Source organism: Pinus tabuliformis, chromosome 1_1, assembly GCF_031772625.1.
Source record: "Pinus tabuliformis cultivar Carrire ecotype Pingquan chromosome 1_1, CPIR1, whole genome shotgun sequence".
In the NCBI taxonomy this organism is placed as follows: domain Eukaryota; kingdom Viridiplantae; phylum Streptophyta; class Pinopsida; order Pinales; family Pinaceae; genus Pinus; species Pinus tabuliformis.
In genome coordinates this window covers 826,901,652-826,973,740 of record NC_142297.1, presented here as the reverse complement: position 1 = coordinate 826,973,740, position 72,089 = coordinate 826,901,652, and the positions used below count along the sequence as shown (strand labels likewise).

The 72,089-nt window shown below is 37.8% G+C and overlaps 1 protein-coding gene and 1 pseudogene across 1 annotated transcript; both read left to right on the top strand.

The window, feature by feature from the left end:
• Positions 1-12,298: 12,298 nt before the first annotated feature.
• LOC149216657 (uncharacterized) lies at positions 12,299-17,922 on the top strand. Its single transcript, XM_089390034.1, has 2 exons — positions 12,299-13,604; positions 13,730-17,922. The coding sequence occupies exons 1-2, from the start codon at positions 12,299-12,301 to the stop codon at positions 17,920-17,922; spliced, it is 5,499 nt and encodes a 1,832-aa protein (XP_089246160.1).
• An 848-nt stretch (positions 17,923-18,770) lies between these two features.
• Positions 18,771-48,580, top strand: LOC149216656 (transcription elongation factor TFIIS pseudogene; annotated as a pseudogene).
• Positions 48,581-72,089: the final 23,509 nt, after the last annotated feature.

Here is a 72,089-nt window from a genome sequence, read left to right as displayed (position 1 = left end):
GAACAAGAAAAACAGATAGTCACACCAAAGAACACCAAATATAAGGTGGAAACCCAATGTGGGTGAAAACCACCTGCTGCAATATGTCTCTATCTTCTTTCAAATTAGAAACTCCTGTTACAATGATTTTGTACTGGTGCAGTCCTTTACCAGTACGTAGGCTGCAACCTGCAGAGAACTACAACTCTCTCTCGTTTTCCAGTCTCTCCTGGAAGGGAGCTACAACCCCCTACTTCTTTTCTTTCAAGGACCACTTTTCATAAATTTTCAAACTGGATCCAACAACAACATTGAAGCTCATAATCAAACAATCTTCTGAATCACCCAATCACCAGATCCATACATATACAATGATATTATGAGAGTTTAAGTATGGGGGATTTACGCAGTGCATTATATTAGATATCATTTTTGGGATTCAACTGCGTTAAGTAAGTCATTCAAACGTATGACCATTTCCATGAGAGGTAGTCGTAGCTGACTAATTTCTCATGATTTTTGAATAGTTCACTTAGCACTCATTGCATCGGGTGATGCTCACAGGGGTGAAGAAGTGGGATTGAAACTAGTGAAATGTGGAGAACGAATCACATAGCATCAATCATCACTTCCGGGGCTTGCACCCGGTAACCAGGACTTCCCATGAGGTCACCCATCCCAGAACTCCTCTGGCTCAAGCGCGCTTAACTGTGGAGTTTTTCCCCACAATCAAGCCCACTTAGCTTGCTACCCCATTTGCAAAACCTTAGCAAGTATTGTGCCTCATGAACCATTCAAGTAGAGATCCCTTGACTCTTTTTTTGAATTTAAGTATGGGGGATTTACGCAGTGCATTATATTAGATATCATTTTTGGGATTCAACTGTGTTAAGTAAGTCATTCAAACGTATGACCATTTCCATGAGAGGTAGTCGTAGCTGACTAATTTCTCATGATTTTTGAATAGTTCACTTAGCACTCATTGCATCGGGTGATGCTCACAGGGGTGAAGAAGTGGGATTGAAACTAGTGAAATGTGGAGAACGAATCACATAGCATCAATCATCACTTCCGGGGCTTGCACCCAGTAACCAGGACTTCCCAGGAGGTCACCCATCCCAGAACTCCTCTGGCTCAAGCGCGCTTAACTGTGGAGTTTTTCCCCACAATCAAGCCCACTTAGCTTGCTACCCCATTTGCAAAACCTTAGCAAGTATTGTGCCTCATGAACCATTCAAGTAGAGATCCCTTGACTCTTTTTTTGAATTTAAGTATGGGGGATTTACGCAGTGCATTATATTAGATATCATTTTTGGGATTCAACTGCGTTAAGTAAGTCATTCAAACGTATGACCATTTCCATGAGAGGTAGTCGTAGCTGACTAATTTCTCATGATTTTTGAATAGTTCACTTAGCACTCATTGCATCGGGTGATGCTCACAGGGGTGAAGAAGTGGGATTGAAACTAGTGAAATGTGGAGAACGAATCACATAGCATCAATCATCACTTCCGGGGCTTGCACCCGGTAACCAGGACTTCCCAGGAGGTCACCCATCCCAGAACTCCTCTGGCTCAAGCGCGCTTAACTGTGGAGTTTTTCCCCACAATCAAGCCCACTTAGCTTGCTACCCCATTTGCAAAACCTTAGCAAGTATTGTGCCTCATGAACCATTCAAGTAGAGATCCCTTGACTCTTTTTTTGAATTTAAGCATGGGGGATTTACGCAGTGCATTATATTAGATATCATTTTTGGGATTCAAATGCGTTAAGTAAGTCATTCAAACGTATGACCATTTCCATGAGAGGTAGTCGTAGCTGACTAATTTCTCATGATTTTTGAATAGTTCACTTAGCACTCATTGCATCGGGTGATGCTCACAGGGGTGAAGAAGTGGGATTGAAACTAGTGAAATGTGGAGAACGAATCACATAGCATCAATCATCACTTCCGGGGCTTGCACCCGGTAACCAGGACTTCCCAGGAGGTCACCCATCCCAGAACTATTTTTGAATAGTTCACTTAGCACTCATTGCATCGGGTGATGCTCACAGGGGTGAAGAAGTGGGATTGAAACTAGTGAAATGTGGAGAACGAATCACATAGCATCAATCATCACTTCTGGGGCTTGCACCCAGTAACCAGGACTTCCCAGGAGGTCACCCATCCCAGAACTCCTCTGGCTCAAGCGCGCTTAACTGTGGAGTTTTTCCCCACAATCAAGCCCACTTAGCTTGCTACCCCATTTGCAAAACCTTAGCAAGTATTGTGCCTCATGAACCATTCAAGTAGAGATCCCTTGACTCTTTTTTTGAATTTAAGTATGGGGTATTTACGCAGTGCATTATATTAGATATGATGATTGATGCTATGTGATTCGTGAAACAAATTTTAAGCAGGGATCGCAACTTCACTGGTATAGATCTGCGGATATCTGTACTACCTCCGCACCTGCGCCTTCTGTGGTGGCGCGACCACCGCACCTGCGCCTTCTGTGGCGCCTCCGCACTGCGCCTTCTGTGGCGCCTCCGCACTGTACCTTCTGTGGTGCCTCTACACTGCACCTTCTGTGGCGCCTCCGCACTGCGCCTTCTGTGGCATCTCCGCACTGCGTCTTCTATGGCGCCTTCGCACTGCGCCTTCTGTGGCGTCTCCGCACTGCGTCTTCTGTGGCGCCTCCACACTGCGCCTTCTGTGGCGCCTCTGTGGCGTCTCCGCACTACGCCTTCTGTGGTGCCTCCGCACTGCGCCTTCTGTGGCGCCTCCGCACTGCGCCTTCTGTGGCGTCTCTGCACCGCGCCTTCTATGGCGCCTCCGCACTGCACCCTCTGTGGCGCCTCCGCACTGCGCCTTCTGTGGCGTCTCCGCACTGCGCCTTTTGTGGCGCCTCCGCACTACGCCTTCTGCGGCGCCTCTGTGGCATCTCCGCACTACGCCCTCTGTGGCGCCTCCGCACTGCGCCTTCTGTGGCGCCTCCGCACTTCCGCAGCTGCAGCGCTCGAGAGATCACCCTTCACAGATTCGCTTTCAACTTCCCTTTCATAGATCAAACTTTTAAAACAATAACCCAATATTTCAGATCTTAAGATATTCGATTTGCAAGAATGAATTAGCCAAGTGATCTCCTTTGCTTTATATAGGCAAGCTTCTTCCTAAAATCATGGATCAATACCATAGATAACCAATACAAGGGGCCTGAAAACATGGGGCTCAATAATACCAAGGACTAACCACCATGGACCAAAGGTAAGTTCTCCAACATATACACACTTTTGACGAGGTACCATGGTCCAAAACCATAGGTTCAAATACCAAGGACTAACTACCATGGACCAAAGGTAAGTTCTCCAACATGAAAGTGCGTGAACTTTTTCTCTACATAGAATAAGCTTTTCTCTGCATATAAGTGCGTGAACTTTTCTGCACTATAATTTATCATCTGAGATGAGTAGGTTGCCATCAAGTACAACATATGTATCATAAAGCCATACCAGAATCATAATGCCAACAATCTCCCCCTTTGGACTTGATGGCAACCTCCAAAACTTCAGCGTCATTCTCCCCCTTTGACATCAAGGGCAAAGGGTTATGTTCCCCCTAAGAACATGCTCCCCCTGAATATGAACCAGATCAGCAAAGAAGAACCATAATCCACCAGACACCATCAATGATCAAGAAAGAGATAGAGACATATTGTAGCTATATTCAGACCAGCTTCCATGATCTCCTTTTGTACATCCTCCATAATGCCAACAATGCATTATATGCTCCCCCTGAACCTGTGCCGCAACCCAGCACATGTACGCATATACCCCAGATGAACCATGCGTACAACCATCAATCAAAAGAGTTTCAACAATAAGATGATGCATCAACAACCCCCAGCTTTTGCCTGAGGTATTCAAAAGTCTCCCTGGGCAATGGTTTGGTGAGAATATCAGCAACTTGTTCCTTAGAAGGAACATACTCCAACTTGACTTTTTGTTCAAGCACTTGTTCCCGGAGAAAATGATACTTGATTGGTATGTGCTTGGTTTTTGAATGCATGACAGGATTCTTTGAGATGCTGATTGCACTTGTGTTATCACATAAGATGGAGATAGGTGGTGTACAAGTGATTTGAAAATCCTGCAAGGTCTGCATCATCCAAAGGAGTTGAGTGCAGCAAGATGCAGCAGCAACATATTCCGCTTCAGCTGTAGACAAGGCAATCGAACTTTGTTTCTTGCTGAACCAAGATACTAATCTGGAACCCATAAAGAACGCACCACCACTTGTGCTCTTCCTGTCATCCACGCTTCCGGCCCAATCTGCATCTGTATAAGCATGAAGTGTGAGATCTGTATCTCTAGGATACCATAAGCCATAATTTTGTGTCCCTTGAAGATATTTAAAAATTCTCTTCATTGCCTGAAGATGAGTCTCCTTTGGATTTGCCTGAAATCTTCCAACTATTCCTATTGCATGCATGATGTCCGGTTGGGTACCTGTCAAATAAAGTAGACTTCCAATCATAGATCTGTAGGTTGGTTGATGTACTGCTGCAGATTCATCATTTGCACTGAGGCTACATCCTGTGACCATGAGTGTACATACTAGTTTTGCATCTTCCATGCCATATTTCTTCAAAATCTGTTTGAGATACTTGGTTTGAGATAAAAAGATTCCTCCTTCTTTTTGTTGGATTTGCAAACCAAGGAAATATGTCAGTTCTCCCAGCAAGGACATTTCAAATTCTTTATGCATGACCAAGGCAAAACTTTGACTCATAGCTTCTTCATTGCTGCCAAAAATAATGTCATCTACATACACAACAAGTATTAGCAATTTGTCATTTTCAACTTTTATATAAAGATTGCTATCTGCTGATCCTTTTGAAAAACCTTGTTGATGAAGATATTTGTCCAAACGATAGTACCAAGCCCTTGGAGCTTGTTTGAGACCATAGAGAGCCTTTTTCAGTCTGCATACAAGATTTGGATCATTTCCAAGAATGAACCCATCTGGCTGCTCAATGTATACTTCTTCTTCCAAGTCTCCATTCAGAAAGGCTGATTTCACGTCCATTTGAAATACTTTGAAGTTTTGAAAACTTGAGAGAGCAAGGAACATTCGGATGGCCTCAAGTCTTGCAACAAGAGCAAAGGTTTCTTCAAAGTCTATTCCTTCTTGTTGCGCATACCCTTTACAAACAAGTCTGCCTTGTTTCTAATTACTTCTCCATTTTCATTCAATTTATTTTTGAAGACCCATTTTGTTCCGATAACATTCTTATCCTTTGGTCTAGGAACCAGCTCCCAAGTGTTGTTCTTTTCGATCTGCTCAAGTTCTTCATCCATTGCTTTCACCCAACATTCATCTTTGGATGCCTCTTTCACATTTTGTGGTTCAGTAGAGGAGAGTAATGCCAAATAGCTTGAAGCTTCTGCAAATGTTCTTCTTGTTTGTACACCTGCTTCTTTCTGCCCCATAATCTGAGATTCTGGATGATTCTTCTGAACATATCTGGATGGAGCCTTTTCTTCTATTCTTGTTTGCTCCTCTGGTTCTTCTTGAGGTTCTTCTTCTTCATCATTCTGTCGTCGAGAGTAGCCTTCATCTTCTTCGATGTATTCATGATGTACTTGCCTAGGAATGTATCCCTTCTCATCAACCACTACATCAATGCTGTCAACAATTCTGCCAAGTCTTTTATTGTAGCATTTGTATGCTTTGCTATGTGGAGAGTAACCAAGAAGAATGCCTTCATCTTCTCTAGGTTCAAGTTTGCCAAGCTGCTCATCAGTATTCTTGATATAGCATTTTCTCCCAAAGATTTTGAAGTGCTTTACCGAAGGAGTCTTACCACTCCAGAGCTCATGAGGAGTTTGAGTGCTGTTCACCCGAACATTTGTCTTGTTGAGAATAACAACTGCAGCATGTGCAGCTTCACCCCAGAAAGTTGCGGGAGTTCCTAACTCATCAAGCATAGCACGAGCCATTTGTTGGACTGTTCTGTTCATTCTTTCCACAACTCCATTTTGCTGAGGAGTTCTAGCTGTAGAGAATTCTCTTCTTATCCCAATGTTCTTCACAGAAATCGAAAAATTCATTTGAGGTAAACTCCCCACCTCTGTCGGATCTGAGGCACTTAATTTTGTGACCTGATTCATTTTCAACCAAGGCTTTGAAGGATTTGAATTTTTCGAATGCTTCATCTTTGTGCTTCATAAGTCCTAACCAGACAAACCTGGAGAAATCGTCAATGAATAATATCAAGTATTCTTCTCCTCAAGGTGTTCTTTTCCTGAATGGACCGCATGTATCTGTATGTACTAGCTCAAGAGGCATGCTAGCTGATCCTTCCTTCTCTGGAAAGTTAGTTCTGGTTTGTTTTCCAAACTGACATGATTTGCATATGGTGTTGTCAGGAATTTTGATATCTGGAAGATCGCGAACTACTTGATATTTGCATGCTTTCCTTATTTGTGAAAAGCTTAGATGCCCCAACCTCCGATGCCATAACCAGTGCTCATCATCCTTGCTCAGATAGCATTGTTGTTGTCCTTCTTCAAATATGTATAGATTATTTGGAGTTCTTTTGCCTTTGATCACTGTTTTACCTGTATCAAGATCACGAACAAGACATCCATTTGATCTGAATATCACCTCGGTTCTTTGATCACACATCTGGCTGACACTTAGAAGATTATGCTTCAATCCATCAACATACAAAACATTTCCAGCCTTGACCTTTTCTTTTAACTGAGCAATTCCTTTTCCTTTTATAGTTGCAGGAGTATCATTTCCAAAAGAAACTTTCTTTCCCTTTTCTAGAGCAGAATATGACTCAAGTTTTTCTTTATCACCTGTCATATGCTTCGAACATCCACTGTCAATGTACCATAGATTTTCCCATCCCTCTGCATAAAATTCTATCCCACATCTTTCTGTTTGTGGTTCCTTTATTCTCCATGTTTTGGTGCTTGAGGCTTGTTCCTTTTTCTGCTGAAACCTGCTCCTGCATTCAGAATCTTCATGACCAAAGTTATTGCAAATAGAACATTCAACTTCATTTTCAAGAGCCAAAAAGTTGTTATAGGTCCTTTTTGTAATCCCGGTCATACTTCTTTGTTTTTGAGCTTCTCTAGTCATGATTGTTTTATATGCAACACATTGAGCTGCTTTGTGACCAAAGTTATGACAAGAGAAACATTGTCCATTGAAGAAACTTCTGCGGTTATCAAATCTACCGGCCAAGTGATTGTAATCTCTATTGTCATTCATTCTTGAACCAAATTGAGAAGATTTTACCTGTGGCTGGTTGTAGCTTTTGTTCACTCTTAAGACGGATTGCCCCTGATAGTCTTTGTTTGCAATTCGTCCCTGCTTTACCTGATAGTCTCCATTTTGCTTTTGCTCATTCCTTTTTGCTGCATCAAGATAACTTTTTGAAGTGGATGCTTGAGAAGTTTCTCCGTTATAGCCCAGACCTGTCTTGTTTAGAGGAGAACTCTGCACATTGATAATCTCATCCAGAGTTTCAGATCCTTTGACAAACTTAAGATTAATAGCTTTTGTTTTCTCAATCTCTTTTCTAAGAGCAACAATTTCACTTTCTAATTTTTCAAGATGTTTTTCTTTTTCATCAATTTGAAATTGTAGAGTATCAATGATCATATTCTTTTCTTCTATACATCTCTTGAGTCTAGTAATTTCTTCAAAAAGGTTATCCACATCTATAGCATCCATATAATCATGATCTTCAAATGCCATTAACAGTTTATATTCATTACCTTGTTCATCTTCATCACTATTTGATAGACCATCACTATCTTCATGAGTGTAGTAGCTTTTCTTATTTGCACCCTGTTTCTTGTTCCATCTAGCAGGTTCCTTTCCTTTATCCTTATAAGGACATTTTGTAGCATAATGACTTACTCTTCCACAAGCAAAGCATTTAAAAGGTAACTTACCTCTGAACCTTCCAGAACCCCTTTGAAGATTTCTGACAAAATTTGATTCTTCTTCTTCTTCTTCTGGTACGTGACTTGCTTCATAATAATCTCCTTTGCCTGATGCCTTGAAAGCAGCGTCTCTTCTGTCTGATGGACCTCCCTTTCTCATTTCATAAGCAGTTAGAATTCCATGTAGCTGAGACATAGTAAGAATTCGTAGATTTTCCTTTTCTTCTATTGCAGATACTTTAGATTCAAACTTGGGGGACAATGATCTGAGAACCTTTTCAACCACAATAGCCTCTTTTATTTCTTCACCCAAATTTTTCATGCAATTAACAATCTCATCAACCCGAAGAAAATAGTTAGCCACACTTTCATCATTATACATCCTGAGATTCTCATACTGAATCCTGAGAGTTTGAAGTTTAGCACGCTTTACCTGTTCATCTCCTTCGTAGCTCAAGACAATCTTGTCCCATATTTCTTTTGCGGATTTATATTGCATAACCTTTACGAATTCTGTTTGAGATAAGCATCCCAGCAAAGTATTGACTGCTTTAGCATTTGTTTCATATTTCTTCTTTTCGGCCGCATCTGTAGGTGTAGCTGAAGGAAAAGCGTATCCTGTATCTATGATATCCCAAACTTCTGTACCAAGAGATTGAAGATAGGCAGTAACTCTTACCTTCCAATAATTGAAGTTTGTCCCATCAAAAATTGGTGGCCTTATTGATGCTTCCCTCTCGTAGTTGCTCATGATGAATGATCTTCCTTCAAGCGATCAAGATTCTCCGAAGGACCTGCTCTGATACCAATTTTTGGAAATAATACTGAGAGGGGGGGTGAATCAGTATTATCAAGTTCTTTTAACAAATCTTCCTTATTTATACTTTGAATTATTTTTGCATATCAGTACCATAAAATAATGAGCATGAACAAGAAAAACAGATAGTCACACCAAAGAACACCAGATATAAGGTGGAAACCCAATGTGGGTGAAAACCACCTGCTGCAATATGTCTCTATCTTCTTTCAAATTAGAAACTTCTGTTACAATGATTTTGTACTGGTGCAGTCCTTTACCAGTACGCAGGCCGCAACCTGCAGAGAGCTACAACTCTCTCTCGTTTTCCAGTCTCTCCTGGAAGGGAGCTACAACCCCCTACTTCTTTTCTTTCAAGGACCACTTTTCATAAATTTTCAAACTGGATCCAACAACAACATTGAAGCTCATAATCAAACAACCTTCTGAATCACCCAATCACCAGATCCATACATATACAATGATATTATGAGAGTTATCAACCAGATCTAGTACATAAAGATAAGTCATTAATCATGCTGTTATCTGAACTCAATACCAGTAATCAAACATCAGTTATGCACCCAAAACCATGCAGAATAGTCAAAGGCAGTTAAAACAAATTTTAAGCAGGGATCGCAACTTCACTGGTATAGATCCGCGGATATCTGTACTACCTCCGCACCTGCGCCTTCTGTGGCGGCGCGACCACCGCACCTGCGCCTTCTGTGGCGCCTCCGCACTGCGCCTTCTGTGGTGCCTCCGCATTGCACCTTCTGTGGCGCCTCTACACTGCGCCTTCTGTGGCGCCTCCGCACTGCGCCTTCTGTGGCGCCTCTGTGGCGTCTCCGCACTACGTCTTCTGTGGCGCCTCCGCACTGCGCCTTCTGTGGCGCCTCCACACTGCACCTTCTGTGGCACCTTTGTGGCGTCTCTGCACTGCGCCTTCTGTGGCGCCTCCGCACTGCGCCTTCTGTGGCGCCTCCGCACTGCGCCTTCTGTGGCGCCTCCGCATTGCGCCTTCTGTGGCATCTCCGCACTGCGCCTTCTGTGGCGCCTCCGCACTGCGCCTTCTGTGGCGCCTCTGTGGCGTCTCCGTACTGCGCCTTCTGTGGCACCTCCGCACTGCGCCTTCTGTGGCACCTCCGCACTTCCGCAGCTGCAGCGCTCGAGAGATCACCCTTCACAGATTTGCTTTCAACTTCCCTTTCATAGATCAAACTTTTAAAACAATAACCCAATATTTCAGATCTTAAGATATTCGATTTGCAAGAATGAATTAGCCAAGTGATCTCCTTTGCTTTATATAGGCAAGCTTCTTCCTAAAATCATGGATCAATACCATAGATAACCAATACAAGGGGCCCAAAAACATGGGGCTCAATAATACCAAGGACTAACCACCATGGACCAAAGGTAAGTTCTCCAACATATACACACTTTTGACGAGGTACCATGGTCCAAAACCATAGGTTCAAATACCAAGGACTAACTACCATGGACCAAAGGTAAGTTCTCCAACATGAAAGTGCGTGAACTTTTTCTCTACATGAACTTTTCTCTACATAGAATAAGCTTTTCTCTGCATATAAGTGCGTGAACTTTTCTGCACTATAATTTATCATCTGAGATGGGTGGGTTGCCATCAAGTACAACATATGTATCATAAAGCCATACCAGAATCATAATGCCAACATTATATAATGATGACCCATAGCCAATAGGTGTTCTTATTGAACATATGGCCTTTTTTAGTTGTTCTAGCTCTTTCTTTTTCAAAATCCATGGAGGTCTGCATATTTTTCATTTTCCCTGTTTGACCACAAATGTTTTCTATAAAATTTGTATGCAAAAGAGAAATATCTCTCCTTGAAGAAAAGGTATCCTTGTTTTTTCCTACCATATGTCGAAATATTGAATTTGGGACATTTTGAAGATGTGCATATGAGATAATAGGTGAGATATTAATATATCTTTCTAGTATGGGAGCTCATAAATTATGGATTTCCTTTTCATCCCTTATGGCATCTTAATTACAACTTGTTCTGGTTCTTCAATAGAATCTCCCCCCATAAAAAAAAATCATGCCAAGCTTTCAATTCAACATCTTCATACTTATTAAGCCAAATCAGTTGGACCCATAAACATGGGAGGGACTCTATTTTCATATTTTCTATCAAATTTATCCTTACGGTGGTTTCTGAACATATGATCTGGTGGTAGGAAAACCCTATTGTTTGCGTAAATAAATTGATTTAGATCTTTAGACTACCAACCTTGAATTTGTTCTGCAAACCTTGGACATGCAAATATCCCCTTTGTTTGAAGCCTTGAAATTCAATAACTAAGGTTAATAAAATAAAAATAATAGTATAGAACTAAGTATGAAAGTTAGGATGACAATAAATTATGAGTGTAAATACATAAAAAAAATTATGTTTTTGGAAGAAACACCAAGTCTTGGGAAATCAAGAATAGTCCAACATAGCACACCATACAACATGAAGGAACTATTTGATGAAGGATGTGACATGTCATACATTCTTATGTCTTTCCATAGTAGTTGCATCTCATCAATAAAATGCGCAAGATAAACATCCATGCTTTTAATTTGATGTTTTCCTGGATTAATGAGATTCAACATAAGGTGCTCCTTTCTAACACTCATCAATGGGGGAATATCGTATACTATCAATCTGACTGACCAAACACTATAATTTGAGATCATGAAATAGAATGGGCACACTCCATCATTTGCAAGACCAAACCTGATACTACGAGGTTCATATTTGAATTTTCTTGGCCATTTTCCTTTAAGTGTTTCAATGCTTTGGAGTCGGCCGAAATTCACGTGAATCCATATTTACTCCTATTCTTTGCATGCTAGTCTATAAATTGTGCAAGTGACTTGCAACGAAACATTCATCGAAGTCTACATATAATTGGCATATGATGTAAAACCTTCTTTGGAACTATAAGACCTTATACATTTGTACGATGTCTCTTCTCTTTGCATATAGAGAATTATACCTTGTCTTGATATTCATTTTTGTATAAAATGCCATCATTTTTATGTGAATGAATTTTCTTATATTTGATCCCTAACTCGACCAACAACTAACACATCTCTTTGCAAATTGATGGCAACACATTCTCTTTAGGAAATATTTTAGTTTTTAGTGCCCTGTAAGATTGCCAAAGATTAGATCATTGAATGTTTGACTTATGATGAAAATTTTTGATATGTAAATCTATATTATGAATATTCATATACAATATATGGTTTTAAAACCCCCTTAAAGTGGTGGACTAAGAGCGCGCGCTGGAGAATGGAGCTCTCCCGCCCCTGGACGCCCTGATCGCCTTCGCCCAAGCTTGGCAGCCCTGCTGCCGGGCTTGCAGCCCCCGCTGCGGGCCTCCCCAGCTGTGCTTTTCCTTCCTGCTTCCTGGGCCTCCTGCCCCGTCTCTGGCTGTTCGTGCTGCCCCTGAGGGTAGCCCTCTGCTGCATTTCTTGTTCTCCCGGGCCTCCTGCCCCTCCTTCCCTTTCCTTGCCGCCCGTTGAGCGTCCCAGGCTCGATGGATCCTCCCGCTCCTGATCAGATCGATCTTGAGAAAGCCTTTGCTTCTCTCATCCCAGAGAATATCTCTGAAAGGATCCGACCTACTGCCTCAAAATTTATCAAAAAGCTTGATGAAATTCCGGAAATCCCTCTTCCCCCATCTCTTCCAAGGAGATCTGCTGTAGCCTTGGCTGAACGCGGCCTGGTTGGACAGTTCACGGGGCTATGGCCCTCCCCTCGAACTGTTCAACGTTGGGTGGAAAGAAACTGGAACGCCATGGTCCAGGGGAAAATTGCGATAAGGTTTTGTGGAAGAGGCTTCTTCACCTTCCTCTTCGAAACAGTGGAGGATCGCAATCTAATTTTCAGGAATGGGCCATATTTCATGGACACTAGAGGCCTTTATCTCAATCGTTGGACCCCGGACTTCGACCCTGAAATGGATGTACCCAACGCAGTTCCTGTTTGGGTTCGCCTTCCGCATCTTCCGCTTCACTGCTGGGCCGATGAATCTGTTCGAGCAATTGGAAACGCAATAGGTAAATATGTGGATAGATTAGAGCCAAAAGAAAATATGCATGCATGTGCGAGGATCTGTGTGGAGGTAGACTTGGGCAAAGGTCTACCAGAGGCAGTCAAGCTCAGAGTGGACCAGTGGACGCATATTCAACAGGTGGACTACGAGCAACTCCCCTTCAAGTGTAAGGTATGTCATGAGTACGGTCATTTTGCCAATAGGTGCTCTAAATCTAAACCAGAAGTCAATAATATTTCTGAAACCCCTGAGGAAGCATGGGAAATAGTAAGGAAAAAGAAGAAGTCAAACCCTCCCCCTGAGCCTGAGGTGCCTCACTCCGAAACCCCTCCCTTCCCCTCTGTCATCCCCTCATCCTCCAACCCCTTTGGATCCCTTGCTTCAGAGGATCTCCCATCTCCCCCTCCTTCCCCCAAAGGCCCCAGCATCTCCCCCTCTTCCCCCCTCCAAGCTTCCCCTCCTCACTCAGTGGAAAGGATCTTAACAAGAAACAAATCGAAGGAATCCTATGATGATCCTCAACCTGATCAACCATCCTTGAATCGGATTGAGCCCCCCTTGATTTCTTCGACCCCATCTCAGCCCGTCATTGGACCTCCCCCCATCAGAACTACTAGAAGTTCCTCCAAGGACTTTGGAGCATCCGGTGATATCCACAAGAAACCTGGACCAGGCAGAAAGTCAGCCAAGCAGCATCGGGAAGAAAGCACGCAAAAGGACATAGCTCTAGGGATCCAAACTCCTATGGATTCTTTTATTACAGGTTCACAAGAGAAAGACACAGCAGGTAAAGAACTTGAGAGGCGAGCACCTCCTCGCTCGAATGCCTCATGATGAAGCTTTTATCCTGGAACAACAGGGGTATGGGGCACCCCTCTAAATCAGCTGCCCTACGAGATCTTCTTCAAACAGAAAGACCCGAAATTGTTCTGATTCAGGAAACTAAGCAAAGTCAGAGCGAAATGCAAATAATCATAGAAGCCCAAAAAACTTTCTCAGGGGCCAGTAGCAATTCCAGAGGAGCCTCTGGAGGAATCACAACTATGTGGAATAAGCAGCAGTGGGATTGCAAATCCTCTGTCCTCAACCAAAACTGGATCAGGACCAACCTTGTCAACAAGGAAGAGAGCTGTGACTTAATCATTTACAATGTCTATATTCCCAACCATTTCCGGGAAAAGGAACAATGCTGGAAGGAATTGAAGGAAGAAATAGACAAGGAGCAGAATTCAAATGTTATTCTTGCTGGAGACCTCAATTTAATTCTTCATGCGAATGAGAAAAGGGGGGGCACCTTCAACCCCGATCCCTACAGAAGGCAGCTGGAAATGATAATGGCTGAGCATGAACTGATGGATATCATACCAAAAAATAGGAAATATACTTGGAACAATAGAAGAGTGGGGCCAGGCAACATTATGGAAAGGTTGGACAGAATACTGATCAATGTTTCCCTTCTTTCGTCCTTTGCTGCAGGCCACACCAAAATTCTCAGCGCCACAGCCTCAGATCACTTCCCCATTCTATTGACGTTGGACTCCCACGCTCATTTGGGACCAATTCCGTTCAGGTACAATCCCTTGTGGAGAGATAGCGCTGAGGCAGAGGCTATCATAGAAGAAACATGGAAGAAACACGTCGAAGGTTCCCCGAATCATATTTGGGAAACAAAACTTCGAAACACAAGGAAGGCACTCAAGGATTGGGCAAAAGCCAACTACCAAGAGCCAGAAAAAATAAAGGAAAAAATGCAGCAGAAATTGGAAGAGATCCACAAACAAATAGAAGATCATGGATTCACTAATCAGCTGAAGAGTAAGGAATGGGAGGTTCAGGGACAGCTAACTCAAATAAAGAGAGCGGAAGAGATCAAATGGAGGCTCAAGTCAAGAGAATTATGGTTAAAGGAAGGTGATAAAAATACGGCATATTTCCATAAGCAGGCCACAGCAAAAAAAACGAGAAACAATGTTACCACTATTACTGATAGTCAAGGCAGCCAGCATAATGACCATGAATCTATTAAAAGAGCTGCCTTCCACCATTATAATTGCCTTCTCACTGAAAATCAAGGAGCCACGGACTACTCGGCTTTCCTTAAGTACCTTCCGGGGAAAATCTCTGTTGAGGAGAATGAGAGGTTAAACAGTGAAATAACAGAGGAAGAGATAAGAAAAGCCATCTGGACTTTACAGCCTGACAAGTCCCCAGGTCCAGACGGTTTCTCTATAAATTTTTACAGAGATCATTGGCACTTGATAAAAAAAGATCTTGTTAAAATGATGAAAGGAATCCAAAGGAAAAAGAAAATGGGGGGCTTCACAAATTCAACTTTTCTCGCCCTCATTCCTAAGGAAACCCGGCCCACTTCCTTCTCCAGATTTAGACCTATTTCTTTGTGTAACACTTCTTATAAGATCTTTGCAAAAATTATAGCAGCCAGGCTCCAGCCTCTGCTCCCTTCCCTTATATCTGAAAATCAGGGAGGCTTCATGTCCAATAGGCAAATTCATGATTCCATCACCTTGGTTCAAGAAGCTATCCATTCCAGCACTTCTAGGCAAGAGAAAGGCTTCGTTCTTAAGCTTGACTTAGCCAACGCTTTCGATCGAGTAAGACACTCCTTCTTGTTCGCTGTCTTGAGGAAAATGGGCTTTAATTTTGACTTCATTAGCACCATTGCTGCTTGCATCTCTGGACCCTGGATCTCGCCTCTCATAAACGGCCGCCCTTGTGAAGCTTTCCAATCCTCAAGAGGGCTAAGGCAAGGATGTCCTCTTTCCCCCTATCTATTCATCTTGATGGCTGAATCCTTCAGCAGCATCCTCGATCACAACAGAAGAGTTGGTCTCATCTCTGGTATCAAGTTTGGGAACGGAGTGAAAAATATCAATCATTCACAATTTGCTGATGACACTCTGCTTATTGGTGGGGCATCCACTACTATAGCAAGGCGCTTCAAAAGCCTCCTCGATCAATTTATGGCGTGCTCAGGAGGAGAAGTCAACTTTCAAAAAAGTTGCATCTATGGATGGAACATTTCCAATCAAACAGCCCACAGTATTGCTAACATTTTTGGAGTAGCCTTCAAAGCAACCTGGGACCACTTTACCTACCTTGGGATGCCGGTCACCTTGGGCTCTCTTAAAGCCACCACTTGGAATGAAATAATCGACAAAGTCAAAAGGAAGGTTCAGCAATGGGGAACTCAATGGCTTAACCCAGCTGGCAGATTAATTTTGCTCAAATCAGGTATTTCCTCCTTACCTTTATACCGATTCACTCTTTACCAAGCTCCTGCTTCTTTCCACTATAAGCTGGAAGTCGCTCTCCGCAATTTTTTATGGCAAGGAGGGAAAAAAGAAAAAAATAGATACAATTTGGTCAATTGGAAAAGTGTAATACAATCTCCAGACAGAGGTGGGTTGGGAATCAGAGCTCCTAAAATTCTAAATCTCGCTTTTGGAATTAAAATGGCTTGGAGACTAATTAATGAACCAAAAGCCTGGTGGAAACAGGTCATTGAATGCAAATACCTCTCGGACAATAGACAAAGACTTCTTGAATCTGATATTCCCAACAGAGACTCCACCAAAATCTGGCATCTCTGTAAGAAAGCAATCCCCATTCTCATTCAAAATACCTCAAAGATTCCGGGGGAAGGGAGCAGTATAAATTATGCCACTGATAAAATCATGGGTTACCAACCCCTAAACACTGTTGAAGAAGCCATTCCCTTCATCCTCTATCTTAACAGCAAAGGCATTCAGAGGATGGACCAAATTTCAAAATGGGATGCTGAGAATGGTGCTTGGACTAGCTGGGATTTTCCAGTTATTCCCCCACACTTGGATTCAAGCTACCAAGCCCTCCATAAAAATCTTCAAAACAGAGCCCCCATAAAAAAAGGAGCAGTAGATGGGTTTAGATGGGACCCCACGGGCTCATGTTACACCATTAAATCTGGCTATCAATTCATATGCAACAATACTTATCAGACCTCGGTCTGGAATCAATGGAGAATAATATGGAAGTCTGAGGCCATCCCCAAGGTCAAATTTTTCATTTGGCTGCTGTTAAAGGGCAGAATCCTCACTTCGGAAAACCTTAGAAAGAGAGGGGTACATGGACCTTCAATCTGTCCTAACTGCTGCTCCGAGGAGGAAACCATCCACCATTTATTTCTTGACTGCATCTTCGCGAAGAAATGCTGGACCATTATGGCCAACTTGGGCAATATAACATGGCAACCTCAGCAAAACATTGCAGAGACAATCCAAGATTGGACAAGGAATTGCCCTTGGAAAGATAAACGGAGCAAGATAGTCAAAAGAACATGGGATATCATTCCCCACAACCTTCTTTGGAAAATATGGCTCACAAGAAACAAGAAAATATTTCAAAACAAAGAGGGCAATGTTTGGAAGACATGTAGCAGTGCTCACCTCTTGGCGCAGGAGACGATGGCAGTCAAATACTCAGGAACAATTAAAGCAACAGACTATTCAGTTGAGGAGAGGCTCATGATCAAGCATATTCTAGGTCGCTCAGGTCAACAACAGAGTATTCGGAGAAATTATAGGCAGCACCAACATAAGACCAAGGATTGGGAAATTAGACTACCAACCCAGGAGTTCAAAAGGTGGATTCTGAGTAACAACTGCTCAACCTTATTCTTTGATGGCGCCTCAAAGTCCAACCCAGGACCAGCAGGCGCAGGAGGTGTTATCATTGATGAATTAGGAGAAGAAATCTGCAACTATGAATGGAGTTTAGGAGAGAAAACAAATAATAATGCAGAGGCTCTTGCTCTGTATCAAGGATTGTTGCAATTAAAAAGCATGGGAATTAGAAAAGCTCTTGTCCTAGGAGACTCCTCAATAATCATTGGCTTCATGAACCATTACAGGAGATCCCCAAACAGTAATCTTCAGCAACATATCCAACGCATCAATCTCCTCACTGAATACTTTGAAAAAATCCGATTCTGTCACATCCTCCGCACACACAATGGGGAAGCGGATAAACATGCAAATAATGCAGTTGGACAACCGGAAGGTGCATTGAGGCACAGTCACAGAGAATTTTTCCAGCCTCTGCCATGAAGCAGGCCGATCCTGACATTGCCCAGGCGCGTAAATCCAGCAAGCGTGTGACGGGCATGGTTACAACAGACTCAGGACAGTCGATTGAGAGTATGAAGTGCACAAACAGTCTCATTCAGGTCTTGATCCAAAGAATAGCTGACATCCCGAGGGAAAATAATCATCTCAGCGATGGACGGAAGAACGGTTTCACTGCTCCAGCGAATCGTCATAGAGATATAGGAAAATATCACAATAATGCATAGGATCCGATCTCTGTTATGTATTCAGGCTACTGTTGGTCCCGATCCATAAATACGGGCACAGGAAGGCAAATATTTGTCATACACTGCTATGAACAAGAGCAGCCTCGCTGGAACGAAGAAGGCGCTCTTGTCCAGACTCGAAGACGAACTCCATCGCTGGTATCGATTCTTCTTTCTTTGTTTATCTATCCTCTAATCTATATCGTGGTTTTTTTCAGGGCTAGCTTCAGTGGGAAGCTGAGAGCTATAGCGCCTTTCTTTCAACAGTCTCTGCTCTATACTCTGAACCTTTGCTGGCCGTCCCCCATCCTTCCTTCTTGCCCCTTAAGTTCGCCCCTCTCTGGCTCATCCTCTCTAACTTCAAGTTTCTCCCCTTCAATCTTGAGCGCTATCAACCAGACTTCCTTTTATATCCCTGCTCTCATCCAGAAAGCGAGAACTGTAAGCTCGAAACCCTTCTGTTTATTTTCACTAACCTCCAGCTCTCTTCTTTCAACCCCTCGCTTCATCATCCGACCCCTCTTTTTCTTCTCCCGCAGCAAGGAGGAGTCAGCTGACCATCTCAGTGGATTTGACCCTCATAGAACCCAAGCCCAAATAGTGATGGCTCGTTCTGAGCAATGCTTTCACTGCCGCGACCTTCAGGCCGAATTCGAAGATGTCAGAGCTCAACAAAGAATACTGGAAGATCAAGTGCGAAATATGGAAGCCAGGCACGCTGAACAGATTCGGAGCCTGGAAGCCAAATTTGATGAGCAGTTCAGAAGTCTTCACGCCAAATACCGCACAGAAATGAACCTGTTTCTCCACCGGGTTCATTCACTTCATGAGCAGTTCAACGGACTCAACAATAGATGCATTCACGCTGAGGAATCGCTGACAATCCTACGGGAAATCATGGAAGCAAAGCAGAAAGAAAAATCAACATCTTCAAGCGCAAAGCCAATGGAAGCAGATCAGCGCCCAGAGGACTCCACAGCGAGAAATATCAGTCGTATTGACATTGATTAACTATGTGCTGTAAATGCAAGTTTTGGTGCCATCAGTATATCCGGATTTATAGTAGCAATAGATGTTTTTTAGTCAGAAGTTACAGAAACCAATTCAAGGATAGGAACCTCATGCTCTCTCCTTGGATTGTAGTGCTCTCGAAGCAACCTATGTATGGCTTCATGCCTTATTACTTTTTTCAATCAATATATAGCAACCGATCTTGTCAAAAAAAAAAAACCCCCTTAAAGCAATATAAATGATTTTGAATAATGTTTATGAATTACATGCACCGATTGACAATGCATTGTAAGAAATATATTTCAACTCACTTCAGTATGGTGGTGAATCGTCTAATCAACCAAATAGTGACTTGATTTCTAATAATATTAATGTACATGCTAGTTTTGAGGTTCTACTTTCACTTGATTTGAACACAGGTATCTTTTATTCTTGCTTAATGGAGTCTTGTATATTTTTATCATTAACGTTACGTTGGTGGTAATTACTACTGTTTTCATCATTACTATCAACCAAATGATCATTATTGTCATCATTGTTTCCATCCCCAAAGAAACCTGTAAGCATTTATTCAATCCTTTTTCATGCACTGCATTTTCACTATCATGATCATCATCATTAAGGCTAGGTGGAATGTCATCAATGTATGCTAATCTCTTCCATTGTTCAAAGTTCTCAGGTGGTAGAGTTCTCTTTAAATATGCTCTTTTTTCCTAGGTATGGTTTAAAGGATGACTTGGATCATCCCGTCCAAATATTAATAGCCCCGTTGGATCTTGGGTATTAGTAATTATTTTTTCGTCATCATATTCTACCTATCGACAAACACAACTACTATTAATGTTTGGCAAGAATTGGATAAATCATAAATGTATCAATTTCAAAGAAATATAATCAAATATTTCTTAACAAATCTCATCCCTTTTACTATAGTCTCAATCAACCTCTTATTTAGTGAAATTATTTGTTGTGTCTGTAGGATCCATTGTCATATCCTCTTCCACCCACTTTGTTCTTCGGGATTTAACAGTTTTAGGTCCACGCCCACATACATATATATATTTTTTTTCTTTTGCTAGTTGAACGTTTAGGCTATGCACTTGCTCCAGAATCCATTTAAAATATCAACAACATGCATTAAATTATTTATTTCAATATTGGATAATACACTATAAATTATAATAATACTATGAAAAAGGATGAATGTATCACAAATGCTTCCTAAGTGAAGTCAAAATTTGATTACTTGATGTCTCACAACATCTGTTGTGTCCTTATTTGCTATGACACGATCTGCTGCCATGGCCTCGTCCTACCTCTATAATGCATAACATAGTCAGTGATGTTTAGTACACCAATTATATTATTTTAACCAGTATTCTATCCAACACAGAACCCCACTTTACTCATATATTTGACATATTGATATCATATTTTGGATTTGAAAAAAACAACAACATAGTTTATAAAGCTTTATCTTATCTATGTTGTAGCATTTGTGAATTCATAAACACCATCCTCTTCTGGTTGAGTTTGCATTGTATTCTTACCTTTATTGTATATGCATATTCCATATCTAATTCTATGCGACCAACTTTCCTCTCATTGATTTAGTGGGTCTACATCGTCCACGCCATCTATCCATGGCCTCTTGTGGATTCTATAATACACAATAATGACATTAGTCACATAACACCTATGCACTTTGTTGTTTCTTTGTCCAATTGGATAAACACAATCGATTTAAGCTCATCCAATTTTCATTGCACCTTTCTAGCTAAAATGCCCCTATTTTCAATATATACCCTTTTTGTTAATTTCTACTCCCAATATGGTGACATGATACAACTCTTATAAATCTTCGATGAAGATTAAGAAAACTAATGGACTATTTTTTTTTTCATATTTTCATTTAACTTAATTCAAACCCTTCATACATAATTTTAAACTACCAAATATCTCTATTTTTGTATATTTAAAAAAATCCTTTGACCCTATATGTTAGAGAATATACTTTTTTCAAATTTTGATTTTTAAGTCTTCTAAATGAACTCATTATATAACATAATAATTAGTATAATTTAACTTTTGGATGAGATATATTTTCAATGCCACCATCCACCATATAAAGAAGTAAAGAGCCAGTGGCAAGATTGAAAATGTTTATGTCACATGTATACATAATCACTAAGCAACACAACCTTTAAAAGTGAAAATGTGTGTATGTGACTATAGCTAATGGATTGTTACATTATGATTCATTGGCTATTAAAATAAAATAAAATTAGAAAGTTTAAATTCACACCAAATTCATTAGTGGGCTAGGAAAATATGATATAAAACACCCTCCATTGGATTAAAACACCATTTATAGGGCTTTACATCAACCAACATTTCAACTTATCCCATGTACCTATGCACATTGCACATTCAATATTGGTATTCAAATCTCATAAAAAATGACAATAACATGAATCCTCCCACCTCAACATTGCAAAGTGAAAAAATGACAATGAATACAAATTAGACAGAGAGAAAAAATGAAATATTATAGGCACTAAAATAGGTGCAATTAGCACCCCAAACCGACTACATTTTTTTGCCATTAGTCGGTGCTAAATCTAGCACTAATGGCACCCAATTTAGTGTCGACTCTTCAACCAAATCTAGAAAAAACTCCCGCCAATTTATAATTCGTGCAATGGATAAATATATTGTGTATCCTATATATTCAACCAAAACAACGTAATACATTCACCATATTTCATTCTCATACTCACCAATTGCAAATCGAGGGAGCTTTGAAGTTTTACACGGAGTTGGAATAGACCATGGTTGGAGCAATACGTTGAGGCTCTAAAAGCAAATAACTAATTGATTGGATCTATGTTGATGGTGGGCAAAGATATTAACAGATCTCCCCTCCCCTGTTGTGGATTTCAATAAAAAAAAATTGATTTGTGGGTGTGATTCGACCTCTAGTAGTCATAAAATCAATTTGTGCATTCATTCAACCTGTATTAGAGATGAAAATCAAACCCATGTCCATTCTTTTTGCACTATTGATATTTATAACAGTTAGAGGGAAGGAAACAAAACTTAGGCAGCAAAGAGAAGGGGTTTTCCACAGTTTGGAGGAACAAAATTGCCCTAGGATGCCAAAAAGTGTCAATTAGCAAAGGGAAACGAGCAAAGGGATATGATTCTTGGTAGAATGAGGTATTTCATACTCGATTTATAGATTTTTATATGTTTCCATTGCTTGTTTGAATTATATTTTTTAGTTTTTATTTTTGAAGTTATAAAAGAAGAAATTTCCTATATATAGGGTTTATATTTTTATTTCTAAATTTAAAATAAAAAAATTATCGTACATATATAGAGACATGACAATGAGAAAATGAAAGAGGAATTGGCTTCTATATCGGGGGTAGCAGTAGTGAAAAAACTAGAAGTTATGGACTTGTTCATGCTTGTCAAATGTGTGTGAGAACGATCTAGTGAAAATGATCTAGGTATATCATGATTTAGGTAGGCATATGATGACTCTCAACTTATTTGTCTCTCTGGATGAATGAATATTCAGGGACGAAGATGTTCTCTTGGATAAGACTGTGCTGAAAATAATTCCACCACTGTTGGATGTGCGAAAATGGCAGAGTATGGAAATATATTGTAGGAAAAATTAGAAGACTTTGAAAATAGTGTGCTATTTAAACATACCGAGAAACAATAGGCCACGATTGTGGGAATTGCGGGTTTAGGTAGAGTTGGGAACACAACACTGGCCAAAAAATTCTTCAAGCGTCAGAGATCATATTACACTAGATCATCCTTTTTATTGAATGTGAGGGAAAATACAACTAGAGGGAATCTAACTTCTTTGCAGAGTAAACTCATCAACGACCTATAAGGTAATATAGATATCAAAATTGGGAGCTTGGATGAAGGTACAAGGATACTTGTGAAAAATATTGAATCTTGTCATGCGCTCATAGTATTAGATGATGTAGATCACATTGATCAATTAGATGCCTTATTGCCAAAGAAGCATGTACTTGACCCCAAGAGTTTGATTTTGGTTATAAGTTGTAACAAAGATATCCTAACAAATACGTGGATAATAGAAAGCTCAATTACAATCTTAGAGGAATGACTGTACAATGATCCAGAGAGATTTTCTGCTCCTATGCCTTCTCGTAACCATATCCACCCCCAAGATTTGAAACTTTAGTAGAAAACTTTTACGTGCATATGATGGATTACCATTATGTTTGAGAGTGCTTGGGAACTCGTATTAGATAGATTATACCAAGCTCTACCTAGGGATATATAGGAGAGGCTTCACATTTGTTATGACTCCCTCCTTGAAGAAGAGCAATAAATTTTCTTAGATATTGTGTGCTTTTCTATAGGAATAGATAGGGATATGTGGATAGAAAATATGGGATGAATCTAGTTGGAAAGGTTTGGGGGTATTTCAAAATCTAACAAAGATGGCCCTTGTCCAATTGGACATTGAAAATAAGATAGTAATGCACGATCACCTAAGAGACTTGGGAAAAATATTGTTTACTCTACATATAAAATGTCACGACATTTTTGGAGGGAAACAATAGAGGATCTATGGGAGAAATCACCATTTTTAAGTGTATCCTAACCATCCTAACCATCCTAACCTTTGTTTCCATGTCAACGAGTAAAAAATATGTTGAGTAATATGTTATAATTCTTCATTAGTTTCAACTAACTAACATTGGATGGGAGTTCACGGGAATTAGAATGGATCTTCGAGAAACTTTGGACGACAACCTTAAGCTCTTTGGAATGATCAGTCACTTGCATTTCCTTGAAGTTGAAGGCTATTTTGTAATCATACATATTGACATGGGTGTGGTCACGGAAGATAATGTGGCTCCACTACAGTAACTGTCCACACTCTTCCTTACTTTCTTGGCTTCCACTACAGGATTTAAGAGTTTTAGAAGTGGTCGGGCAGGAATTGGAAATATTGTGGAGATGTGAGTCTCAAGTATGTAGATGTACCTCAGTCACTTGAGAATGATTTTTTTTTTTTTAGTATATTTCTTTTGAGAATAAAATAAAATAATTATTAGTTTATCTTCCATTCTCCTTGAAACATAAACACTGTAGGCACCTATCCACTTGCGACAATTGACCATTGATGCTACACTTTTAGAGCTTGCAAAGTCATTAGGGTGGCTGAAGGACCTTAAAAAGATTGTAGCATAGGAGGCGTATCTAGAAACACTCCCAGAAGAATTTTGTTACCTTCATTCCTTAAAATATTTAAAGTTAAAAGACTACCAGATTCCTCTAGATTCTGAGAGGAATTTCACCAATATCCAACCGATAGACATGTTTTCCTTTTCAGAGAATGCTATAGGTGGGTAACCATCTTGGTTATTTTTTCCACATGCTCCAATGTTTGGCTCAAATAAGTTGTCCCTAGAAGTGTGCCAATCTATGATCTTGCTACAGGACCAAAGGAAAGCTATAGATTATTTAAATTTCTATGACTGTCAAATTTAAGCTTTCTTTTATAAAGAAAACATATAAAACACTAGAATATTGCAAATATTAACTTTGAATATATATTTTTTTTCAACTTCTATAGCTCTAATAACGTATGCATGTATAGATGGTGGCAAAAAGGTATGCAAAAAGGATGATCATGAAGGCTTCTAAAAGGTGAAAATGGTAAAAAATATAATAGAAATATGATAAAAAGGAGCTAATTCCTTGACCCATCATGTATAATATGTGTCATTTGAAGAGTGGGTATAAATTTATTCCAATAAGTATCCCACTCACATATCAAATTTAAATCAACAACACTCAACCATCTGTGTGACCATAGTGTGGACATTGTTGGATTTAACATTGAATTTAATGTAACTCTCTTAATCATTTGAAAATGCTAAATTAATTCATCAGAAAGAAATATACTTCTGTCATAACCCATTCAACACCCACTCGAACTTGTGACCCATTACCAACTTTCTAGGCTTGCAAGGAGCTAATCATAAGAAAATCCAAGGTCAAATATTTCCATTGGTTTGATAAATTCCAGAAGATTTTTCCTTTCCCTCCTAATCCAGTGCATCATTGTACTAGGGTCTATTAAATTTTGAATTAAAATCCTTATCCATATATTATCTTTATTGATCATATTCCATAATTATTTTTGCAACAACAAACACCTTTAGATCCCAACCTCTTAATGCCTTTTGAAATGCAACATTTCTCCAATTTACCCAATGGATACCTTTATATTCACTACTACCCTACAATAGGGAGTTGAAGAAGTAATTCCTAAACTTTTCTAAGATTCCTTTTGGGACATTGACGAAAGTGTGCTAGCATACTAAAATAGACTCCAACTCAGAATAAACCAGAACTAAGCAACCTACTCTCTACAACCATTTTGTTGGACCGTTGTTGATGGAGGGAAATGTTCCCCTAGGGCTTTTTAGGTTGAAACCCTAGCAGACTAAAAGTTATCTATTCAAAGAAACATGCATTCATACAGCCATTATGCTATTGTAAGCAAATTCTATGGTAAGGGTACGTACCTTTGGTCCTACGTTTGAGAAGGCCTTTAGGGTCCAAACCCTTCTTGGAGTTCCCTTCTTCTATTTTGTCCTGCAAAACAACCAATTCAAAGAACACAGTAGTACATGTACAAAAACTTATAAAGAAACCATCTTCATGTTATAAAGAAAGGTATTTAGTTATGGAATCCAAACAACCTTTTATATATGAATTCTAAACATGAATATCATTAACATAAAGAAGATTCATTTCGGGAACCAAGACATGTGTTTCTTTTATTATAGACAAATAAAGTACATAAAAAGGAATGTTTTCACCTGAGTCACCTTCAGCAGGGTCCAAGCAAAGCTTCCTTCCGGATCCGTTCTAGCCTCAAGCCTCTAACAAACTCCTTCCATGACTCTCTCCATGATGTCATAAATGGTGGATGAACATCAACACACAAGGAAACAAAGGTTTCCTGTACAAAATGGGGGAAGTGCAGAAGGCACAAGGGACTTCAGACCTGGTCAAGGGAAGAATCTCAGCATAACCTTTCTCTCTCTTCTCTCCTCCCTTAGGCCTTCCCTTTGAGGTCTTTTTATACCATCTCCAAAGTAGTTTTTTAGTTAGGAGTTGGTTGGGAACAGTTGGGCCACAGGCACTAACAGGTGATCAGCAGGTAAAACCCACGATCTCCGCCCGAAAATGAGGAGTGTTATATTTTTTTAAGTGTTTTAATACATACACACGGGTTGGCTATACACATACCCGCGTATACACGCGTTTAACTCAGGGCAATGTCGCGTATAAGGGATAAAACATTGTTTTTTAAATTTTAGGACCAGGTCTGGAAGGAGGGGTTGCCCTAGGCCATGAGTACAGCATCACAAACCATAAGAGTGAGATTTGGAGCTATAATAGATGCCCCCTAATATATGAGGTCAGAAGGGGTACATGATGGCCGAAATATATTATGCGAGTACATGGAAAGGAAGTATGTCAAAAACCGAGGAGGACTTCACCAAAATTCAACCTGCCAAGCCACCAAAGGAGATCAGAAAGAAACATTGTCTGAGGCGGGCATACCCATGCTCAGAAAAAGTAAAGCATGTCCGCATATCAAGTACAAGAGGATCCACTAAGTATACAAGTATAAATGACTGAAAGATACATAATGGATCATCTGATCATAATGAACAAGTACATGTCGGAATATCACATATAAGACTGTCAATGATGCTGAAAGATGCAACGGATCACTGATATCAAAGACTGATCCTCAAAAGGTACCAACTGAACATGATGGAATAGGATGGTACTACACTGCAAACTCAGGTGCCAGCATATAGAATGTCGCCATGACTGACTGTAACATATAAAGTGGAGTGGTATCAACTAGCAGCAATAGGAGCAACTGTCAAGTGAACCAATGAATGTTGATACAACCTGAGGTCTTCACCGACCGCCGTGGTACATTTCTACACCATGGGAATAAATGATCTGAAGTCGACCATGTGAGAAATCGTTTGATTACCGGTCATTGATGTATACCATTAACAAACGCGAGACTACTCACCGATAATGATAATGAGCGTCAAGGTACCCAGTACAATCTAACAAGTGTGAATAGATGAGCTGGAGTCGAACACCTGTAAGAATCTATCGATCAGGAGACAATGATGGTTTCCCACTATCGATAGCGAAGGATCTGCCACTAATGACTGCAAACCCCAAGGTACTGCCAAATGGACTCTAGATCTTTGCCCCAGAGCAATGAGTCGGAGTCGATAGGGAAAGATCCGCTAGAAGGAAGGCATTAAGGCATCCTTCATCAATCTAGCACGAGTGTAACCCATAGGCCAATAATGTGGAAGGAATCAGACGAAAAAGATGTAGTAACCCAACCGAAGTACGTTTCCGGTGTACATAAGATGTAGCTAGCGCACGACAGAAACCATCTGAACCAACCAATAATGAAAGCTGACACAGAGGTGAGGTATCCACCAATAGGGTCAAATGGAAACCAAGGTACTGCACGAATCCCAATGTGTGATAATGTAAGCTGACGTCGAACACAAAGGAAACCACTCAGTCAAAGACCCATGATACTGATCGATGCTGAGCACAAGGTGACCTATCAATAATGAAAATAGGGCCAGGGTGCGGCTCTAGGCCTGTCCTCAGAGCAAGATGTCGTCATCGATAAGGACAAGACCCGCCAGCAAGAAGTCAATGGGGACCTTCTCAAATCGGCACGAGTAAAGGACCAATATAACTGATGTGATAATAGACGTGACACTGACAACCAGGGATGGCCGACTGAAAAAATGAGTCAAGAGACACCGCAGAAAGGCCGACTCAGGTTAACTTCCCTTGAACAAAAGCACGACTTAATGTGACTATGTGGTAGCATATGATGACTCTGTATAAGTTCGCCATGCAGGAGGCACGAACGAACCCTCCATATGATTGGAAGAGATAACCAATCGAGGGAGAACTGACTCAATAACAAGGTTATGGCGTACCTAAGTCAAACGAAATCCCACCCATGCGGAGGAGACTTTGTTTTGAGTGCTATGTTCAAGGGCGACACGACTAACTCTAGCTGCCAACAATAAATGGAAATAATGTCTCGTTCTTGCTCTTTTTTGGAATATTTAATTTTTTTGTCTTTTTCTGTTAAGCCGGAAAAAGAATAAAAGAATCCTATGGTACAGTGGAAAGAACGAGTGTCAGTGAAACAGATGATCTAGTTCCTGGGAAAGGAATGTTCCTATGCTCAATGCAGGGAGGTGAAAACTGGTCAGTGACACTCAAAGGTATGTTCCTTCCACGGATCAAGGTGTGTCAAGCTGCAGAAGTCAAAGGTATGCAAGGTTGATTTTGCAGACGTCATGGTCAAAAGTTGGCTTAAAACAGGAGTCCAAGTGAAGCCGGCTCTAGGCCAAAAGGTGCAAGTGGTCAACATGCAATGCAGTAGTACAATTCAACACAAAGGAGCCTCTAGGGTATAAGGCCAGAACAAAGCGAAGAAGCTAAGAAGAATGAGTCTTCAATGCATAAGTAATGGCGGGACTACAGAGGACTCCCGAGCCTACTCAAATCAGAGCAGCATGGGAAACAAATGTCAGTGAGGTGCTAACTAGGATGCCCATGTAAAGGATGGCTCTACCACACAAGTCATGATACTTCTAAGCAATGGGAAGGTTCCACACCATAACTTGGTGGGGTCGATCCTAAGGCAAAATGGGAAAGGAAACTGATAAGTGCATAATGCAGGCGGAAAAACCTAACCTATATGCCAGTTTCGAGAACCAATACCTGTCAGAATGGACCAACCATAAACTTCCAAAGGAGACATCTTCCAAGTTCTGTGAACATAAATAGGAACACTAGATGAGAAGTTAATACATCCCACATATAAACTTCATATAAAATCTTTGTGTTATAGAATACAAAACTTGAAAATGCGTACCTCATATATACAATATGGTACATAGAACCACGCAACCTTTCGGCTTACGTATAATAGCTCTTCTGGACAAACCCCTTGCAGGGCTCAGACCAAGGACTCCTTTGATAGTCATAACTCATGGCTTCAAAGAGTTCCTCCTGTGAAGGTAAAGCAAGATCTGAGAAATCATGAGAACTACAAGGATCAAAAGAGGGAATTAAGGGGTCCCATGTCCCTATAGGAAGGATCTCTCGGTCAACTACCGGGGCCAAGTCCCAAGAAGGAGAATAATATGTCAAAGGATCTTTCTGAGGAGCGATTGAAAATTGAGCATTCAATGCCACATAATTGACCCTTGGCGGGGTAGAGTCTACTTGAACACTTGGAACAAACCAAGGGGCATTCTGCAGTAAAGTCGAATTAGGGTGGTGATTATCAGATGCAAGCCGATCAATAGTGACAATATTCCCGTTATGAGGAAATCACATTACTCGAAAGAGTGAAGACACCACAGCATTCATAGCATAGACATAATCACGCCCAAGCAGCATATTAAAGTCTAAAGGGCTATCAACCACCATCATATCGATTAAGACAGTCTTCCCACCTAAAGTGATAGGCAATTGAGGAAGAACACCCATAGATTCACTAGGTCTTCTATCATAGGCTAACAACTGACTCTGAGCTGTCAACAAGTTTGGGGAACCCAAAGATTTCCAAGTCAAAGAGGATATAATACTTGCAGAGGATCCTTCATCCACCATACATCGATAGACATTTGTGGAATTAACCCTGACCTTTATTTGGAAAGGTGCAGCAGAAGGAAGACGAGGCTCAACAAGGCTATCCCAATCAAAGGAAACACTCTTAGAACTTGGAGGGGGAACATTCGAAGAAACCAGAATGCCCCCTATACCAGAAGACTCTCTACTAGAGATCAAACAGACTGTTTTTTTAGGCACTTCACCCCCCAAAAGAGGAGTGTAATCGGCCAGCGATTGCACTGGCTCTACCACATTATCAACCAATGGTTGAGGGGATTGATGAGAAACCATATCAGGTTTAGGAGTAGAAGTACTTTCAGACTTGGACCATATCCTTTGAACCTCTGGAATACCAGGGCATAAATGAGTAAGATGGTCTCCCTTGCATATCTTACAAGGGAACTTAGGTTTAAAGCTTCTACGTCCAGGTTTCTTATCAACCTCCATTCCGCCCACATGACTAACAGTGGTTTACGGAGAGTCCTGAACATGACTTGCAGAGGTCGGTGACTCTTTGCTAGTATAACTCGTAGTGACTAGACCTATGCGCCTAGCATGACTTGCAGCGGCTGAAGACTCATCTTCAACATGACTCGCAGAGGTTGATGATGAAGTGCTAGTGTGACTCGCAGTGACTAGACTTGTGCCCCTAGCATGACTTGCAGCGGCTGAAGACTCATCTTCAACATGACTCGCAGAGGTTGATGATGAAGTGCTAGTGTGACTCGCAGTGACTAGACTTGTGCCCCTAGCATGACTAGCAGTGGCTGAAGGCTCATCTCCAACATGACTTGCAGAGGTTGAAGATGAAAGGATAGAATTATTCTTCTTCTTTGACTTCCTCTTTCTCCTCTTTTTAGATTTCTTGTGACAAGAAGGAGGAGAAGAAGGAACCCCAGATTTCTCTTTGAGAGAAGATGAACAATGAGCACCCATGTGATGCCCTTGAAATAAAGCATTCAACTGAGAAGCTTCAAGAGAATTTGGAATATTCGGAGTGGACCACAGCCAAACGGGTAGTCCAACATTCAACCCTGGAATATTCAAAGTGGCCATCAAGGGAGTACCAACGTTTCCAAAGAAAGGAAAAGCACAAGGATCCCCTTTTGGGAGGGCACCTTGGTTGGTTTCCACAGGAATATTGGCCATATCTAACTGGTCCAAAGACCCTTCCCATACGGAAATATAGAAATAAATTTTCAAGGAATATGGATAAGCAATCAAAACCTTTGCCCTTGAGGAGGCAACTCCACAACTTCTAAAAGAACAACCAAAAGCCTTTCAAGATCGGTAGAGTGGTAAGCTGGTCACTCAGAACACAAAGTCCAAACGTGACTAGACAAAAATACCTAAAGCCAACTATATACAAGGAACAAAGAGCACACACTATAAAGTCCCTAAAGATATCAGCCAGTCAAACAACTTCCAAGTATTTCCGCTCCGGGTGATGAGGACCGGACACCAAAATACAAGAAAGTGGAGTAAGGGGCCTTCCGAAGATAGTCTGGGATAATGATGGCCTAGTCCTATCAGCAAAGGTAACAGAGGAAGTTACGCTGACCTCCTAACAACAGCTTGCGCCGGTGCAAGCCCCCAAGCTTCGCAAGGGTGCCCTCCAGTAGTACTGTTGAGAGTGATGCAACGTCAACCTCAGGTGCCAGGGGATTCCCCTCCGCAGCCACCTGTGTAGTTCCCTAGGAGTAGCAACTATGGATACCAACTCGTCGCAGAAGCCAGGCGGAACAGTCGTGAGGTAAGTTCGGACAAGTAGGAGAGGGGGTATCTCTCTTCCCTGTCTTCACAGACCCTCGTGCTTAACTCCCAGATCTGGAGCTTTCCTTGTCTTCCTAACGCTATTGGATTTTCTCTCGTTATTCAGACTCCTACGTTTGACGTTTATATGGCCTTGGAGAGTTAACTCTCCACTCGCCTAATCCAAGGCCCTAAAATCCTAATCTTGTTGGTGTAACTAACTAAAACAAAAAGTTCTAGTGAATTTTAGTTAGCGCTTGATTTTATTAGGCTGTTCTTTAAGTCACAAGGTAACAAAAGTGAAACTAGTGGTGTTTTTTGACGCAAAAGAAATTAATAAAAACTTAACTACATGAACATGCACTTTTTCGTTTTTTCGATGAAGAGAAATTTCTATAGGGCTCAGAGGAACTTCTAATAAAGAAAATTTTTCTTTTCTTTTCGTTAATTCACACTTCGCACTCACAAAAGCTAACAAAGCTATGTATGCCTAAAAGGAGATGCAAATCTATCCTAATGCCACAACTATATGTGGATGCAAGATTTAAAACTACTCTAAAAACAAAAATGAAAGTTGCTTGCTTATCAATTTTTTATCTTGCCACTTACAATGTCTAGATGGAATATGAGATGCTACCATTCATTTCGTCTAAACACTAAAAACAAGTTCTAAGACAAACATAAAGCACTTTCACTTCCTAAAAGGAAACCAAATGAAAAGCAAGTTCAAGAAAGCAAAACTAAGATTTTCAAAAGATTTTCTTCAAAGCAACAAACAAAAGAGTCTTTTCAAAAAATGCTCTCAACAACACTGAAACTTGTGATTGAAGAATAGGCAATTAAACACTTTTGCGAATCAACACCACATAATGGATGAAAACTCAACAAAAATAAATGTGTTTGAAATCACTCTTAACAATCAAAAGCAGCAATCAAAGCTTTGGCAATGAAAACCAAAAAGATCAAAAAGACAAATTCCAAGAAAGTGTGAATCAACAACTTTCATGAAACAAAGAAGTGGATGGTCAGAAAAAGCGATTTTGTCAAGCAAACAAAAAGTCACCAAAAGCAAGATTAACACAAAGATTGTGATCAATCTCCCTACTCTGATGAATCAGAGCAGCCAAGATTCCTAGCAAGAAATCTTGCGTGCTTTAGCAAAAAACAATGACGCTTGCAATCAACAAAAAAAACAAGACCAATACTCCATATAATCATAGAGAATTCAGAACAAGATGCTCGTTGTAAAACAAATAACTGATACTGGACAGTGACTGTTTCAGACCGAATCAAACCACCAGACAAACCTCCAGAGACAAAAAGATTTATAAATCTTGAAAATTGCAATATAAACGCGACTGTACTGATGTACATATTGCATGTATACGTGACTATATCTGAGGAAACCTGCGTATACGCGGGTTCACTCAAAGAAACAAGTGTATATACGCCTCTGTATCTAAGAAAAACAACGTATATGAAAAGCTTCAAGAAAAATAAAAAAACAAACTGAAGAAACTGGCAAAGCTTAAAGTTCAAGAACAGACCAGACAATAACAACAAGCAGACAAGGCAGCTGAGCCCTGATTGGCTTGAAAAACACCCAAACTAGGAACAACAAGAGTGTTGTCCCCAATGGAGTCGCCAATTCTGATGGAGGGAAATGTTCCCCTAGGGCTTTTTGGGTTGAAACCCTAACAGACTAAAAGTTATGTATTCAAAGAAACATGCATTCATACAGCCATTATGCTATTGTAAGCAAATTCTATGGTAAGGGTACGTACCTTTGGTCCTACGTTTGAGAAGGCCTTTAGGGTACAAACCCTTATTGGAGTTCCCTTCTTCTCTTTTGTCCTGCAAAACAACCAATTCAAAGAACACAACAGTACATGGACAAAAACTTATAAAGAAACCATCTTCATGTTATAAAGAAAGGTAGTTAGTTATGGAATCCAAACAACCTTTTATATATGAATTCTAAACATGAATATCATTAACATAAAGAAGATTCATTTCGGGAACCAAGACATGTGTTTCTTTTATTATAGACAAATAAAGTACATAAAAAGGAATGTTTTCACCTGAGTCACCTTCAGCAGGGTCCAAGCAAAGCTTCCTTCCGGATCCGTTCCAGCCTCAAGCCTCTAACAAACTCCTTCCATGACTCTCTCCATGATGTCATAAATGGTGGATGAACATCAACACACAAGGAAACAAAGGTTTCCTGTACAAAATGGGGGAAGTACAGAAGGCACAAGGGACTTCAGACCTGGTCAAGGGAAGAATCTCAGCATAACCTTTCTCTCTCTTCTCTCCTCCCTTAGGCCTTCCCTTTGAGGTCTTTTTATACCATCTCCAAAGTAGTTTTTTAGTTAGGAGTTGGTTGGGAACAGCTGGGCCATGGGCACTAACAGGTGATCAGCAGGTAAAACCCGCGATCTCCGCCCGAAAATGAGGAGTGTTATATTTTTTTAAGTGTTTTAATACATACACGCAGGTTGGCTATACACATACCCGCGTATACACGTGTTTAACTCAGGGAAATGTCGCGTATAAGGGATAAAACACTGTTTTTTAAATTTTAGGACTAGGTATTGAAGGAGGGGTTGCCCTAGGCCATGAGTACAGCATCACAAACCATAAGAGTGAGATTTGGAGCTATAACAGTTGTGAAATTCATTTTCCCACCATCTTAGTAATTCTTCACATAATTATTTGGTTTCATTCAGAACCATGAATATTTTATCCCTACATTATTTTTTATAGTCTAGAAGGGCATAAATCTAGTTATTATTGCATGAAGTCCATCATTGGAATTATATGAATAAAGAGTAGATTTAGTCTCATTGAATTCCAATCCCATTTCATTTTTACAAAGGCAGAGAATATCCCAATATGCGTTGAGTTCTAGAGATGATCCAAAACAAAAAATCAAAACATCATCTATGAATCGAACATGGGTGAGTGTCTCCTTCCTACCAACCATTATACCTTGCACAATTCTCCTCCTTTTAGCATAAACCAAAGATCTAGTAATACTTTTTGCCATAAAAAATAAAAATATAGGAGGATAAAGCATAACCTTGTCTCAACCACTTAAAGGACCTTAAAAAACCAAAGGTTGTATCATTAATTAAAAATGCAAAGGAGACAAATTTTAAACATGCTATGGTCCAATTGACTATACGCAGAAAAAAAATTATGAATTACAAATGATTTCAAACCTTGTCATATGCCTGAGCTTGATCAAGTTGACAACAACAATTAAATATTTTGAAATATTTATAAAATCATGTCCTTATTGTGATGTACTAATGGCTTCACCTGCCCTCTATGAACCTAAATTGTTCTACTAAAATAAAAATGGAGATCAATGGTTTAAGTCTTAATACCATCACCTTAGAGATGATATTATAGAGACAATTGTACAAATAAATGGGCCTAGATCCTTCAAAGGTATCAAGGTAGTATACCTTTAAGATCAATGTAATACAAGTTATATTAATGTTTACGAGGAGCTTCCCTAGCCTTCTAACCTATTCAACTACCTAAATTACATCCTCTCCCAACTAGTCAAAGAAACCATGGTAGAATTCCATTTTCCATTGATTAAAAATTTAATTCTTGTCCTTTTTAAAAATGAACAACACATTTAATAATTCTTCTTTTGTAATAAACCAAAACATCCTCTCATTATCGTCTTCATTTAATAGCATAGGAAATGGTAACATAAGTAGTAATATATTCACCAATGTTTGCACCAATAGGTTCCTAAAAGATGCCTTTAAATTCTTATATTCCTAGAACTACCCATTCCGTGAAACCTCTCATCTAATTTCCTTTAGTCTTGGTTATCTCCCATATGGTGTTAATGTTTTATTTTATGGTCAACTAAAATTTGGAACAATTTTGTGTTCTGGTCTCCATATTCAAAACAAGTGGCTCTATGTTATGATCCAATTTCTTTTCCATCAATAATTTAGATTGTAATTGCATATGTTTGATATCCTTTATGCCCTCCTTATTGTAAATTCCCTAGTCAATTTTCAGAACCAATTCCTCCAAATATTTTTCAACCTTGGCAATATTTTCATCTTTTTCCTAAACCTCTTTGCAACTTAAGCTACCAACTTCTCTTTTACAAGTTTTAGTGATGAAGAGAAATGCTCACAAGTTGATGAATCAATATCAAGAGAAGAATACCAATTATCCTTAATAATGAAATGAAATTTGTAGGAATTTACAGGGTAAGTTCCTCAGACAGAACACCAAAGGACACCACTCACAAATAGATCACAGATGAATACACTAGTATGCTTGATGTGGTTAAAACCCTCAAAGAGGGAAAAAATCCATGACCTGAACCAACACGGCCAATTCAGGTAATTTATTAATAAAAGAATGAAAATTTACATAAGCTTCTCTCATGAATGGTTACCCTACAAATGACCCTCCATGCTTTTTAAATAGAGATCATGGACCAATCGGGTGTTAAGCCATGGATCATGTGTCCGTAATACTGAGGAGGGAATGAACAGTCGGATCACTTCATGTCCAGAACATATCATGACCATCGGATTGTAAGTTATAAAAGTACATAGTCAAGAAACACACTTTACCTAACTCTACACTAGACCAGGTTATAAGTAACTATTTCCTATGTGTCGGAATATCCTAACATCCCCTCTTAAGAACAACTTGGGATAGGATTGAAGGATGTACAAATATGACACAATAGGAGAAGGAAGGAGGCATTAGAGCTTATCTCCCCTTAGTGACAACTTCCTAAACTCCAACCATAAATTGAAGTTTAGTAAACTTTGCCTCTGTGAGAGCCTTTGTAAAGATGTTTGCAACTTGATCATCTGTTGAAAAATATTTCACTTCAAGAGCATGGTCATGAATGAGCTTTTTGATGAAGTGCATGTGCAGTTCAATCTATTTGCTATGCTGATGTTGGACTGGATCTTTGCATAGTTGAATAGCACTTTGATTATCACACCAAAGTGTAGTCGGATGCTGCTGCTAAAAGCCAAACTCTGACATGATCTGACAAATCCACATGGCTTCCTTACTAGCTTCTACGACACCACGATACTCTGCTTCTGTTGAAGAAAGAGAAATGGCACTTTGTTTCTTGCAAGCCCATGTAATAGGTCCTAAACGAAGAGTGAACACATAATCTGCAGTAGATGTCTGATCATCAGGGTCACCAGCCCAATCGGAATCAGTGAAACCAACCAATAGAGGAGATGTTTATGCACTGTAATGAATCCCAAACTGAATTGTACCTCGAACATAATGAAGTATTCTTTTAGCTTCTTTCCAATGACTTTAATGTGGGTTTTGCATAAACCAAGCAATAAGGCCAACAACAAAGGAAATTTTAGGACGAGTATGGGTTAGATACAAACGTTTTCCTACAAGTTGATGGTATAAGGTAGCATCAACTTTAGGGGAAGTACAAGTGACTGAAAGTTTGGCTCCAGACTGAAAGGGAGAAGGGGTTGGCTTAGAGTCTTCCATGTGAAAATGGCATAGAAGATCACAGGCATACTTGGACTCGGAAAGGGAAATACCTTCCTTGGATTGCAAGACTTGAAGACCAATAAAATAATGCAAGTGTCCTAAGTCTGTCATTTCAAACTTCTTTTTAGGCTGGACTTCACTTGGTTTATAAGGTTGGGATCACTACTAGTAAGGATAAGATCTTCAACATAAAGAACAAGAATGATAAGAGACTTGCCCACTTTCTTGGTGTAGACAATATTGTCAGAATGACACCTATAAAAGCCAGTTTCTAAAGGAAAGCTATCCATTTTGGCATACCAAGCCCGAGGGGCTTTCTTGAGACCATAAAGGGATTTCTTAAGCTGACATACAAGGCTGGAGTCTGCTTGTATAAAGACAGTAGGTTGTTCCATATATATTTCTTCATGCAAGTCCTCATGCAAGAAGGAAAATTTAACATCCATCTGATGGACTTCCCATTTGAAAGAGGCAGCAAGGGAAAGAACAAGGCAAATAGAGTTCATTTTGGAAACAGGGGAGAAGGTTTCAGTATAGTCAATGTCTTCAAATTGTGAAAAACACTTAGCAACAAGACAAGCTTTATGTTTATCAACTTTTCCATCTGGTCCATACTTGGTTCTGTAAACCCATTTGTATCTAACAAGTTTTTGTCCCTTTGGAAGAGGAACAAGATCCCATGTGCCATTTTCCAATAATGAACAATATTCTTCATTCATAGTTGCGTCCCAATCTAGACGGCCCGAAGCTTCTGCAAAGGTGTCAGGATCATAATTCGCTGAAGCTTGAGCCAGTAAAGAAGAGGCTCTATCGAACTAAGAACGTGTACGTCATTGAGCTGTAGGATCACTGGCAAGAGCACTTGCCGCATCCCGAGTAGCACAGACCCATTTTGAAAGCTGAGGAGTTGAAGGAGGATCCTGAGAAGGTGGGGGAGTATTTACATCTTCGCTATCATCATCTGAAGAAGAAATATTTCCAGAAGTAGAAGGGATAGAGAGAGGTGGCACATTCACCGAACTAGGCTCGTAGGCTGATATATTTTCAACAAAATTTACATCTCTTCTAGTGATAATATTTTTGGACTTAAGTGGAATAAGTCCATATCCTTTGAAATCTTCATAATATCCAACAAAAATACTTTTTTCACTCTTAGGTTCTAAAGATTTATGTTTCTCATCTGGAATATGGGCCCATGCTTCACTTCCAAACACACGAAAGTGACTTACATCTGGTTTAATTGAGCTCCTTGCTTCTTTTAGAGTTATATTCTTTAAAACCTTAGTAGGAGTGTGATTTACTATGTAATTTTCACAGTTAATTGCTTCTGCCCAAAAATTAAGACTAAGTCCTTTAGATTGAAGCATACAGTTATCCATTTCCTTTAAGGTGGGATTGTTCCCTTCAGCTACACCATTTTGTTGTGGAGTATATGGAACAATATGTTGCATTTGAATTCCATTCTTAGTGCAAAAGTTGATGAACTTGTTGTTAACATATTCTCCACTATTATCAGATCTTAGCTTAAGAATTTTATGTCCATATTGTTTTTCAACAAAGGCCTTAAAGGCCAAGAACATGTTAAATACTTCAATCTTGAGTTTTAAGAAATATACTCAAGTGTGCCTGGAGAAATCATCAATGAAAGTTAAGAAATACTTGTAGCCAAAGAATGAAACAACTGGAAGTGGATCACATAAATCATTATGCACAAGCTATAAAGGGGCTAAGGCGTGCCAAGAGGCACACTTTTCAAAACTATCCCAATGATGTTTTCCGAGTACACATCCAGAACAAACACCATCTGTGCAAGATACCATTGGAAGACTTGTCACGATACTTTATTTACATAGATTCTGAAGGGAGCGATAGTTTAAGTGACCAAATCACTCATGCCAAAGTTTGCTCACTTCATCATTATGAGAAACAAACACCGAGAGAAGATTTGATGACCCAAAGTTGTTAAACTTATACAACCTTATAGAATCATCAACAATGCCAGTAGCTAAAATCTGTCTAGGATCTCTTAGCTCCTTAATTACAACATCATGAGGTGAAAAATCAACAATTTTATCTTCACCTGAATGAGTTATCTGATATATAGATAGGAGGTTGCAGGATAAGGTTAGAACACATAATAAATCATTAAATTGACCATTGTCTAGATGAATAGTGCCAGTCCCTACAACACTAAGAGATCTATCATCACCAACATATATATTTTTGGTGTTACAATCATTTAAAGAAGAAAACATGGCTTTGTTTCTGGCCATGTGATAAGAAGCTCCAAAATCAATGAGCCACTCATGAGAATGAGAAGAATAAGATACATTTAGTGCATAACTAGATCGAGATGCTTGACAACCACATGCAGAAAGTGTTATTCTTGAAGATGAAGTTGAATTTGAAGAGTGCTCCAAATGGATGTTATGATTCTTCATTGCTTCTTCCAAGGCTTCCATCTTCTTAAAGCATTTGGATTCTAAGTGGCCATCTCGATTACAAAAGTGGCAATGTCTATTAGTGTTCTTCCCTTTGTTTTTATTTGCGTTATCATTTTTTTGAAATGATTTTTGATTTTGAGATTGAAATTGCTTATGACCCTTCACTAGTAGAAAATGACTAATTAATTACTAAAAAAACGACTAAAATTTGCATATAAACGACTATTTTTCGGTTGGTGACCAATAGTAGCTAATTTATAGTATCTTATAATGTGACCAACTTTTAGTCGTTTTTAGCTTAGTCATTAATTGGTTGTCTCAATTTTATTGTCTAGTAGTATATTTAGTCATTAATTGTCACAATTAATGACTAAATATACAACAAATATATTACTAAAAGATCACCCGAGAAAACCAATTAATGACCAAAGATATATGACTTAATTTTAGTGGTGTTATAAGATATTGTAAATTAGCTACTAATAGTCATATATATGAAAAATTTAGTTGTCATTTGTAATCACAAATTTATCATTTGCATTAGTCATTTATATTTTTTGGTAGTATCATATTCATTATATAAATTACTATAGTAGTTTATATTCATTTCATTTATTTTCATTAACAATCGTTATAAGCAACTAATTTAGTTGTATATTCATTCTATGTGTTCATCATTAATAAACACAAACTATTGATTTGGTAGTTTTAGATTGATTTTATGTTTTCATTATTAATCCACATAAATTAATTAGTATGATTTTGCAGCTAAATTAAAAAAAAATTGGCATATGTACATGTTCATATAATGTGAAAACGCAAAGTTAAATATGTTAATTACAATACTAAGTAATATCAAGTGTAACTATAAATAATTCCAACCACATAAATTATATTATATGATATGTCAAGTATTACAATATGAGTTTCCAACTTAATATTGGTTGGAGTACAATTTACACATGAAATATTGTTTCATCACTTTAAAACATTATCATTGTGTTGCCAAGGCATTGCAGGTAGATTCACCAACTTTGAAGATTTGACCATTAGTATTTATGTGTCTTATGCGGGATATTGGCTCTATGGGTACCACTAGACTAGTGCTCTTCTCTTTCTCTTTAATTTGCATTTTGTCGCTCTATTGTTATTGTTCTCCTTTTTCTTCAATTCCTGCTTCTTACCATCAATACTGAGTTCCTTTCCTAAAAAAGAGATACAATGCAAAGTATAAGACGTGAAAATCGATGAACACTGGAATATAAACTAAAGTAGACTATAAAATATTTATACGATATATACCTCAACATCAACAATATTTTTAATGTCATTTTTCCCCATAAAAGCAAGAAACTTGAACCAGTTTTCTTTAGTTGGGCAATAGTGGCCACTATGGGGCCAAATGACCTATATAAACAAAGAAAATAAAACATCACCATAAAATCAATTTTGTACCTACTATGTTATTAATGTACAACATTTGTTCATGAAATGTTATCTTCATCTAAAGTATTAAAGGAAAATAGACGCACACATTTCTATCCCAATATTTTGAATTCCTATGCTTATGGTACATTACAATTTTTATTTTATCCAACATAATCAAACACATCGGATCTAGAAATTTCTATTAAGAATGTTTCATGATTCAATTTTATAGTTGTATCATTTCCTCTAGTTATCTTTAAGAGGGAGTGACACTTCAACAATAAAACTGGCCAGTGGAAATGTAATGGGTGGATCAAAGTATTGCTGACACAAGATTACAACAATAAACTAGAAAATAATAAGGCAAAACTTTGTAAATTGTGATACTAACCTAAAATATAGCTTCAACATAGTAATCTTCAATTGTCAGTGTACCATTCCAAGAGAAAAGAAATCCAATTCCTAGAAGCCAACAAATTATGTATACCCCTTATTTTCCCTGTAATTAATTGAGCAAGATTAGCACATGCGGTTTCCTTTTAGAATCTCTGAAATGATTCTATAAATATTCAAAGAAAACTTAATGTTACTGATTCATTTTTCTGTAATGTAGAAGAAACTGAATATGCTAACATGTTTTTGAGTTGTAGAGTTATGTAATTCATTGTGTCCAAAATCATTGCTTATTGTCATGACTATTTTTTTTAATGATCATGCGATATAATATTTGATCAAAAAACATATTTTTCAAAATATATTCCATTTTTCTAATTCAAAGCTAAATTTCTTTCTAGTTTATGGTGTTCAAACAAACCGAAATATTTCTCCTTTAACAAGTAACTGTTGTAATATATTATTGTTGAAAATAATACTGAGAGGGGGGGGGGGGGGGGTGAATCAGTATTATCAAATTCTTTTCAATATACCTTCCAGATTTATAATTTAATTTATTCTTCAGATGTTGACCATTAATTTGTTTGTCAGTACCATATAATAATGAACAAGAACAAGAAAAACAGATAGTCACACCAAAGAACACCAGATATAAGGTGGAAACCCAATGTGGGTGAAAACCACCTGCTGCAATATGTCTCTATCTTCTTTCAATTAGAAACTTTTTACAATGATTCTGTAATGGTGCAGTCCTTTACCAGTACGCAGGTTGCAACCTGCAGAGAGCTACAACCCTCTCTCGTTTTCTAGACTCTCTTGGAAGGGAGCTACAACCCCCTTAGCTCTTGTACTAGCTGAGCTACTAGTACGTAGGTGCTCACCTACTGAAGGCTTCAACCTTCTCTCTTCTTTCAGGGACCACGTTTCATAAATTTTCAAACTGGATCCAAGAATCTCAATCAAACATCAATTAGATCTGCAATCAACCAACTTCCTTGTGCAAATATTGAATTAAGAACTTCTCAGAACACAGTACCAGTAATCAGACACCAATTCAGAACCCTGAACACAGCAGTGATAGACAGAAGCAGCTAAAACATATATCAAGAGAAAAGTCCGCAACTTCACCAATAGAAACCTGCGGATGTCTGCACTTTCTCTGTCAGTGACCTGCGTACCTCCGCACCTGCAGTTGTCGCTAAACTGCATACCTCCGCAACTGCACCTGAGTTTGAACTGCAGTCCTCTGCACCTGCACCCATATCTGAACTGCGTACCTTCGCAGCTACGCTGTGGATCACCTGCGGACCTCCAAATAGAGCCAAATTATCAATCCTCCAATATGCCACAGACTGTCAGATCCACAAATCTGATCATGCGCTAAAGAGATCACGACCCCTCAATTGATCTGCCTTCTCATGCTCAGGTTCAATTATAACTCACCAATCGATTGCAAATATTTCAGATCTTGTTTGTCTTAAGATATTCAACACATGAGTGCCTAGCCAATTGATCTCCTTTCCTTTTTATAGGCAAGCCCTTATTCAAACCATGGATCAAAACCATAGAAAGCTAATACAAGGGACCCAAAATCGGGGTTCAGTATTTTAGATGCAATACCACGGACCAAAACCATAGGATCAAAAACGCCGGACTAAATACCATGGATCAATCATAAAAATTCCCACGTGCGTGCGCTTCTCTGCATGAAAGTGAGTGAATTTGACGTCCGTACCTTTTGTTCGGAGAACCTGCGGGTATGTCCGCACTTCTTGCTCGGGCACCTGCGGGTCCGCAGCTTTTGTTAGGCACACCTGCGGGTATCTCATTTTTTATCATTTTGAGAGCCTGAACAGAGATTTTCCACTTGAGTGAGTTGCCATCAAGGACAACACTTATGCCATAGCACCATATCTGAGTCATAATGCCAACAATTACTAAATGAGAAGCTACATAATGAAGTTATTAGTGGTGGAATACTAATAAATCGCAAATACATGCAAGAAATTACACCACTATGTCCTAGGCATGCCAAGTCTTTATCCTCTTGGTTGGAAATATTAATTCGTGAAAACAACATATTTGACAAAGAACTTTTTTGAAACTAACCAATGCCAGTGTATCCAACAACAATGATATTTCAATTGGCATGCCCTCAAAATGTGTGGAAGTATCAAACACGTGTCTTGCACTTCCCTATACACACTCCTCTTTCTTCGTGTCTTCATAAGAAGCCCTCAAATTTGATACTCTTGCAAGTACCGCCACAAAGTTCTAGCTCTAAAGGCACACAAATTTCAAATAGATGAATGTATTGTATCTTGGTTCTAAATGATAGACATAGTGATGGAAGCATCATGGAAAAATGGATGCAATTTTTGGTCATCAATTGGAAAATGAATTAATTACTCTCAATCCTTGTAATTTTGATAGTACTTAAGATTTCATTTCCAAGTGATATCTCTCTGGCCTCAATTAAAAGATTGTAAAATTGAGAAAAGTGATGAACAACTTATTTTTGGCAGTTCTCTCTAAGTTAGGTAAGTTCTATTCATTGTTTGTTTCCACATTTATATTGAAATCAAGATGCCTTGGGCCAATGTTTTGTGAGTCTACCTGCTTTTGATGCTTTTATTGAACAACTACTTGCGAGCAGGATAAACTCATTGAAATGGGTGCTCTTGGCTGTGGAATTTTTATAGCTATCTCACCTTCAAATTCAAGGATACAACATAAAAAGGCATCTAAGGGAAACAAATGAAAAGTACAAAGGAGTGTTAACTTTTCAAATCCCTCACTGAAACAAGATTTTAAAGGAAAGAATAGACCTCTTAAATGTGCTTTTTATGGAAAGGTAATTCAAAATCTTGTTTGTAGAAATTGGTTGCCTTCGCTTCAGAAATGAAGAAACACAATTTAATTGTCAATCTATCTTCTTTTGGAAATCATACAAGAAATGCTAAACCGATCTCTGCTATTGCAAGTTTCTTCTTACCTAAATGGATAATTGATTATGGAGCAACCCATCACATGGCTACACCTAAGAATTTGTTTGCTTCCATTAATTCATGCAATACAAAGCATATCTTTCTGGGAAACTCTTCACTTGTACCTATTAAGGGAAATGTTCCATTGAGATGATAGATGACATGATCAACAATGTTCTATATGTTTCTAATATTTCAACTAATTTTCTCTCAATTTATCAGATTACAAATTTTGTTTCAAGGAAAACAATCTTGTTTACTTTTTATTTTTGTTTCATGAAATTGAGGACCCTTCACAAATTGTTGCCATAGGAAAGTGGATCATCATGCACACTTGAACTTATTTTTTCATTTTGTAGTGGAGCCTCCTATCAATGTATTACTTGGTCACTCAAATGAGTTAACTAAATTATGAAATAAGATATGGTCACTTAAACTCTTGCTATGATTATCAACTAAGTAAAATTTGGTCACTAATCTTACATTTATTTCTCCTTTTGATGGTGTTTGTACTGGGTGTGTTCTTGGCAAGCATCCTCAAGGTAATTTTGTTAAGGGAAAATCTTGGAGAGATTTTAAAGGTCTTCAACTTGTTCACAATATTGTGGCAGGTCTTATTCCTACCTTGTCATTTCAAAGGTCTTGTTATCTGCTTACATCCATTGGTGACAGCTCCAAACAAACTTGTGTCTACTTTTTAAAGAACAAAAGTGAGGCTTTTGACACTTTTCTTGAAGCAATATGGAAATGTTTATCAAATGTTTGTAGAGAGTTAGATACGTAATGGTATTGAATCTGTCAACATCAAATTTGAACTGATTGTATTCAGTTGCAACATATGGTGCTCTATTGTCCACAACAAAATGATCCTCCCTCTCTTTGTCAACTATTATAAGCATTTTGTACATGGGTACCTATCATGGCCATGTAGTCAGGACGCATTTTTGGAATTTAGCCTCCTTTTTAATATCACCTAAGTCTCACTTAAGGGGTTTGTTGGTGTACAAACAATTGTAAGTTAACTTGGGTACATCATTAAATACTTGTATACTTGCAAACTATCCTTCTTAAATGTTGGACTCCTCCCAGGTTGCTATAAATAGAGGGATTCCCCTTGTATCTCAGCAATAGATCTAATAGATGCAATAATTCTCTTGTTCCTTCTATTGGCTTTTCTTCTATGTTAATCTTTTTCTATTCTGTTGTTTGTATGGAGTTTGACCATGTTATGATCTTGTTGTATCTAGTTTGATTCCACATTAGATGAGGCTACTGGACTTTCAGGTTTTCAAATTTCTCTATTTGTCTAACATTACTTTTTGCATACATTCTGGAAATATATGGGGCAGGTTAGCAGGTGCTAACTCGAGCCCTCTAAGACAATTCAACATTCCTCTTATATTTGGGCTGAAGTCATTCCATTTTTCAAACTCTCTGTTAGGCTTTCCACTATAGATTCACCAACCGATACATGAAATTGAAGGAAAATTACAGAGAATATTGATGATGAAGTGGGTGTTATACAGGGAAAAAAATGAAAGGAATCTGATCTTCAGTTTTTGGTACTTCCACTCTACCTGCATTGGCAGTAGCAATGCTTATCATCAACTTTATTGACTCGTTACTTGAATTGGTTATATTTTAGGTGTTGCATCCATCTTCCTCTTTTCTGGCTTTCAATCCACATTCATATTTTATTCTCTTCGAAGTTATGAGCTTTAGACTCATGCCTTTGAATCTTGAGACCCTGAATATGTAGTTCAATCTTTGAGTATTGGTTTGTAGTCAAAACTTACAGGTTTTCTTAAAACTCATGCTCCTGATGTTTGCGTCTGAAATTCAATATTCAAGCACATAAACCTTGTCTTTTAGAGCTAAGACTTTCTTAGGTAGAATTACCAATTGGGTTCTCTCCTATTTTGCAACCATTACTCTCAGGGAAGTATTTGAGTGGTGGAAATGAATGAGAAAGAGACCTCTCTCTAACCACAAACCAAATTTTTTAAATTTCAATACTTTCAAAGCCTTGCCATATCAGCTTATAAAGAGGGGATTCATATCAGACTGTCTTTACTTTCAATGAATTTGAAGCCAGATCAGCCCCCTTATTTGCAAAAATGTCAGTCACCTTAAACAAATGCCTGGTGGGTGAGAATACAATCCTATCAAAACAATTGTTTTCCTATCAAGTAATGCCTTTATTTTCATAATGTTGATGGACTATGTGCTACTACTAACAACATTGTCTATGAGCCTAGGGTGAGCCTGTAATCCCCATAGCATTTTTCCATGACTAAGTCTAGAGGTTTCTTTTTGTTTCTTTGTTTAATTAATTTCTAGAGATAACATTTTCATTGTGTTATTAGTTTTTATTAGAAGTTTTGTAATTTTTAGGTGATAACAAGGCCTCTCTGGCTCTGTTCCGCCAGGGTTAGTTCTAGCCACTCGATATTCATCATATCTCATTACAACATTTTTAACAATTTTTTTTGTATGATTTAAGATTTGTGTTATCAGATTCCCCATTACAACAGTATCATCTTGTGTAGGTAGTGGGTGTACTATAGATTTTGTTATCAATAAAGTTGTAACTTGTAAGTTATAAACAGAGTTGGATGTGTAAGCTTTAAATTGTTTTTTCGTACCCTTATGCAAACATCTGCTTTGACTGCTGCATTTTGTAGTGTACAAGTCAAGAACATGCTTTTAGAAAAGTATTATGTTGGCACACGTTTTTATTGATTTGAATTGTAAATTTAACCTAGATGTTGCATGACATTTTCTTTCAGTCTTTTTCTTACACTGAAATGCATTTATGCTATGAAATAAATTGAAGAATGTAAGTCCAGATTTACTTCTTGAAGATGGTTGTTTTGTACATGCCTATCTGGATGGCCGTTGTGAACTATAATGTAAAGTTTCTTTTACTCTGGGTACTTCATTAGGATTTGTAGCATGGATAACATGAAAGAAAAGTTTTTGTATAATTTGTATAATTTTAGTTTTTCCTTCATTTTCTCTGCTCTTTTCCTTTATCTTTGAATAGTGCTCTTAAAAATTTACCTCTATCTTGAAAGTTTAGTCTCCTTCTCTTTTGAAGTCCATTGGTTTTGTTATTGCCTCTCTCTAAGCTTAATGGGACTTTTAAAGGTACCTTTTCTACGATTTAAAGTAGTCAAGGAAACTGTTTAGTTCATGAGTGTGCAACTTTTTTCGTAGGACTGTTTTCTTATGGATGCTAGTAACTTAATTTTGTTATGATACTTTGATTATCAAGTTGGAAAATGCCTTCGACATCTCACAAAGCATCCTCAAGAAAGTATTTGTGCTAGACACTATCTTACTTGATTCTTGGAAGAATGTTGTGAAAACAGAAACTCTTTCTAACAATGGAAACAAAGCTACAAAATCAGAAGATAAGCAGACTAGGACTATTAAAGTGGAGGTCAATGCTGTTAAGAAAGAGTCTGTAAAGGTTGAGAAGAAACCCAAGGAAGAAGAAGCATCTATCAAAAATAAGAAGATATCATCCTCTTCAACTAGCCCTCCAAAACTAAAAAGTATGATTAAGTCTAATAACACAGTACATTACAGTATCCATGAGCTTCTTCATGAGGATTTTTCCAAAGTTGGTAACGAAGCCGAGGGTGACAACATGGTGAGAGAAAATGCATGTGATCCGGTACGAGTTGCAGTTTTTGTTGAGACACTGATATTTGAAAAGTTAGGGTTGTCTACTGGAGCCCAAACGTTGAAATATAGGTCCATCATGTTCAACCTAAAAGATGCAAACAATCGAGATTTGAGAAGGAGAGTTATTCTTCAGGAAATTAATCTAGAGAAACTTATTGTCATGACAAAGGAAGAAACGCCTAGTGATCAAAGAAAGATCGAGAACAAACAGATCAAAGACAAGGCACTTTTTGAGTGTGAGTGTGGGATAAAGCCTAAAGCTACAACAGACCAATTCAAGTGTGGTAAATGTGGCTAGCGAAAGTGTACTTACTATTAGTTGCAAACAAGAAGTGGAGAGGAACCTATGGCTACATTTGTCACATGTGTAAACTGTAATAACCATTGGAAGTTCTGCTAATTTCACTGGTAGCTTGGTAGGTAGAGAAGCATTAGGTTAGTGAGATCTAGAGATTCATTGCCTGCCCCTTGTTGGTTAAAACTATTAATGGCACCCTTGATTGAAAATTGATATTTTTTACATATTTACTTGACAGTACGTATAAATTATTGGTTAGGTTTGTCAAGATCTTTGCAATAACTATGTATCATGGTATAAAGTTAGACAATGGATTCTTAGGAAAGTAAACGCAATTAACTGTAACATTCTAAGGAAAAGTACCTAATTGTATTTTTTTATTCATTTTATATGAATGAACTCTGTATTTTATCCATGATGGTAATCAAAATAATCAAAATAATTGATGTGTATGCATTAGATGCCCTTCTTAATAGTTTAGTGTCATGGAATAAAATACCTATAAGTGTTTTGAGCCTTAGGTTCAGTTGTTACAATTATCATGGATTTTATATTCACATTTAGTTTGAAATTGAGAACTGCACAATTTTTAGAGATCCCATTAAACATGAGAACATTGAATATCAAAGCTTCTAGGGTGTAGTTTTATTTAATATTAAAATTGAAGACAGACATCAACTAGAGAACTTGAAACAACAAGTAGTTCATTCATAATTTTTTATGAGGTCAACCTTCACATACAAAAATGCATTCTTAATCAGATTGGTTAGATGATTGACCTGGAGAGTAAGACACCTTTATGATTATGTGTAACACAACTAAAACAAAAGGTGAAACATAGAGATCCACTTACTCAACAATAATTTGGAGAGAAAAATATTTCAAAGGAATCCTCTTCAAAGATTCTTGAATTCTTGCAGCTTTCTCCTCAAAATGTGTTTCATCGGCACAACAAATTCTCATGTGAAGAATTACCCGTTGATCATTTGGTTGTAAGGTAGAATTATATCTACTCATTAACGTTTCTTGTTTTGATTGGCTTCAAATTCAGCCCTCTAGCACCATACAAAAGGAAATCATACTAAAATAGAACATTAATGACAGGTAAGGAACACAATCTCAACTACTTTAAGGATGTCCCAAGGGGAAATACATTTTTGAAAGGAATCAACAAGTGCTTTGTAAGCCGAGTTTGCAATTGTTGTAGCAACCAGAGTCCCTACCTGTTCTCTTGGATATGAATGATCCAAGATACTCCCAGACTCCCTCTGGTTTGAGGAATTACATGCTACCGAAGATTTTATGTTCCCATATTCAAACTGAATGAGAAATTTTCAACAAGCATCTCTCACCATCCCATCATAGAAAATCGTTAGATCAAGTAGAAAGGTCATTATATTCTTAAAAGGTTTTCATTTTTCTTTCATTCCCATCTTCTGACATAAATTAGCTTCTCTGGAAGAGATAGAATGAATAAATGCCTCGCATTGATTTAATCGAAAAACATAGGATGATTTAACAAGTCCAAAACTTCAGGTGAATCATATTTCTTGTGTGGCTCCAAAGGATGAGAACCATTGAATGGAAGACGCGCAAAAAGATTTTTAAGTCAATCTCTAGGAAACATTTTCATCCCTGAAAACATATGAAGCCCTAAGAGTTGTTGAACCACTTTCTTAGCAGATCTTGCATTTCCATTGTTAACCATCAGAAAAAATGAACTTGAAGAAGAAATAGCCTTGATAACATTTTCCCGCACTCCATGTAGATACTTCTCCACTTTGGAAATGATGGAATTATCATATCCGTGCAAAACCAGCAAATAACGTATATCTTATCTAAGAGTATAGTAGTTTCCCAAACCGATAGGGATAACGGGAAAGGAAGAAGGAGGAAGAACCGCGAGGTTATCCCTTCCCCTACCCCCCGACTAGTATAACCTTGCGGAATCACCCGAACCCAGGCCTTCTCCCTAATCGGTTAGGTTAGCCCTAATAGGAAGGAGTTTTGATTTAGACAATCAATTTCTTCTGTGATCAATCGACCAAGCTATTTCCTTGAGAACCATTGAATGGAAGACGCGCAAAAAGATTTTTAAGTCAATCTCTAGGAAATATTTTCATCCCTGAAAACATATGAAGCCCTAAGAGTTGTTGAACCACTTTCTTAGCAGATCTTGCATTTCCATTGTTAACCATCAGAAAAAATGAACTTGAAGAAGAAATAGCCTTGATAACATTTTCCCGCACTCCATGTAGATACTTCTCCACTTTGGAAATGATGGAATTATCATATCTTCCTCCCCTCACATGCTTCATAAGCCTAGAAATTTCAATAAGTTCATTTCCTAGATCTTCCTTAAATATCTTTCTCTGAGAAACACAGTGAGCAAGAACCAAATCATCCAAACCTTCACTAAAACCATCTAAGGATAAAAAAAATGTTCAACTAAATTCAATCACTTCACTGCCACTCGTAGACCTTTACACTTAACAATTGCATTAAAAATTTTAGGCAAAGAACTTAGCAATTGGGTTTTATCACCATTGAATAATATTATTTCACTATTGCTTATGAGAAGCCCATTCTTCTCATAGTTCAATTCCAGAGGTAAACCCATATGAAGAAGTTGGCTAGCTATCCAAAAAGGACCCCCATCATGCACTTTAGTAATTTCTGGTTGAGGAAAGTTTTTAGAATTCTACATTAATACTTGATTCAATGTTGTTTTATCCAGCATAAATTTTCTGGATAGAAGCTTGGAAGCCAACAATGTATCTACTATCAACAGTCAGTGTTGTTTTCCTCTCCATAATGGGCACTAAACATTTTTTGATCCACACTTAGAAGCTGAGAAAGCTCAGCTTGAGATTTTAAAGATTGGGGATAAAAAACATGAATTCCATCCCCATCAAAATCTGCACCAAGTGGCCAACATATGAGAGGGTTAATAATCATTGTAGAGCCTGGATGTACGTATCCTTTTAATGCCTCCAATGAATGTTTGTGGAAACTTGGAGGATGATTAATAAAAAAAAATCCCCATCATGAAGCCCACGGTTAATCACTTCACCAATTTCAACTTTCTTCATTATTTTTCTAAATGCATTTGAACAAAAATTACCTTCTTAGTCAACATAGGTTCTACACTATCCCTTTTGTACAATTTTATGCAATTTTTCCCTATTGTAAACATTTACATGCTCCACAAATGTTCCTCTCTAGGCTATTTCTACAGATATACCAATTTCAATTATCCTTCGATATGCATTTCCAATGAAAACACATTGAGATGATATATTACAACTCTTAAACACTAAACAGTTAACAATAAATCTCAAAGGGACTCACCTATAATAATTATTGAGCTATAAGGACAATAATCAAAACATTTAGCTTGCTAACATTATAAAACTTCCACCTTGTCCATGTACTTTTTTCAAACCATGAAAGGAATATAATGCAGATAGAGGAATGAATAATCTAATTTACTTAGAAGGGAACCCATATTACCTGAATGTTTCAAGAAGCCTAAATGGTATCTTGGAGATACATCCTTGAAGAATATAACAGCCTCCATAATCCAATACTTTCTGACTACAGCATAAAGGAACTCACCTGAAACAATTGTAGCTGCACTATAAGGAATATCATTGAAAAGCCGTTCCTTGCTACCACTACTAAAAAAATTCTCATCCATTTACTTTCCTATAACTATGAACATGATGCAAATGGACAATTGACTGAAACTAACATAAAAGGGTACTGCATATTACTTGAATGGTTCAATAAGCCTCCATGGTATTTTGGAAGTATTATTATCCAAAGAGAGATGTTCCACCATCGTAACATATTATTGTTGTAGCATCAAAGGAATCATGATTATCTAAATCTATAATGAGACAAAAATCAATTTGTTGTTAGGTCCCTATACTACTAGTGTAACACCTTATTGTTATTAGTACAACCCCCTTATTATATTGTTGTGCCCATGTAGTCCCCATATTGTTATTATTATGCCCCATAAAAGCCCACTCTTGTTATTATTGTTACCTTACATTATTATTGTTATGTCGGCTCTGATTATATTATGACCCCTTAGACTCCTATATATAGAAAGGAGGTCTTGTCATTTGTATCATCCAAGAATTGTTCATTTGTGTAATGTAAGGGAGGTTGCCCCCTCGAAGAGGCTTATTTCTAAGGCATTCATCTATCTTTTCTATCTTTTTGTAAGTTAGTTCCATAACATTTGGTACAAAGCTTTGGATTCTAGGGTTTCGCTTCTCCAAACAGGTCATCATGGAATTTTCGCTATAACTTTTTTCTACGATGTTTCCTCGAAGAGGCTTATTTCTAAGGCATTCATCTATCTTTTCTATCTTTTTGTAAGTTAGTTCCATAACATTTGGTATCAAAGCTTTGGATTCTAGGGTTTCGCTTCTCCAAACAGGTCATCATAGAATTTTCGCTATAACTTTTTTCTACGATGTTTTAGAAGCTAAAAAAAAACCCATTTGAGGCGCGATCGTGCAGAACCTTTAGTTTGAATTTCAGATCCTGTCTTGCTATATTTTCGGAGATATAATCTGAGGAAGGTAGGGTTTTGTAGACCCCTGAATTACATTCGAAACAGGTCACCTTGGGAAAATTGTCATAACGTTTGCTCTGAGCATCAAATTTAATTTTCGTAAGAAGTTACAAAAAGAGGGTGGACTGTAGTTTTCTTGGGTATCATTTTCAGAACCTAAGGTTCAAACAGTGACCCACAGTACATCGTACAAGTTCGCTCTACTGAACCAGTCTATAATTAGGTTGTCGCGGGAGATTGGGAATAGATCTTTATTCAGGAATCCAATTGTGATCAGACTTGCGGAGTTATAAAGAGGACTCAGAGGGATATTACAGACCAAAATTTTAGAACTTAAAGATCCGAAAGTACAGAGTTACAGTCGTTTCAAGATCGAGCTCCTAAAATCAAGAAAAAGTGAGATGAGGAAGTTTGATGGAAAGGATCCGGTAAATTGGATACTACAGATGGAGAAATATTTTGATCTACATGGTGTACCACTGTTACAAAGGTACGTATTTCATCTAATTATTTAGAACCAAATCAATTTTTATGGTATAAATGGATTTGTTTTCATAAACCACTTGTCACGTGGTCAATTTTCACGGAGGAAATGATAGCACATTATGAGGATACAAAGAGAAACACCTTCTTTAGCCAATTGATAAATCTCAAACAAAAGGGTTCAATAGTAGAGCACATTGAGGACTTCCAAAAATTTAATATAAGGGTAAATGATATTCTAGAGAAGAAAATGGTTGATATCTTCATAGGGACTTTAAAGGATAACATTCAACACGAGGTTCGTCTTTGGGAACCTGATTCATTAGAGAAGGCATTCAGGTTGGAAAGAAAAATTGAAAGCGAAATTATGGAAACAAGGAATCCCACCACTCATGACTATAATTATGGAAGTGTTTTTTCTCCTAGCCTTCCACAACCTACAAGGTTTACACCACAACAATTGGAAGAAAAAAGAGAAAAAGGGCTTTGTTACAATTGTGATAACAAATACACTAAAGGTTATAGGTGCGCTGAGAAGAAATTATTTTACATAGATTATGAAGAGGAGGGAGAAAAGGATCAAGAAACATCAAAAGAAGAGGATATACACCTGGAACCCACCCCAGATAAAGAAGAAATGAATCCGACCATATCTTGTAAAGAATTGGAAATAATTACCACTCCTCAAACTCTTAAGATAGAAGGACATATCAAGAAGAAAAAGGTTCAAGAAGTGAAAGATCACATTGAGAAAGAAGAAATGAATCCGACCATATCTTGTAATTCATTGGCCAGAATTACCACTCCTCAAACTATCAATATAGGACATATCAAGAAGAAAAATGTTCAAGAATTGAAAGATCACATCGAGTATCAAGAAATGAATCCGACCATATCTTGTAATGCATTGGAAGAAATTACCACTCCTCAAACTATTAAGATAGAAGGACATATCAAGAAGAAAAAGGTAATAGTATTGATTGATTCGGGCAGTACCCATAATTTTATTCATTGTAAGATAGCCAAGGAATTGAATTGCTTCCTATATCCAACACTAGAGTGTCAAGTCATGGTTGTAAGTGGAGGAACCATAAATTACTCTAGAAAATGCCATAATATCAAGCTATCCATGGGATAATATGTATTGAATAGCCCAATGCTTTCCATTCCAATGGGTGGTGTTGATGTTTTACTAAGAGTCCAATGGCTACAATCTTTGGGTATGATAGCTTTTAATTTTCAAGAACTTTTCTTGAAATTTTTTTGGGAAGGAAAGGAAGTTGAATTGAGGGGTATTGAAGGGAAACCTAGAAAGATAATTAACTCTAACAACATGACAAAGCTTCTAAATCAAGAAAAACGGGGCGTTATTGCACAATTATGTTCACTAGAATATCCCACATCGAAATCATGTATTTCTCCAGATCTCCAAAACGTTTTGGACACTCATTCCAAGGTATTTGAGACTCCCAAAGGCCTCCCACCTATTCGTGATCATGATCATGCTATTCATTTGATTCCAGGAAGTGTTCCTCCAAACATCAGGCCTTACAGATATCCATATGCCCAAAGGAGTGGGAACTCATTCAAAAGTTGCAGAAGATCCCAATTCAAACAATATTGTGAGAACTTGACAAGGAAGGAAAAATCATATTGGAACCTTAAGTAGTCAGAGAACTGAGAAATCAACAACTACGAAATAGATCAATTTCAGAGTATCTCATCAAGTGGAAGAACTTACCTGTTGAAGATTCCACATGGGAGGACAAGAATTTATATAGAAGCATCAAGAACTAATCAAGCGTTGAGGACAACACTTTTTGAAAGAGAGGAGCATGTTAGCTCCCTATACTACTAGTGTAACCCCTTATTGTTATTAGTACAACCCCCTTATTATATTGTTGTGCCCCATAGAAGCCCACTATTGTTATTATTGTGCCCTTACATTATTATTGTTATGTCGGCTCTGATTATATTATGACCCCTTAGACTCCTATATATAGAAAGGAGGTCTTGTCATTTATATCATCCAAGAATTGTTCATTTTTGTAATGTAAAGGAGGTTTCCCCCTCAAAGACGCTGAATTCTAAGGCATTCATCTATATTTTCTATCTTTTTGTGAGCTGGTTTCATAAAATTTGCCGCCTTGTACATAAAACACAAAGGTACTTGTAACTTAAAGGAAGATGTGGTTGAGAAAATCAATTTCTTCTTCATGAAAAATTCTCAATAGGTAGAAGGTAAAATGATTGTTTCTTCTACCTGTGAATTCTATGTGAAAGAAGTCCATGTCTACTATCAATAAATATTCCTTTTGCTTATGGAAGATGAAAAATAGTTTATCACATATGCATTTTCTATTGTGTTTGCTTTAAAATTTAAAATATAAAAGAACAGAGAGAATCAAAACAAAAACTATTGCTTTTTTTTTTTATCAATTATCATGGATTTGGTATTGGGATTTTCAAATTGGGTTCAGATTGACAATAGATTCTTGCACTAAACATCCAAAAACAATAATATATTTGCAGCCTTGTACTTCATATGCAAAGGTGTTTGTGACTTGAAGAGGGATGGGGTTGAGCGACTCAATTTCTTAATGAAACATTCTAAAAAAATCGAAGGTGAAATGATTGTTTCTTATACCAGTGTGAATGTTATGTGAAGGAAACTCATGTCTACCACGGATAAATATTTTTTTTTGCATGTAGAAGATTAAAACTAGTTTATAATGCATGCATTTTCTATTGCATTTTCATTAAAAGATAAAATATAAAATAACAAAGAGAATCAAAACATAAATTACTACATTTTGTGTCAATTACCATGGATCTCATATTCACATTTAGTTTGAAATTTCGAACTGCAATTTTTTTAAAGAGATCTCATTAAACATGAGAACATTGAATATCGAAGATTCTAGGGTGTATTTTTCTTTAATATTAATGTTGAAGACAATTATCAACTAGAAATTTTAAAACAACAAGCAGTTCATTCACAATTTTTTATTAGGGTCAACCTTCAAATACAAAAATGATTCTGAATCAGATTGGTTAAATGATTGACCTGGACAGTAAGACACCTTTATGATTATGTGTAACACAACTGAAACAAAAGGTGCAATGTAGATACCCACTTACTCAACAACAAATTGGAGAGAAAAATATTTCAAAGGAATCCTCTTCAAAGATTCTTAAATTCTTGCAACTTTCTCCTCAAAATTTGTTTCATTAGCACAACATCTTCTCATGTGAATAACTACCCATCTATCATTTGGTTGTAAGATAGAATTATATCTACTCATTAATGTTTTTTGTTGTCATTGGCTTGAAATTCAGCCCTCCCACTGTACAAAAGGAAACCATACTAAAATAGAACATTAATGACAGGTAACGAACATGATCTCAACTACCTTAAGGATGTCCAAAAGGGAAATAGGAACCAACAAGTGCTTTGTAAGCTGAATTTGCAATTATTGTAGCAGCCAGAGTCCCTATGTGTTCTCCTAGAGATGAATGATCCAAGCTACTCCCAGACTCAATCTTGTTTGAGGAATTACATGCTACTAAAGAGTTTATGTTCCCATATTCAAACTGAATGAGAAAATTTCCACAAGCATCTTTTACCGTCCCATCATAGCAAATCGTCAGATCAAGTGGAAAGGTCGTTAGATTTTTAGAAGGCATTCCTAGTTCTTTCATTCCCATCTTCTAACAAAAAAGACCTTCTCTCGAAGAGATAGAATGAATAAATGCCTCACAGTGACTTAATCCACAAACATAGGATGATTTAATGAGTCCACAAACTTATAGGCGGATCATCTTTCTTGTGTGGATCCAAAGGATGAGAACCATTGAATGGAAGATGTGAAAAATATTTTTAAGCCAATCTCTAGGAACGGTTTTCCTCGAAACATTTGAAGCCCTAGAAGCCAAGTTGTTGAACCACTTTCTTAGCAGATCTTGCATTTCCACTATCAACCATCAGAAAAAATGAACTTGAAGAATAAATAGCCTTGGTAACATTTTCCCGCATTCCACGTAGATGCTTATCAACTTGGGAAATGATGGCATTATCATATCTTCCTCCCCTCACGTGCTTCATAAGACTAGAAATTTCAGTAAGTTCATTTCCTAACTCTTCCGTAGATATCTTTCTCTGAGAAACATAGTGAGCAATAACCAAATCATCCAAACCTGCACTAAAACCATTTAAGGTTAAAAATTCAATAAAAGAATGTTGAATTGAATTCAAACAATTCATTGTCGCTCCTGGATCTTCTCATTTAGCAATTGCATTACAAATTTGAGTCAGAGAACTTAGCAATTGTGTTTTATCACCATTGAGTAATAGTATTTCACTGTTTCTTATGAGAAGCCCATTCTCCTCACAGTTCAATTCCGAGGTAAAGCGATCTGAAGAAGTTGGCTAGCTGTCCAAAATGGCCCTCCATCATGTACATTAGTGATTGTTGGTTCATGCAATGTCCCAAAAGTCCAAAATGATAGCTGATTTAGTGTGGGTTTATCCAACATAGATTTTCTGGATAGAAGCTTGGCAGCCAACAATGTATATTTTTTCTTTGAACTGAAGAAATAATGTTTAGAGTAGCTCTGGGGTGTACATAGTCATGCCTGGGATTGTTAACAATTGTGGGAACCAAACCTCCTCGCCTAAATATTGGATCATATCCTCATGACTAACCAACCAAAAATGTATCTACTATCAACACTCAGTGATATGTTTGCCTTTCCACAATGGGAACTAAAAATTTGTTGATCCACACTTAGAAGTTGCAAAATCTCACCTTGATATTCTAAAGATTGGGGATTAAAAACATGAATGAAATCCCCATCAAAATCGGCACGAAGTGGCCAACTTATGAGAGGATTAATAATCACTGTAGATCCCAGATGTATGTACATTTTTAATGCCTATAATGAATTTTTTTGGACACTTGGAGGACAATTAATATAAAAAAAACCACATCATGAAGTCCACGGTTGATCACTTCACTAATTTCAACTTTCTTCATTGCTTTTCTGAATGCATTTGAACAATAATTACCTCCTTTGTCAGCATAGTCTACAATTGTCTAAAATTTTTCCTTCTTGTAAACATTTGCACACTCTACAAATGTTACTCTCTTGGTCATCTCTACAGGCATACAAATTTCATTTATCCTTCTATATGCATCTCTAGTGACAACGCATCGAGATGATAGATTACAAATATTACTAATAAAAAACTATGCAGTTTGTCAATTTTTTTACTTTTTGCATTTGGAGGAAAGTTGTTTGTTGGAAACTTGCTTCCAAGTATCTAAAAAAGATATCGTAGAATGTCAAAATATAAAATATTGTAAAAAATAATAAGATTGATATCCATCCTAAAGACTCTTAAGTTTCTACTACTACTCTATATACCTTTCTCCCTGCCCTTACACACATATAATCTATGAACAAGAATTGTAGATTGTTTGATTCAGCCTCATTTGACATGAATTTAGTGTTGTCGTATCTTGAATCTTTGATCTCTTCAACAACACTAAAAATTTTCTTCAGTGTGTGTGTAGCACGTTTATAGGACAACAACACTAATATTGACAATCTAAATTTAATATAACCATTTAGACCTGAATTCCTATAAAAAAATTGTTTATACTGCAATTAGAAAAAGGAATTAACAATAAAAAACATGTTACTTACAGATGTGGTTAAGGGTTTTCCCCACATATCAAGAATTTGTACACAGTTAGGAGTTCAAGGTAGAAGTTAAAACAAAATATTTCTCTTGCTTAAGGGTTAATTTCAACTAATCTCTGAGAAATTTGTCATCTGCAGCAAAACATTGAAATTGATCTCGGGTTTCTGAGTACGATCCTTTGACCTAAATTTTGACAGTGGGATTTAGCAGCGAGAATCAGATTATCATTAGCAAGGGTCGTCGCCTTAGTATCTTTAGTCTTGGAATCGACTCTTCATTGCAGCACTGTAGGTCTTCATGTCTTAATTTGCGAAAACTTGAGTTCCTGGCCTCGATCCCTGCCGTTGGAAGCCTCGGGGTCCAGGGAATGATTCTGATTTGTCAATGATCTTTGGTCGGCATTTGATTTCATGAACTTGGTTACAAATGGCTGGGTTTTCATACTCTCCATCATTATTGTCAAAGCCAAGAGTGAATGACCAGCATTTCCACTCAAAATTGAGGCCTCAAGAGAATGTAGGAGCTTCAAATTCGTCCATTAGAGTAATTCGAAAAAAAATGTAATGCACAAATTCAAAACGTTATTTGAATTTAAGAAAATTAGTGCCAAATAATTGATCTCTTTCTCCCTAGAAATGAACTTTCTGGAGGTTCTCCATTGGCAGGATGATGTTGCAATATTGCAGTCTATAACTGGATGGATCTAGTGTATTTTGTGACTTTTTGTTGTTGATGTTGCAATAATCTCCATTATGGTTTTGATCCAGGTGGATATTGGTGGCCACTTGCCAAGTCCACCTAGACCCCCACCATTGTCCCTCTTGACATTTTCAGTTTCCTTAATTATAGCACAATTTACTATTTTTAGCAGTTTTCGGGTCCTAAACTTCCGGAGCCGTTTTGAGGCCCTAAACGACGTTTTTTGGGAAATCCTGCTTCCTGCGATTTTTTAGATAAAAAATCGTTGTTTGCGTTATAGTCCTCAGAAAGATCTTTTCAACGGGCTATCATGCGCGTAAAACGGAGATCGTATGCCAAAGTTACGACCCCGGGAAGTCGATGTACCAATTTACCCAAACGGGGCCCATAGTTTGGTGTTTTCATCTTCTAGGGTTAGGTTTTGGAATGTTAAGGGTTTTCCATTGTTTCTCAATAATAAATAGGCCTTCGAGCCTCATTGTAAAGACAGTTCGGAACAGTTCAGAGGCATGTAGCCGACACATCTCTTCTCAGAGATAAGCTACCATCGCCCTAGCTGGGTCATTTCTATTTGTAAGCATATTTCAGTATTCTCCATTAGTGAAATGAAGTATTATTTCCGCTGCATCTCTATTTTTATGGTTATCGCATCTCTGTATTTATGGTTATCTCTGTAATCTATTGCGTTCCTGCTTAAATCCGGATCAGTGGTATCAGAGCGGTCTGCTTTTTCTCTGTTTTTCTTTGCATGTCCCCAACGAGGTCGGGATATAAGGAGTTAGGGCTTGAACTGGTCGAACCTTTGCAAGACCAGCCTCGCAAATCTCGACGTCCTCCCATGGCGGATGAGAAGAAAGACGAGGGGGCAGGAGATCCTATCAAAATCTTGCTCGAAGAAGCGCTCGAGCGGCAAAGGAACGCGATGATGGATAGCTTTGCGCAGATCCTTCAGCGGCTACCTAGAGGCGACGCATCGGCTTCCAACAGCTACTCTGGAAACGCCACACCGTTTAAGGTACAAGTTAATTTTGAAATCCCCATCTTCGAGGGTCAAATAGATGCAGATGCTGTAGATAAATGGTTAAATCTGCTAGATGGGTATTTTTCTGTTCACGAATTTTCAAGTCGGGAGAAGATTGTTTTCGCTCTTCTCAAAGCAGCCCCCCACGTCAAGGACTGGTGGGAAACCTATTGCGAGCAGAAGGATGAAAGTACAGGCTCACTATTTTCAACCGCACCCACTTGGAATGACTTCCGGGATGCCATCAAGGAGCAGTACTACCCCGTCGGAAGCTATGAGGACAAATACATCAAATGGACCACACTGCGGCAGGGACGAGACCAAGATGTGCCGGAGTTCACAAACACTTTTCATACCCTTCGCACACAGTTGGGTATCAAAGATTCTGAGTTGCATCTGGTACTCAAATACCGCGACTGCCTACACAGATACATCCAGGAAGAGATGGAGTTCTTGAACATCTCCTCACTCGGCACAGCATACCGATACGCTGTCAAAATCGAGCAAAAGTTCAAACAGAAGAAGCGAGACTTTGGATCTGCAAATCCAAAGCCCAAAGGACAAAACCAAGGCGGGGTGACCCAAGACAACCCGTCGAAGCTGCAAGAAAAGAACAACACCACGAAGCCGAAGAAGGACACAGGAAAGTGGTGTGAGTTCCACAAGAGTCCCACTCATAACACAAGTGAGTGTCGGACCAAGCAGTCGCTGGTGGCCGAGTTGAAGGCTTCCGAATCAGATGCATGTTCCGACTCTGAGTCAGAACCCGACAAGGGGAATGACAAAGGGAAGCAGATTATTGATGCGGATCCCAGCGCCACTGTTGCTACTGCCAAGATCCAGAAAAATGAGCCCGAAGATCCAGAGGAGGGGGAACGTCTTTTCCACTCACAGATGTGGGTGAAGGGTTCGCCGCTGCAATTCATTGTCGACAGTGGCAGCCAAAAGAACCTCATTTCAGCAGAGGTCGTGAAGCGGTTGGGCCTACCAACTACACCACACCCACAGCTGTACACTATCGGTTGGCTTCACGAAGGACGAGATCTCAAAGTTCGCCAGCAGTGCCGCCTTCCCTACAGTATCAAGCCCTTCACAGACGAGGTATTGTGTGATGTTACACCTCTGGATGTTTGTGATGTACTATTAGGCCAGCCATACTTGTGGAGGCGACATGCTGTGTATGAGTCAAGGCCTCGCGCTGTCATCATTTCTTTGGATAATTCATTATACAGGATACCAGAGGTAGCCCCACCTACCGCCACCTCTTTGATCACTGCTAAGAAAGGCAACAAGCTCATCTCACAGACTAGGAAATTTATTTTCTGTCTTGTTCGTTCCCAAAGTAAGGGGAAGATCGTTGCTACATCCATGACCCCCGCGAAGGGTTCCTCCACACAGCAGCAGCAACAGAGGGATATAGTCATGACAGAACACAGGAACAACTTCTCGTTACCTGGAGGGGTACCACACAAGTTTCAGGTGGGTGACAAAGTCTGGTTGCATTTACAAAAGGAACGCCTTACTGGAGCCTATCGGAAACTGAGACCACTCCGATATGGTCCCTACACCATTACTAAGGCTGTGGGAGACAATGCATTTGAACTCAGCATTCCCCCATTCCTTGGCCTGCACCCAGTGTTCAATGTGGACCGCCTTCGGCCATACTTTCCACCATTGCTAGATACATCCGACATTGCAGAACAGCTCACCCCCACAGAATTAAATCCAGATTGCATGGAACAAGCTGCAACTGATCGAATCATGGACACACAGATCAAGAATACTCGCCGACAGAATATTCAACTGTATCGAGTTGTCAAAGCAGGCCAACTCCTTCACAATGGCAAGTGGCTCACCAGGGACCAAGTTCAACAAAAGTTTCCCCATCTCATGGAGGAACTCAACGTAATGGGGACCATTGCTTCCTAAGGGGGGAGGAATGATCCAGGTGGATATTGGTGGCCACCTGCCAAGTCCACCTAGACCCCCACCATTGTCCCTCTTGACATTTTCAGTTTCCTTAATTATAGCACAATTTACTATTTTTAGCAGTTTTCGGGTCCTAAACTTCCGGAGCCGTTTTGAGGCCCTAAACGACGTTTTTTGGGAAATCCCGCTCCTTGCGATTTTTTAGATAAAAAATCGTTGTTTGCGTTATAGTCCTCAGAAAGATCTTTTCAACGGGCTATCATGCGCGTAAAACGGAGATCGTATGCCAAAGTTATGACCCCGGGAAGTTGATGTACCAATTTACCCAAACGGGGCCCATAGTTTGGCGTTTTCATCTTCTAGGGTTAGGTTTTGGAATGTTAAGGGTTTTCCATTGTTTCTCAATAATAAATAGGCCTTCAAGCCTCATTGTAAAGACAGTTCGGAACAGTTCAGAGGCATGTAGCCGACACATCTCTTCTCAGAGATAAGCTACCATCGCCCTAGCTGGGTCATTTCTATTTGTAAGCATATTTCAGTATTCTCCATTAGTGAAATGAAGTATTATTTCCGCTGCATCTCTATTTTTATGGTTATCGCATCTCTGTATTTATGGTTATCTCTGTAATCTATTGCGTTCCTGCTTAAATCCGGATCAGGTTTGCAATTGGATGGATTTGGATTGGTCTCTTTAAATATTAGTGTAACTATTAGTATTTTCATTTTCTCAAATTTTCTCCTACTTCTTAGTATTGTAGATGGTTTAAAACAATTGTTGTGATTAGTGCTATGTGGGAGGGTGAAAGTGAAGTTGGAATCTATGATTTGCTAATATATATATATATATATATATATATATATATATATATATATATATATATATATATATTACTACATTAATAATCCATAGATTATATTGGGTGCATTAATTTAAATAATTATACAATGCAAATTAATTATATGCATTGATTTAAGAAATAGTAGTGGGAAAATTGATAAATATTGATTTCAACTCTAATATAGTGAAAATTATTTAAGTGATTTCAAAACTAATATATTGCAAAACAGTTTAGAAATACATATTATAATGTTATAAAATAAATATTCTATTACAAAGTAAAGACCAACACTTTCTTTATGCAATACTAATCTTTTAGTATAATTTTTTGATGAAAAATGTTTATCTAATGAATGTGATGCATTGATTTTTAGTGAGAATACAATCCATTTTGTCACTCATTCAGTATATGCAATGTATCAAATAAGCATGAGAAAAATCAAGTAATTGCATTGATTTCAATAATCATATAATGTATCCCTAGATAGGTTAGCTAGCATGAGACAGATGGGGGGAATGAGACCATAGCCCCACTCACTACAAGAGGAGGGAGACATTCCATCATTTCCCCCGATGAATTAAAATGCACATACAATTGCATTGTGTGCCATAATTATGTTACCACCCCATCAATCATATCACCCGTGTTTTCCTAATGGCATATTTCCCTTGGCTCATTAGTCTTTAACCCCTCTTTTACTTGGAAGACTAACATGGTTTGTAAGTCTACTCTAAATTTCCTCATTAGTCATTCTAGGAGGTAAACAATTATGATGGCACTTGAGCCATCTCTCTATACATGAGGGCCAAGCTAATAGTTTGTATGCAATTGTATATTGTGCAATAATGGTGTAATGGTGTCTGGTATATTTTGTGAGTTTCAAGCCTGATCATAGGTATTTAGAAGGAACATTGGTCATTTTTGTATCATTTTATGTTTTTCACCCTGTAGTGATTCATCCCCCTCGATAAATTTGGTGGTATTTCTTACTGAACTTGCTATGTTGAGACCATTCCCCCAGTCCATCAGAGCTACTTCTACTGAATTTTCCTCATTTTTTCTTGGCCTTTAGCTAATTACTTCCTCAGTATATTTTCTTAGCTTGAATTCCTCTCCCCTTTTTAGGCACACAATCTTGCCCTCTAACCTCATCAGGCCCCACCACTTTCACCTTCCACTTCCCACTAGCTTATCTTTGTGGAATTGTCCCTCCTATAAACTCTTTCTTTCTGATTTCTTATAGTTTCCTTCTCCTATGGAGACCATGCTAAGATAGAGAGCATAGGTCTACCATGGAATTGCCTATTATAGGGACTTTGGAAGCCCCAAAACCCAAGAATGAGTTGAAATATTTGCTACTCCTTATCATGATTTTACTCCTAGAAGTGTTCAAGAGGGAATTTTTCAAGATAAACGTGACATTGTAGATGAAATACAATGCATTATTAACTTTTAGGTACTTACTAAGGTGGAGAGATGGGTTAAAAACATGGCCCACTACTAGAGTTTCCTCAATCACTATATACATATAGTCAATTTTTACTGGCACCTCAGGTTATTTTTTGGCCACATGGTGATGGAGAAGAACACTACCTAAGAAGAGATGCTTTTTAATAGGATGAATTATAGGTGTTAATGTGCTTCATGGACAACAAACTAGGGAAACTTAAAGCCCAATTTGACTTGCCCCCTACTCTCGGTTGTTTTCTAGGAAGTGAAAGGGATCCTACCCTTGTGGAAGCCTTAGAATATAGAAAATATTAAATGTTAATTATGTTCTCTAGTTGTCTACTATCAAGTCCCACTCACTTTGTTTTTTTGCTTCAATATGTCCCTGTATTTTTGAAAAACTTGTTCATTTTTTGGTACACTATTAGTAAACTTTTTGTGTGGCTCTTAAGGAAAATGAAATTTTGTGCTTGGTCTAGTTTCTATAGTGGCAGACCATGAAAGATTTCAACCTATTTTGATGTAAAATAATGATCTGATGGAATGAAAACACTTTCACTTAAGAAAAAAAATACAATCATATAATGCAAATCAATAAGGTGCATTGATTCAACTATTAGTAAATTGAAAAATGATTTGGTGTATTCATAACAAAAAGTATTAAATTAAATGGATTCATCATGGAAAAAAAATTCAAAATGTTGATTACTATGATCTAAAAGATGTTCTTTCTTGTAAGTTATAATCCAATGCTTTCTTTAATTGACCGTGAATTGTATCCTATTAGTTTTTGCAAATTAAAATCGTAATGATTTGGTGCATTGATAACACAAATTATTAAATTAAATTGATTCATCATGGAAAACAATTTCAAAACACTGATTACTATATTGATATAAAATATGTTCTTAATTGTAAGTTAAAATCCAATGCTTTCTTTCATTGAGTGTAAATTATATCCTATTAGTTTTTGCAAATTAAAATCGCTATTTAGTTTTTGTTATAATGTTAAGCTAAGTATGGAGTGAACTCGCATATAGAATACACTAAAAAACCAAGAGCATGTTAGAGAGGCTAAATATAATTATGATAGGCATATGAGAATATAGTTATTTACTCCTACTTGTTAGTATTGTAGATGCTTTAGAAAAATTGTTGTGCTTGATGCTATGTGGAGGGTGGGAGTGAAGTTGGAGAAGATGATTTGCTAATATTTTTTCCCTTCTCATTCATATTACCACATTAATAACCCATACCCTAGATTTTGCTTAGTTGATTTGAGCATCATGGGCTGTGTAGTATTTAGAACTACGGATTGAGGATTCTGTGTATGTTTATTAGTGTTTCCTCTTTATTACGTGGGTTTTTGTTAGATGTTGGCATTGTTGTATTTGTCCATCTATATTTCTAGACGATGTGTGGAAGTTGTGTGAGGTTGTTGTTAAAGTTGAGGGTTCACAAGGATGTTATGTGCATTCACTCTTGAAAAATGATTTGAATTTAATTCCTTGTGAATGTTATCAAAGGATATAACCTTGAAGATTCTAATCAACTCCCTAATTGTAACCATCCACTGATCCAATAAAGAAGTGTTTATGAAAGTATAACCTTTCAACCAAGCTATAAAAACCTTTGAATCCCTTATCACTTATAAGTTTAGATTGAAGAAGTCACACAATTAAAATGACTAACTTAAATGACTAATTTCTATTATTGTAGTACTTGCTAGGTAGTCATATTTTTGTTCATAGACTAAATTAGTCATTCGTGTTAGCCATTTTTAGTTGTAATACTTATTAGCTAGTCGTATATTTTAATTCGTGACTAAATTAGTCGTTTATGTTAGTCATTTTTAGTTTGGTTAATTGAAATTGCTTAATTTTGTTAGTATTTCACTTTGAAAAGCTACACTGACTAACGTTTTTAGTCACCTAGTCACTGATTTCATTATTTTCTACTAGTGCTTGTTTGGTTTAGGACCATTCTTTTTAGGATACTGCTTCTTAGGATTCTTTGAATTTGGTTGTTGCTGGGTGGCTAAGGCTTTCTTAGAAGAGTTTCCAAGATTAAGAAGACCAAGATATAAGATCTTTTCTTGTTCTCTTATTAAAGAATCACAAAAGTCATCAGTGGGACTTCTAGTCTTGTCCTTGAGAAATAAAGGCTTCTCTAGTAGAATGGAAGGTGGAAACAAACATAGAGTAGGTTGGTTCCAACTTAGCAAGAATGGAATAGATAAGGCTACCATCTTCTTTCTTAACCTTAACACCTTCCAAGAGAAGTCTAAGGGTTTTGCACTTGGACAAAAAATCTTCAATGGAAGAAAAATTATTGGGGTCCAATATAAGCAACTCATTTTCGAGTTGATGGGCTCTAATTTCATTTTTAATTCCAAAAACTTTAGTGAGTTGTTTCATTGCTTGATTACGAATATCAAGTTCTGCGATATGGAATCTAAGGTCTGGAGAAATATACATCTCTATCAACCCACATGCTTGATCTTGCCTATTTTCCCATTTGGCTGCCTTACTTCATCTTGAGGTTTAGTTTCTTAGCTTGAGGATATTCTGTAAAGACCTTTACTTCTAAGTAAATCCACAATGTAGGACCACCATTGGAAGTAGTTGGTGTTGTCAAGAATAACTTGGCATGTATTTTCCATTTTAATAGAAACTGAAGCCGTAGATGCTGAAACTAAGTGTTCCAATGGAAAGATCTCAAAAAATTACGCTGATTCAAAAAAGGCTCTGAAACATCTTCCAAATGAAGAAATTATGGCTTTTTGAACAAACGTTGTTGAAGATGCCTACGAAGTGCGTGAATGTGTGGAAATGAATGATAATGTTATATTTAAAACCAACCACCCCACCCCTCCGTTTCCAAACTTAATCTAATTAGCTCACTTAATTTTTTTATTTTTTTTATTTTTTATTTTTATGTGACTCACTTTTATAAATAAGTTAAAGTCACTTTTACAATGGTACTTTATGAGCTACCCACTAAATTGTAACTTAAATAAAAGATAAAGAGACTTTAGAATTATAAGTGACTCACTTTTTATAATGAGTGAGAACACTTTTACATAAAGTAATTTTAAAACGTAAGTTACATGTGCTTTTTGAAAAAGTAACTCAACAAAAAGAAAGACTTGAACTCAAGACCTCTATTCTCATAAAGTAGCTTTGGACCAAGTGAGCTAGTTTAAAATGTTACTAACTTTTGGAAAAGAGGAAGGGTTTTATTTTTAGTCACTGAATAATTGGGGTGTGTGCTTACTTGAAAAAACTATTTTTTTGCCTACAAAACAAAAACCACAAAACCCAACAAGGACATACAAAAAAGAACAAACCTTACAGCTTGAATTTAGCTTTAGCCAGAAACTAAATATTTTCCTCAATGTTTCTGATTTCCTGAGATCACATTAAGGCGTGGCGGAAAAGAACATACACATGAGAAAAATCCTTCCTTTATATTTCTGATTTGCCCAGATCGCACAGAGTCGCGAGGTAAAGAGCATACGCAGAAATGAAAGGTATAGATGCGGTAATAAAAGACAGAGAGCTAAATAAACCAAAATAAATAGAGAGATGAATAGCTAGAACTGCAAATAAAGACTGTATACCTCCAGATCTTTAAAATGACATAGCTAGGGCTACCATAAACCTTTTTGTATGAAACGAAAAGGATTTCTCACTAGAACAGATGCTCTTAACACAATAGAGCAATCCTCTCGGCCTGAAAGTAGTAAAAAACAATAGATCTAGGAAACGACAGTCAAATGCAGTTGTATCAGCTTCAGATTTGGATCACCAATGGAAGCGACCCTCAAATAGCTCTGATACCATGTAGGAATTTACAGGGTAAGTTCCTCAGATAGAACACCAAAGGAAACCGCTCACAAACAGATCATAGACCAATACACCAATATTCTTAACGTGGTTAAAATCTTCAAAGAGGGAAATAGTCCACGGCCTGAGCCAACGCAGCCACTTCGGGAAATTTATTAATAAAAGAATGAAAATTTACATAAGCTTCTCTCATGAATGATTACCCTACAAATGACCCTCCATGCTCTTTAAATAGATATCATGGACCAATCAGGTGTTAAGCCACGGATCAAGTGTCGGTAATACCGAGGAGAGAATGAACCGTCAGATCACTTCATGTCTAGAACATATCGTGACCATCAGATTGTAAGTTACAAAAGTACATAGTAAAGGAACAAACTTTACCTAACTCTACAGTAGACTAGGTTATACTTAACTATTTCCTATGTGTCGGAATATCCTAACAAAATTCCTCCTCCACAAACCAGCTATTGTTATATTTAAAGGAGATCCTAACTTAAAATCCCCTTAAACAAATTATAAACAAATGTGGAAGTGACCATAGGCTCTAGCAGTTCTCACCCAGTATCTATAATTTTCCCAATTTTGTAAGACAATATCTTGAACTAGGGAATCTTCCAATTCTTTTACAAATGAATCATGACTAGATATATTATTGACCTAAGTAGGCCTCAATTTGATTGGCTCAATATCTACCCAATTGAAATAATTAAGATAATTAAAAAAAAATCCGCAAGCCTATCAGCACTAGCATTGTCCACACAAACTTCTCTATTGTTTATTGTCATACTAAGATCACTGTTGTGTTGAGGGGATTGGGTTCCCAAATCCACATTGGGAATTAAACCCAAAGAAGAGGACCATTTAAACTCTTTCTTGTTTGATGTAGAATGATCCCTCGAAAATGAAAGTTCAATTACCTCATCAATGGAATTTAGCGATTAATATTTTTTATTACATAGTATGGTTGTTTTCTTTTTTCCATCCTATTAGCATGCAAAAGAAAGAACTAACTTTTCTAACAATAGATCCAAATATGAGGAAAACTCATTATAGCTTCCTATAACACACATAAATTATTTGAAATAAGGGGAAAACTTGTAGAACAATTCAATTAGAAGATAACTAATTAGATGAATAATGAAGAAAATAATTTTTTTAATGTCATAACTTCCCCCCAATATTATGCACTTTTTGTGAAAATTCCTTATTTCATCATTCATGAGAGTATGGCTAGTTGAGTGATACTTTTTCAAAATATTTGAGGACAAACCTTTGGGATCATGCCTCTTGAAACTACTTGTTTTTAACCTATATTCCAATCACACTTATCTTTCATGTTTGGTTTGTTTAGTATTGTTATAGCTCAAAATGTCACCCTATGGGTATATCATAGTTCAAAATGACACCCCCTTGAGTTTACTACGAAATCACTTCAAACTGAAGGTTAGAATGCAAGGAAAAAAACATATGGAAACCCTTTCTATAAATCAAATATTTCTCTCCAATGCCCCTACTACGCTAGCAGGGAGAGTTACAATGCTTTAGTTTGTGTACTAGGGAGAGTTGCACCACTCTATTTATTCAAAAAAAAAAAAACAAAAAAAACAAAAAAAAATTGGAATAGTTAGTGCTGGCAAAGAGAATAGATAAGATTGGAAAAAGGTAAAAAATTATTAGATTTTAAAGATAAAAATGAAATAACCATATCAAACATCGTGAACAAAGTATGTTTAAATACCTCTGATCACTTCTCAAAGCAATCTATATAAGCAATACTCTCCATATATTAAATGCAGAAAAGAAAGAGATAACAAAATGCTCTTGAATTGAGCATTTACTTTTCTTTGTGATAAGATGGAGAACAGAGTGAGCTTCATCACGAGTTGTGGTGATGGGAGAAGCCAAGGGCAAGGACCACTAAGGGGAAACATTGTAAATTACGTTGGTATAATAAAAAGATCACATTTTCATCACCAATATCATGTGTTTTTCTATATTATTGTTAAGGTATGTTTCTAGGTTATTTATGATGCTACTGCTAATGTGGTTTGCAAGGATATGGATATAGTGGTTTTCTATTGTATGTGTGCAAATGCAAGTTATAGGAGTATGGAGTATTAATATTAACATTAATACTAAAGTAATTAATAATATTTTTTTTAAGTAATAGATTTGACATTTGGTATGTGGGCAAATTGGGAATTCACAATTTCTTATTAAAAAGTAATTCCAGGGGGTAATTGTAATTAATTAATAAATGAATTACCATATGATTGAATTTAAGAAGCTTTTTATAGTAGTTTAAAATTATGATATACATCTATGTTTTATCGACAAATGGAACAAATGTAACAAACGGAATTTTTAAAATTTTGAATTAAAAAATGTTTCATTAAATCTATAATAAAAATGTTTAAATTGAAAATTATCATCCATAAATGAATGTTAAAGTTTTAGTTTTTTAAATTTTGAATTAAAAAATGTTTAATTAAATTTATAATAAGAATGTTTAAACTGAAAATTATCATCAATAAATGAATGTTAAAGTTTTAGTTTGAATTTGTCAGAAGTATAAAATTTTGACCACAAATTTTATATATATGAAATTTTGAAATGCGAAGTACCAATATTCGGAATGGATCAAATTTCTTAAAAAAGTTTGATTTCTAGCGATGTCCATGAGAACGCTTCGGTTAGCCTACACACAACAATATACTCACAAAGCAGTGTACCTTGTTTTACAATAGCGACGTGCCACACTTCCAAACAGGGAAGTGAATTTCACGTGAAGGTGATTTGATGATAAAATTTGACGCTATTGGTTTGGGTTTCAAATCTTATGGATTCTTTCTATTTTCACACATAACATAGACCTTTGCGACTGTACCTTTGTTTTCTCTAGCAAGACGCTTGGAGGAAGCAGAGAACTTCATCAATGAAATGTCCTTTGAACCTGGCCCGATGGTCTAGAGAACCTTGCTTAGTGCTTGTGGAAACCATGAGAATATAGTGCTAGGAATACATGCAGCCAAACATGTCCTT

Coding starts and splice junctions, on each gene's coding strand:
- LOC149216657 (XM_089390034.1), top strand. CDS start 12,299: ATGGATCCTCCCGCTCCTGATCAGATCGATCTTGAGAAAGCCTTTGCT. Junction 13,605..13,729: donor ACAAGAGAAAGACACAGCAG/GTAAAGAACTTG, acceptor TTCTTCAAACAG/AAAGACCCGAAATTGTTCTG.